The sequence below is a fragment of the Diadema antillarum genome, unplaced genomic scaffold (assembly GCF_040938485.1).
Source record: "Diadema antillarum isolate AM-2024a unplaced genomic scaffold, OU_Dant_1.0 seq00001416_RagTag, whole genome shotgun sequence".
Lineage (NCBI taxonomy): Eukaryota > Metazoa > Echinodermata > Echinoidea > Diadematoida > Diadematidae > Diadema > Diadema antillarum.
Genome location: NW_027272168.1, coordinates 648038 through 711048, shown reverse-complemented (window position 1 = coordinate 711048; position 63011 = coordinate 648038). Strand labels below are relative to the sequence as shown.

Sequence of the window (63011 nt, the reverse complement as noted above, 5' to 3'; positions counted from 1 at the left end):
GGAATTTAATCAATCTTTAACCCTTTCTGTGCCAGAGGGACTTTGACAGTGTATACAGCACTATGGAGTTTTTTTGTGCCATTGGCACTCAAAGCACAGAAAGGGAGCATATGACAGGCATCACATTCAACTTGGGCCAATGAAAGTATGGATTATGTTAAGTGCAATACAGATTATATCATAATGTGAAGAAAAGAAAAATCATGCCTGATATAGTTAGGAAGAGTGAAATTGCTGGCCAGGTGTGAAGTTCTTTCTTGAGTTAGTGATGGCAGTTTGGTTCTTTGTCGTGTAACAAAATAAATGTTTACAGATGTGTAAACATGACAAGAGTTCAATTGAAAAACAAGTAAAATTTACCCAAAATAGAAAACAAACAAAAAATGTTTCTTGGTTAACTACAAAAGAAACTTCAAAAATAAAATAGATATATGTAGACATGCCAAAAAAAAAAAAAAAAAAAAAAAAAGAGAGGGAGAAAAGATAAGGAAATGAAAAAAGAAAGTAGGGCGCTGAGCATGTGGGCATACTGCTAAAGCAGAAAAGCAGCAATTTCATTTATGAGGCAGGTTGTTTCCTTGCAGTGATTAGCCACTAGTAATTGCAGTGTCAAATATGTAGTTGGTAGATGGAAGACTGGGCACAGACCTCGATTACTGTCCATGCATTGGAATATCTTTGGTGCTACAGTCCCAAGGATTATTGGTGCTCTTGTCTCCCGATTGAAAACAGAAGAGATGGTGAATAGGAAATGAAAAGGTCGTTAACCCATTGAGGACGAGTCCCAAGTATACTCCTGCAAGCGTCTATGGGAAATTCGTGTTGTAGCAAAATCATACCGTCCTCAACGGGTTAAAGGACAATGACCCCTCAGTCTCCCATTTACCTTTTGATTCCCTGAAACCTATCCTATGTGACACTAAAATTCCTCCATAAAGTATCCATGGACAATGACCTGAGACAATTATTCCTGTTCAGACGTAGATGATGAATACAGTCGTGGTTTAGGGCAGTTGTTGAACCATTTTGTCAAATTATGATAAATATGACCTGTTTGTCATCCAAAAATGTCAGATGGAATCAAATGCATTGCCCGACATCTGTAGCTTAGCATCTCTGAAGCAGATTTTAGTTAGATATAGTAGTCGTTAGGTAACCAGATGTAGCTAATTTGTTTGTTTGTGTTTGCACTGAATTGGCCGTATGTATTCAGCTATCACTGAATGAGCCGCTTGTACAGCATGTATTATTGTTATGTAAATTAATTTTTGCGCATTATACATACAGAGTGCATGATCTACACTGATATAGTGTAAATACGTATGAATAGTTTCATTCTATTTTCCTATGAGATTTCCCAAGGAGTTTATATTTACTTGCCAAAATTATGTTCGGCATAAAAAAATATATCAGATGTTGATTGGCTTGTATCATAACTAGTCTCAGACATGATATATTCTTCATTGAAAATATATAATTGCTATCAAGTGCAAATGAAGAGGAAGAAAAAAACCCATGTCTCCCATGTGTCTTAATTTAATGTATCTGGCAGATCCATTTCAGAGTTATGTTGGATGTGTGGATGTTTTGCTGTATGCATTTCGGGGTCTTTTTCTCATTTTTTTTTTTAAAAGAACACAGAAGCAGTGGTGTTAAGTGGTACATGAACATGTATATGCAACCGAAGAAACCTTATTTCAATATCAAAAGTTGAATCAGTAATTCATGCATATTATCTGTCGTATTCTCTATCAATTTCATGATTGTTGTACAAAACATATTGTGAAGAAATATTGTAAGGCGATAAATTGCTTAAATATGAAATTGCTATAGTCATTGCATGTATGGTTGTACATTGTACATTTATTACAATTCTCATATTACAAAAGATACACAGAAAATTGTACAAAACTCCTAATAAACTTCAGACATTAGTGATGTACTATGCATAACTCTGTCGTACACAAAGTATGCAATAACAAAAAAAAAAAGAAGAGAACACAGCCTCTGTTTGCCCAGATTCAAGCCTAAATATGTAAATGTAAACACAGCCTCTGTCTGCCCAGATTCAAGCCTAAATATATAAATGTAAACATCACACATCATTAATTCAAAATATTTGAGTACATGTCTTACACACTTCCTGAAACATTCATTTTTTTGAAGAATCAAATTCTTCCTTGGTGATTCAAGCAGGTAATTATGACATGTCTTGTTTCACAAACTCAGAGCTTTTGTTTATTTATTTCTTCATGGATTTGTCAGATATTTAGGAATACTTGCACTTGTTGGAATTAATGTTTTCATAGTAACAACAAAAATTTTAACAAAAACTTTAAGCCCCTTGCAGCCTGTGATTGTCCACAGATAGTCCAAACTTTTGAGGTAGCTGCAGCACAAGAAATGTCCAAAACTTTGACATTGACAATAAACTGCTGATCATGACCCTGGTGCATAAATAGATGCAATCAAACATAAGTCACAAAATCAAACTTAATTCAGGTATCAGCCAATCAGAATTGAGTATTAAGAAACTTATGTTTGATTTTCTGACTTATGTATGATCTGATCGCTTATGCAACTACAAGTAGGATCCAGTTTTGCTAACTTAATTTAGGAATTGGGAGTTGAACATCTCGCGTCATTTCTTTCTCCTTTTTTTCCATTTTTTTTTTTTTTTTTTTTTGGGGGGGGGGGTGACAAACTGGTATATCTTGTCCCCAAGATTTCAGATAGAAATATATGACATAACTTGACTATAAGCTTAAAAAAGATAATTAACTTTAGCCATGTATGTGTAATCGGATACCACAAAAATCATAAAACAATAATTAAAAAAAATAAAAAAATACATGGCAATGGCAAGATAGAATCTGATTTGATATCTCAAGTGGAGACAGTTACCATTGTGTACTCCATACCTGAGAAAATCAAGACAAAAAAAAAAAAAAAAAATCAGAAGAGTGGCTATGCCCAAGTTAAGGTCGGTAAACAAAAATGCACCTCACCTGATATTGTACAATCTATTCTCAATTCTACGCATTTGGTCAATTACAGGGCAGCTGTGAATTCCGACATTTGGGGATTGTGATGGACTCGTCACATGGTACTAAATTAAAACTTTCATACGACCCTGCACTTACAGTACTGCTTCACTTACTAGCAATGCTGCAGCAGTGAGTTGGCATAGTACAATGCATATTATATGTACACAGGTTCTCAAAGAGGTATACTGAAGGTGGATACAAGGGGGGGGGGGGGGGATCGAGTGTTATGATGAAGAACAGTACATGTAGTCTAACACACTGCCTATCACAACAAACACATTTATACTTATTGACAAAATGGCTGATATGTAATAACAGAACATCAAAACTTTGAGATGTTCTAAAATGCCTCATTCAGTTGAAGCTGTGAGTTTTTTTAGGAATATTTTCTTGTTGTATTGAGTTGCAAATGGACACTGATCTTAAATATTTGGCAAGTAGGCAAAACATGACATCATACACAGCAAGAACTGCTGCTCTTTACAGCAGGTGTGATTATGCACTAGATTTTTTCCCCTTTCATTTATGTAATGACACATGCTTCAGAAGTTTGTTACTCCTTTTAAATACACCTGTGCCATACTAATCACACATTTAAAAGCTCACAAATGAATCACTCGGCTTGTTATGGACACAGAAAATGGAATAAATGATCCTATTTAAACTGTCTTTCTCTGCTTCAATGCATATCCCAGATATTATATATGTATATCCCCACATACTACACAATAATTGCATCAAGGCATATTCACATTATGGCAAATGTTCACAGATCACTTGATTGTATATGTGTATATTAGTAACCTAAGCTACATAATCCCATCCCAAACAACAATGAAAATATAGCAATAAAGATTTCAGATTCTTTGTAATATGCAGTCCTGTTTTTATCAAATATGAGACAACTTCAAAAGTGACTTGAAATCATCATGCACCTTCATCTTGTGTATTTTTCATAGAATGATATATGGGGCCTGTTTCACAGAGTTGTGCAGCTATTGCTTCAACGACTTAAAAAGCCTTCTTTAATTGGTTGTTTCCAGGCTGCTGTCATACAGTGATTGCACGCCCTACAATTCACAATGTATGCACACCTCTTCATGACCAGGGCCCCTGATATAGGCCAATGCTGTTTCATCTGCTGAGGGCAGTCCATAACAAGCTGGACCCACATATTTAACAATCTATTTCAAGAATAAGTAAAAAGAGATTTAGATGATGGAATAATTCTACTACACACAAACTTTTCAAGAAACCTAGTGTGAAGTTACACCCTGATTTTTTAGTGTACAATGATCCTTCATGATATTGTTATCATTCATTGTCTATACTACTGTACCATACAGTAATCTCTATGTCCAATTGCTGTTAGAAAAGGGGCAAGTTAAGAGTTACCATTAACACAGTATCTAGCAATGTTTGTACACCAATACGGTACAGAGAGCTCAATGTCATGATTTGATTCTGCCAAAAAAAAAAAAAATAATAATAATAATAACAATAATAAATAAATAAATGAAAAAAAAAATCAAGCTGCATTTTGGAACATGCTCCAACCATTAGACAAGCAAGCAATGATGATCAAGATTGCAAATGGAAGCATTCTCTTTCTGATGTAGACGTGAAAGACAAGTTTGGAAGAACCCCAGAGCTTGGAGTATCGAAGTCATGCAGTCAATATTGAGTTGAATCTATGTTTGAACAATACAGCATATAATCAAGCTTCGTTGCTTGAGACAGTTGCCTACTCTAACCGACGATATCAACCATGATATCAGATGTGCAAATGGATCCATATTCTTCCTTTTGTTTTTATGCTGTACAAATTGCATATATATCATTGTCAAAGTTCTAACATTCTGTCTTTGCCGACTCAATTTTACTGTGATATAAAAATCATGTATCACCAAGGAAATGAGACCACGAAGACGAGGGAAGCTGGGCAGTGGATGGAAGTGCATGTCAAACTTGACAGCAAATGATATCAAATTATCATCTTATCCAAAGGGCAAATCACCATCTTCAGGGAAATTGCACCCAATGTGATAGAATCATTATCAAAACATCCCAATAAAATTTATGCCACCCGATTGGTCAACTGCTCATCACATGACACACACTAAAATTACCATTACACACTTTTGCTATCGAGCGTTGAAATGCTGTCGAACAGTTTTGGGTGACTCATACTGATGTGACCAACCACGTCAATGACTCCCATAGGCTCTCCAAGAAACTTAGTTTCCCAATTCTCCTTTCCCTGAGAAATGCTTGTCATAATATTCAACCCTTAGCCTTGTTAACATACAAAGTGGTGTATAAAAAAACTACAGAAATATGGTCTTAGCTCAAGCAATGGAACAAGATTTTACAGCTGGTGAAAGATCAGAAGCTCTATTCAAATTGGCTTCAACTTATTGCAGAGAGCATCTCATCTTTTATCCTGCAGCAAAAGTAAAAAAATATAATAATAATAATAATAATGATAATAATAAAAGTAAAAAAAACTTGTATCCTCACAATCGTGACCACTCATTGTTTTGCATGTGTGCAACAAGGGGATAAAACTGTGCTTGAAAAGACATGCACTACGGAAGCTGTAAAATATACATGAAAACTGTGTATCTTTTTGCCCGATAACAGATGTTCTTACATTAAACCTGTTGAGGAAGAGCTGATTTGCTATAGCATGCACTTCCCATGAACAGTGACACCAACCCTAGAATATTTGAGGCTAGTCTGCAACAGGTTAACTCTGTAAGACAAACTTCTGCTCTCTCTTATGGCAGAATTGTAGATTGGATCGTACGTGTAGATTATTACTTGTAGATTAGCTTGGAGTCTGCTGGATTTACTTTGGGTGCGTTTGAGCGCTCTAAAGCGAACCAAAGCGAACTGAACCAAAGCGTACCCTACCAAACTGTGCCAGATATGGAGCGTTCGAGTGCTCTGTTGAGAAAGCATACCTCAAAAGTTATTCTTAGAAAAGGTCACGCATTTTTGTAGCAAGAATGTCATTCACCTAGCGCTTGAACTACTTACAGCTGTCCCGAACAAAGAAAATGATGTCTTTGCATTGTGATGTATGCGCATGCTATGTACATTCTTTACAGCGAACTTTTGGTACGCTTTTGGCTCGGTAGGGTACAGTACGGTACACTTTAGGAGCGTTCGAGTTGGCTTTAGGAGAGCGCTCGAACGCACCCTTTGATGGTTACCCTCTAGTCACTTGTGGTATCCCATCTATTGCACTCACTACTTATGACACAATGCACTGTAAAAATAAAAAGTCTGATCGTTATCAAGGGTGTGCAACACAAATCAAAATCAAATAAGAGAGATATCTGGGAAAAAATATAAAGATGGGCCTAAATCTTCTTCAGCTACATTTGGTTGACATTGAGTATGCAAACAATGACCAACTTAACCATCAGAAATAATGACTGAATCCTACACAGAGAGAGATCATTTTGAACACACAATAATACGCACAAAATTTCATCAGTTTAAATTTCAAGCGAGAATGAATACCCTGATAAATTAAACAAAATTTACACCCACATCATTTCAAGACATTAAAGGCAAATGATAATTCATGATTAGTACTATACTAGTGTTGTCATCTTGGTAACCAATGACAACTATCTTCCAGTCAACACAGGATGCCACATTTGATGAATCACTAACATTCAAATGACCCACATATCTTTATATCTGTTTCCTCTGCTTTTCTGAAATGTCCACAGATTATACAGTAAAAGAGAAACCATGAAATTCTATTATACTATGAGTTAATTTTTGTTCAATTGGGGCACACCTTCATTGATCAGCTGCTTTTAAAACAATCTTTCCAGCTCAGTAATCTCCTTCACGTGCGTAACATTCGCTACTTCAGGAAGTGTCCCTCTCCTCGAGACTCTTCAGTGATTTGCATATCAGGGCCACAAAGAATACAGCCAGGTCTATAGGTCATGACATATTTATATTAGGGAGCTTTAGATTTTCACAACGGGGACGTTCAGAGGGGGAGAACCCTCTTTTGAGCATGTGCAGAATTGCGTATCAAAGTTGATCTATTTATAGCTTGCGTCGTCTGAGTTTTCACTACGCGTTCTGTGCTATTTTTACGTCTGCTCAATTAATGACGTAGAGAGCTATTTCATGCACCGATCATATGGGGGCGCCACTTTATTTTTTATGGGTTGCGTCTCAGCATAATCTAAAGCTTACTTTTCAACACGACGCAGGGAAGAGGAGAACATCCAGGTCAAGCGTTGTCTCAAACGTCGGCGCCGCAAATCTGAAGCTCCCTATTCAGTGACCTCTATGCATTTCTAGAAAACTCATTTCATTCCCTCCCTCCTAGTACTGTCAGGTACCTGTAGTATTCACTTTAAAAAAAAATATGGATGACATCTGTATTTTTCTTTTCCTCAACAACCTCAAGAAGCAATATATCATTTTCCTTACTAAAATCTTATGATGGTATGATGGTGTTTAAAACCATAATAAAAGAGGTGCAATTCCTAACTTCGAGGACTATGCTACATCAAAGGCTGCAACCTTAACATGTTCATGCTAGTACTGGAGTGTGCTCAATGACAGAATATACACAAGTAGAAGCAAATTAGGCACAGAGTTTACGCAAACACCGAACAATCTCGAGGTTAGAAAAGAAGTACTTTGGTACATAACAAAAGGTTTACTTAAAATTCTCTTCAGATCCAATAAAAGGCAGCACTTAAATTACAACATAAGATGGATCATTCCCATAGATTTTGATGTAAAACTTTCAATCCCTAAAGATCTACACATTTGCTATTAAGGTGGCACATTAGTCACAGATAATCTTTTGCTATTTATGTCTCTAATCATTATTTGGTACTAGATATATGACTTAATCTGAACATGGACAAAATCAGTGGAATTCAACGATCCCCAGCAATGCCATTTCCCTTTGTGCACATACCTGTTGTGGCAGTTTGCTCCTAAAATAACCGCAAACCTATGATTACAACTGCTTCTCTCATGGCACATCGATATTTGTGAGCTATGACACTGACTTTTTTTGACATTAGTACCGGGTACCTGGTATATCTCCTTCATTCAAAACTGCATCTCACATGTGTACTTCATATTATGCCCCGTATTATGTTTTATAACATTACACTTTTCCAAAGTGATAACTTCCACATGATCATAACGTTGTCTCTCAATGCTGTCAATATTTGCATACTCCGGACATCTACTTTTTCCAAATGCCTAAATTGGCATTCTTCAGCACTCTTATGACTATGAAACTTTGCACGAGATGCAACCTTCAACCACTGCTTTCTCATAGAGGGGGACTATCACACTCCCCTATTTCTTTTTGATCAACCCAAGTCCATTCAGTTGGGTTGTAAGAGATGCAAGTCTTTTGTTCTGTCTTCAAATTTAGTTGAGCAGACCAATCATCTCCTTTTGCCCTTCCCTCTCCCCCTGGCTGATGCTTTCCCAGCTCCCGCTGCGGAGCCAGCAGCACTCTTGGTCCCACTGTCGGCAGCAGGCTCTGCCCCGACGCTCAGGAACTCCACGGCATTGGAGACGCCCTCTGGCGTGAAGCCGCCGATGATCGCCAGCTTTCCCTGGAAGACGGTGGAGGTGCCCGACCCGCGGGACGTCGGGCAGTCCGGGACGGACTTCCATAGCTTGTTGTCCTCCAGGCACTCGGACTCGGTGAGGGGCAGGGCCTTGCGACCTGCGAAACAGAACCCAAAATGGTCAAACCGCTCCGTTGCTTTTGAATACAGTGATGGCTGGAATTCGGATCTGGGGTAGGTCTGGTATTTCACAGGAAGGAGCCTGATGGGTTTCTTGTCCTGATACTGTAAAAGTGGAAATTTTTGCGCACTTCGCGCAACCAGAAACTAGCACGAAAATAAAAGCACGCAAATATTTTTGCTTGCCATATGTTCCAGTAGTTGATGTCTGGATTCCGCGGAATTAAAAACACGCGAAACTCTTCTAACCCCGCCGAGCGCGAAAAATTAGTCACGCAAAAATATCCACTTTTACAGTACTGGACGACTGATGGAGATGTCTCAATCTTTATCACTGGTATCATCATTCATCATTTTATCACTGGCAGATTGCAGGACATGTCTTCTTCAACCACTTATGTTCAACAACATTTTTTTTTTTTTCTTGTTTACACAACCCATTGCTTACAGAAACTATGTTTGAATTTTATGGGAAATCATAATTTCTTGAAGCAAAGAGTTTTGAATGTCTAGCAATATCAACAACAGAATTTTGAACAACTACACATTGAGAGCTATACATGAAAGATACAAAACACATATTTCTGAAAAGCTGACTGGAGCTTGCTTTTCCACTGCACTCTGTTTTAACAACTGCCCGTGTATGAATATGACACACAAACATGCATTTTCAAAAACTCTAAAAGTATGCATGCCTGTTTGAAAAATTCTACGGCTGAAACAGCTTCACTTACTCATTCCTCCAACGACCACAATCTTTCCCCCAATGATTCCTGCACAGAAGTCTCCTCGAACATGAGGCATGGGATCCAAATCTGTCCACTCATCTGGTGGAGAAAAACCCAAGATTAAAAAAGTTTTGAAAAAAAGATCCCTTAAAATGGGAATAGACTTGAAAGATATTCAAGTGTGCATGTGGCCCATGCTCTGAACCAGATGCTGCTCAAATTCCCTATGTCACTGAAGGTACGTGACTCGAAGGTAATCATACTCATTCAAATAACCCTTCTTTCAGTATTTTTTCTTTCGCTCACCGTGTTTCACTTGTTGTTGCTGCTGTAGCATTTCCATCCCAAAGCGAAAGCTCCTTCAACAGTGTTGATACAGTGCACATGACAATTTAGAAGCATGAAGCATTGAACACACACATATCAATAAGATGCACAACCAGACAAAATTTGTAAACGGAATTTATATTCCTGACAAATTCTGAAAATGCCATTAATGATTTCTTGCTTATTTCTTCACAGAAATCATAACCATGCTACAGATATTTCATTGGCATGTATTTCTAAAACAAAAACAGATAAAAGAAAGTCTACCCTAGCCTGGAGGTCCCTTTTAGTAACATGTATGGTAATCATGACAGATAAAAACACTGTTCAGGACTCATTATGTTTGCATGTTTTGGGATGGTTGCTTTATCAACCAGTAATGAGCAACTGTATACCAAACATATAGCAGTGGATACAGGAATACATATCTAAACTGGCTAAATACAATATAGTACATTTGACAAACACAAAGCAATATTGACATTCTTGTCTCATACTGGCAAGCATTTTCAGAACATCTTTGAGACTTGTGATATGAATGGGATTACTGCTTAACCCTTTAAGCCCCCATGCATCTAATGTTCAAAAGTTTAAATTCAAACAAGATTGAGATAATTATCTCCTGTGTGACTATCTAACTATCCTGTAAGAACACAAGCAAATAAACCACACAAAAATCTGGCAACCATTTCAGCAGATGAGCATTCAGCATGAACATAACTGGCGCTTTACCATTTTCGACATCGTACTCTTCCGTGTTGTCGTGGAAGTCCTTCCCGTCCGCCTGGAGCCCCCCGATGCAGTAGAACTTGTCATCCGTCATGATGTAGGAGCAGAAGACGCGGGGCTTGGTGATGGGCTTGAGCTTGGTCCATTTGGACTGCTTGAGGTCCAGCACCTCCAGGGCCTGAATTGGGTACTTGCCATTCCTACCACCTGTGTCATAAAAAAATAGGGGTGCAGCGCAACTCAGATTGGTATAACATCCATCCTTTTTCAGGTGGGTTAACAGATTATTTCATCACTAGAGCACATTTGCTGGTGCCCTCCTCTGGCTGCAATATGTGACCGTGCACCTCAAAACGAACATAAAGTCGCACACACTGATTTTGCGTGAGGACTGAAAATAAGTGAAATGGGTCAACCTAGCCAAACTTGACTTTTTCATATTTTCTGAAAGAGCGGGTCTTCTTTTACATTATGCTAAAATTTGGTATCATAAAACGGGCAGGAAAGTGTGTTTTTTTTTAGCAGTTTATCTCGAACATTTTTGGTAGAATAGTGTGATTAGGTGTGTCTTTAGAATCCCTTTTTCATTTCTGGAAGACCTTGTCCACACTCTTCACTTTCAACTCTAATAACTTTTGAAAGGATAGGGCTACTGCTTTGAAAGTTGGCATTAATTATGGACAGAATGTGTTAATGAGGCATGCTTAATTTCAGTTTAATCTAATAATCCCTTCATTGTTGTTACTTTGGTGGTTTACTTCCTGTCTTTTGTCCCATTCATTGCACAGCCAGTACGGTAAAGATTAAGCGCTTGAATAGACACTGTACTTCAGAGCCTCTTTTCTCACTTCACACTTTTCCTGAGTTTGTGCTTTCTTTCCAATATTTAGGTATGTTAGGAGAGTCCATTTGATTTGAGTTATACATCATTTTAAAGCTTAAAGTCTGCTCTTTCAGAATATGGTCTTAACTAAAAATTCATGTCTTGCGACTTTTTGTTTGTTTTGAGGTGCAGTGTCACATATGTTGTTCCTTCTTTTGTCAAATCCAGATTTCTTGCAAGACATCATTTTGAAATAGAATTCATAATTTCAATAATTAGTATTTGAAAAAAAAAATCAACCCCTAGCCATATATCTTAAGATACATAAAACAAAGCTGCATTGCATTCCTTGGCAAAAGCTGTTTCACTTTGTTACTGACAGAAATACTTGACCACTTAACTAATGACACTTAACTTAACATAGTCCTGTTACATGGAAAAATCTGCTGTGATCAACTCTCAACTTGTAGACAAGCATGCATGCAATTCACTTGTGGGTAGGCCTACATTGCACAATCACCAAACATGGTGCATGTTGCATGAAGGCAGTGACCATGATATGTGTTCTCAATTGGTAACATTCTCAGCATTGTCTCAGAATGTCCATCATCACCGTAGCATGTGAGTTTATGAGCACAGCAATAATCCTCCTTGCCAACCAAACTACTAACAAGTGACACATACATGTCAGAGTGCAATGATCTGTAAATGTCAAGTCATTTCATCATGATGGCTGGAACTTACCAAGGACGTAGATGAGATTGCCCTTGAGATGGGCAGCTGCTCCATAGCGGGCTGTTGGCATGTCTGGCAGCTCTAGCCACACGTTCTCCTCAATGTTCAGGACTCGGCACTGCTGCAGCGCTGATGTATTGGCCTTCATACCCCCTATCGTTATGACTTTGCCATCTAGTAAATATAAGACAAGCGTTGACAAAGGGATAGTAACTTGTATGGTCCACATTAAAATGGTGACAGTTTGACATCATATTAAAACTGTGTCAGCAATGAGTTATGACATTATCATTTTTACGATATAATGACCCATATTCTCACATTAGTGTATGGTTTCATCTTCATCAATACCAATCAATCATATTCAATGATGTGTAAAGTTGGGGCAGTGTAAAATGTTCAGGAATAAGCTTGGTATGGAGATCCATAACTTTAAATCAGCATTATCACTGCAAGGGACTAGACAGAATCTACATTTGTATGTGAATTTGCTCTCGATCACTTTAAACAAGGAATCTTGACTCCTCTCTGTTCTCCCTTAGCCTGGGGCTAGGAACAAGGCTGTTGTGTTGATAATGAGTCAACTTACTATGGACTACAGTTGCAATGTTTTGAATCTGCTCCCCCAGAGTCTTCATGCCCATGATCCATTTCTTGGTAGACGTGTCAAACACGTCCACGGCGTCAGAGGCCTCGTTGCCTCCTGCCACACCGCCGAGGACAACGATCTTGTCGCCGACCACGGCTACAGCTGGCTGACCTCGCTTGTTGGGCAGGTTGGGCAGGCGGTTGTTCCACTTCTTCTTCTCGGGGTCGTATACTTCAAACGCATCCAGAGGATTCCCGTGCATGCTCACCCCTCCGATGACATATAACTTCCCCTGGCATTCTACAGCTGTGGAATACACCCGCTTGGTGGGCATGGGTGGGAGTACCTCCCACGCAAAGTGATCTCCTCCTGCAACTGCCGCAGTTGCCATATTACCCTTTTTATCGGGGGGGGGGGGGGGGGGGTGGAACAAACCAATAACTAAAGACTAGCTAAAAACGGACATTTATTACTTTTTTTGTTGTTGCATGCATGACAAACACTAGATCTATAAAGGCGTAATGCGAGAGTATCCAATCACAAAAACCTTCATCAGTCCATTGGAATTGAAGGGAGATCTTCAAAACATAGCAAAAGTATTGACTATGAGGTGATTTATTTTCAGATACTTAATCTTTAATTATGAGTGAGCACTCTTTTTGATGGAATTTGTGAGTTGAAATCAAGACAGAAAATAGAAATTAAATAAAATCTGAAATAATAAAAAATTAATTTTAGAATCTACGACTGAAAATGAATCCGAGAAACTTTTTCAGTTGGTACAGTTTCAAACCTGAGTATACATACACGTTCATCCATATTTTATAAACTTTCACTGATTTGTATGCGAGACAGAATTACCAGAAGCAGAACAGAGCCACCACTTTAAAGATACAGTGACCAGTGTACTTCAGTTAGTCCCATACACCCAATTCGGTGTCACTACTATCCGTTACAAGGCAACAGGAATGTGACTTTCTTGACTTTCTGCGCTGATTGTTACAGTACGAGTTTTGCTAGACAGTCATATCCAAAAGAGAATAACTGTCATGCACAATTCACAGATGTGTTATCGATACGAGCAAGCAGAAACTACTTACAGAGGTTCCAGTTGTTGCTCCCTCTCGATCGGTACAACCAACGACTGACTACCAACTGACCGCGCCTAACTATGAATGAATGCTGGTATCCCGTCGTACAAAATGTGGTAGTGGTGCACGGCTAGCTCCGGCGGGCCCGGGTACCGAATGCTTCAGGCTCAGGCGCGCAGATAGATTACCCTCGCGCTGTTGCTGCCAGCATGATGGTTCGGGAGTCCCACACATGCTGACCCGCCCAAGTCGACACCAAGCAGATAATTATGGGAACAACTGCGATGATCATCAGTCCAAAAAGCCAGCGATGAGCAACGTGTACTGATCGATACAGCGCTATGCCAAAAACAAAGAATTGATGAATAAGATAAAAGACGAATTGATGAAAAAAATGAAATAGACATTGAAGGAAAAAAAATGAAATAAAAAACACACTTTTAAAGCGTACACTTGAATATGATATTGATATGACTATTACATCCAGGCGCGCCGGAAGCAGATTTGGATTGGGGGGGCAAACACTGGAGGGGGCTCAAGATTAGACCATGCATATGTTACACAATATACACATACACACACACACACACACACACATGCACACACATCTATATATATATATATATATATATATATATATATATATGTATATATGTATATATATGTAAAGTGGCGTACGGTGGGTCGAAACATGGGGGGAACCATCAAGTAATTTTGACGGTATGTATGCTTGTGCGTGTGTGCGTGAGCAATAATGGGACTACAATACATTACGGAATGTGATACATTCAACAACGCAGTCATTGAGGAACATTGTAAGTTTTCCTTACGTGGATTATGGACTGACGGTGTGAAACGATCGACAAATTATATACTGTCAGCAACATAAGGTGAATGGCATAACAATAAAATGCGAGCGAGCGAAGCGAGCGAGCTTGAAAATTTGATATTCTACAGTTCCAAAACTGGAGTTTTAATTGTAGCTATATATTTCGCTTTGGAAATAAATGGGGGCGCATCGGGCGCAACTGCTGGCAATTATTTGCAGCAACATTAGGAGAATGGCATAACGATTCAATACGAGCGAGCGAAGCGAGCAAGCTTGAAAATGTTGACATTCTACAGTCCCAAAACTGGGGTTTGTAGCTATATCTTTCACTTTGGAAATTGATGGGGCGGTGCATCGGGCGCAACTGCTGGCAATTACTGGCAGCAACATTAGGAGAATGGCATAAGGATACAATGCGAGCGAGCAAAGCGAGCGAGCTTGAGAATTTTGACATGTTACAGTCCCAAAACTCCCGTTTGTAGCTATATTTATCTTTCGCTTTGGAAATTAAGGGGTGGGGGCATCGGGCGCAACTACTGGCAATTACTGTCAGCAACATTAGGAGAGTTGCATAACGATTCAATGCGAGCGAGCGAAGCGAGCGAGCTTGAAAATTTTGACATGTTACAGTCCCAAAACTCCCGTTTGTAGCTATATCTTTCGCTTTGGAAATTAATGGGGGGGGGGGGCATCGGGCGCAACTGCTGGCAATTACTGGCAACAACATTAGGAGAGTGGCATAACGATTCAATACGAGCGAGCGAAGCGAGCGAGCTTGAAAATTTTGACATTTTACAGTCCAAAAACTCCCGTTTGTAGCTATATTTATCTTTCGCTTTGGAAATTAAGGGGTTGGGGCATCGGGCGCAACTACTGGCAATTACTGTCAGCAACATTAGGAGAATGGCATAACGATTCAATGCGAGCGAGCGAAGCGAGTGAGCTTGAAAATTTTGACATTCTAGAGTCCAACAACTGCCGTCGTAGCTATGTTTTTCGCTTTAGAAATTAAGGGGGATGCGCACCGGGCTCAACTGCTGGATGCGAGCGAGCGAAGCGAGCGAGCTTGAAAATTTTGACATTTTACAGTCCAAAAGCTGCCGTTTGTAGCCATACTTTTTCCCTTTTATTCATATATATACATATTTATTTTATTTTCTTTATTTATTCATTTATTTTTATTATTATCATTATTATTATTTTTTTGGGGGGGGGGGGCAAAAATGCGTTTTGCCCCCCCCACTTTTTGGATTGGGGGGGGGGGCCGCCCCCCTGCCCCCCCCCCCCCCACTTCCGGCGCCTATGATGTACATCTATACCATAAATACAGATCTATGGAGGGGACTCGTGTTCTCCCGCGAGATCAGTGAGCAGTGGCGGATCCAGAGGGGGGCGCAACCGGCGCACGCCCCCCCCTTTATTTTTCGTAAAAACAAAAGAAATAAAAAGAAAAAATGGAAATGAAACCCGGAAGTGGCACCAGAAATATTAGTCACGCCCCCCCCCCCCCCCCCCCCCCCCTTTACAGAATTCCTGGATCCGCCCCTGGTGAGGTCAGTGAGCGTGATAGGTAACAGAAGTCTTATATTTCAGTTCATTTTCATGTTGAAAAACAGGGCTCTAAACTATCACAGAGTGACAAGTTTGAGTGATAATTAATCTTTCTGTTTGATGTCAAAGTGAAAATAAACTTCAATTATCTCATTGAACACGATTTTTTTTTTTTGTGGGGGGGGGGGGGGATGCCGAAAAAAAAATATCACTGTGAAATATCATAGTGAATTTCAACATTGTCCAGGCCTATAAATACAAGTATTATGATTGACTGTGAGATGGGTTTATGGAGAAAATAACATGTGGATTATAACCTAACTAATATTATATTAATTTGTATATGATTTCACATGTCGGATACCATGCATATATATCATAGATCTTTCGTGTTTTCCTGTTTCTGGTATAAAGAATAGATAAAACTGCCACAAGAATGGTATTAGGAGCTCTCTCTAAGAAACACAGGCCTATTCATATGACTGTATTTTCAACTATTTCAAAGTGTTTGGCATGCTTAATACTCCATTGTTTACTCTGTGAAATATGTATCGCCTCGTATCAAAATGTATTACCCAGTATTATGCATTTCCTTTATTGAGGAAAAATAAAATAATTGAATAATTGTGAAATGAATAATTGAATATATTGAATTTTATGTCACAAAGCAATTGTGACATCACAAAGCCATTCTGACATTGCGCGCTGCTCCTTCGGTCAATTTGAGAACTGTCACAAAGCAATTGTGACATCACAAAGCAATTTTGACGTTGCGCATTGCTTGGTCACTTTGTGTTGTGAATGTCACAGAGCAATTCGACATCGCGCCCTGTTTCGTATTGGCATCGTATGGTGATCCCTCCACAACATCGCATCCACCACATGACTTTTCTCCTCAATTTCCCTTCTTTTATTAAATCTTGTGATCTATGATGTCAAGCAAATAATACCTAATATAGAGTTTACGGTTAAAATCATGGACCCCGTGCCTCAAACAGTATGACCCTGCTAGTCACTTCGGGGCTGCGCTCCTCACCAAAAAATGATACTATTTTTTAGTCACCTCTGCCCATAGCTTTAACCAGAAACTCTTGAGGCAAAGCACATATTTGTATATTGTTATACTTGATGATAAAATATATGCTATCACGCACACTGTATTATTACGTAATAATGCTTTCATTTATTCCATGCGCAGTAGGACTCGGTTTCCACATCATCGTCAATGCATGGATTTATAGACGCACTGTGCACTGCACACACCTGGGACACTCTCTCGTGGCTGCTCTCACCATGGCCAAGACCGCAAAACACATGCATGAAACAATAAATCCTTCCACCTCCCTTTAAGTACCAAGCACTCACAATACTCAGGGAGGGGGGAAGACTTCACTCACTGTGCACACAGCTTTTGAAGGTACAGTAGAAAGGTCATCAGCTTGTACCACAAGACAAGCGATGAATAATACATAGATATTGTCATTAACGCGGCTGTGCAGGGTGGCTCGAATATACGACGTTCCTATAGCAACCTTCAATTACCTATACCGGTAATCTTATATTCTCTCACTTTACAAGCGCCGAACACGAATTCGAGAGAGTGTTCCCTATATCAATACCAGTCTTTTCTGCTTATATCATGGTATTCTCAGAGTGCAAGCAATAATTGATTATGATACTTGAATTGAAATATAATGCCAGTGATAATCTAATACGTACGTTGCTGCATCATTCTGCAGGCATAAATGTGTTGATCTGCTGGGGATAGTGGCTTGCGAATAGCATAATATGGCATTTTAAAAATGGGGCAACAAGAACCAGGTGCGGAAGTCGTAGAACAATCGGGAGCAATCAGTAAGTATGAAGGTTTTACATCCTTTTTTTTTCCCTGAGGGGTTCTTGTTGCCTTATCTCCTTGTGCTTATAAATTCATCCTCCTTTTCTTTTTCATCAGTATCACGCCATCACCATTGAATCCATCATCATCTCGTCGTCGTCGTCCTCCTCCTCCTCCTTCTCCTCCTTTCTTTCTCTTTTTTTTTTAAATTGAAAGTTATATCTTCTTCCACACTATAATCATACATGAACACAAACGTATGTTATTGAATGTGGGGTTTCTGTTCGTAGTTGATCAGAATGGGTAAGTAGATTAAAAAAACACACACAACTTATCAATTTCTTCCTCTGTTTTTCCCTTCTCCCTTTAGCTCCATATTTATCCTGCAGTATTTTTAACGTCTTGTGTTTACCGTTCAAAGGGAAGATTTGCTCCTTGGCTTCCGCCGACAAGAAAGGGAAAACCAGACACGTGGGACTCAGATGGGGGGGGGGGGGGGGGGGGGGGCATTGTCGAACGTTGTGAGGAGAAAGAAGGAGTGAGATTTTCAAATCAACCTGTGAAAGGGCAAACAAAGTTTTTATGTGCAGGTCGACACTATCAAAGTGCATTGTCTGGATTATTGACCCGCCCGCTCCCTAACCCTCTCGGTAGAAAGTCTTCGGAGAAAATCAATGTTGTCAAAGCAACTAACGCTAACCTTTCCCTTCTCAGGATAGGCAGCTGATGTGTGCACGATTATAAGCACGCGACAAGGCGTATAGACAAGAAGGCCCGTTATAAGAGAGATTTGCACTGGGTCGAGATACGTCCTGAACTTGATGACAACTTTCTAAGAGGATGACATCTAAGCTCTGCTTGGAGGAGGCTTGCAGGAATTCTCACCCTTAGAGTTCTCCGAAACCTCAGGACCATTATGAAAACTCTCTCTGTTATTTGAAGTATTTTGTTGTTCGCTATACAGGATTTGACTTTGTCTGGGAATCTCCGCGCGGTCACGTTTACCTAGAGGCTGTGTACACTTGGCTTTCAGCTCCTTGCAGCCTGACCCTAGAGTTAACCTCACGAGCAACGTGGGAGAGATGGTAACCGGGCAAGTGCAAGTAAATGTCAACCCAAACTTCACGACAAACTCAATTTCAAGAAAGTCACCATCGTAAGTATATGGAATAATAGTGTGTATAAGATATCGTAAGCATAATGATGTGCCGTGATTGTTGAAAGCACTCTATTTAACGCAGGTGTCCTGTATACAATATTGGCTTTTAACCTCTTCTCATGTACTTCATACGTCATTATAATACGCTCACCAGATGATGAGAAGAATTATGAGAGTTTCTGGTGTGTCAACTGCGCTGTGGTTTACCCACTCATTCCGAACAGATGCTCTCAAAATGTATGATGATAATATAATATTCAGTTGGTACAGATCTGGCGCTATATATGTATGAAGAAGACTATGTTGGGTGATGCTCGGATTGTTTCTGCTCGTGAAATCGTGTTCGTGATTATCAGGTTTAAAGATATTCGGAAGGTTCCAGTCATATTCAAATGAAATATGATTGGCGACTACAGATGTCGAATATCTCCTTTCTGTCGTTGATTCTTTTCCCTGCTGGTTTGACGACACAAAATCCTTCAGAAGTCAAATTTTCCTTTCATCCAGTGCGATATGCCTATAGACCAATGGTGTAGTCAGAATATTGATGATTTCATAGGTTGCCTTATCACCTGTCGTCTGAACATCTGGACTTTGAAGCTGTTCCTGTCAAGAGCCAGGACTGTAATGTTCGATGCCTGTCAAGATAGTAACCTCCAAACTAAGCATGATAGAGTGGTAATCAGAAAGAGCACGGTCTGCAAACACACCTTTTTACCCGTCAAGGAGGAACAACAACTAGAGCAAACACAACTTGAACATTTTGTTCGCGTGTTATCAATACAGACCATAAAGAAAGCAATCACATCGAACGCAGCAAACGGTTAATGTGGTAATGATTAGTCAGAGGGTAGAACTGACTGATAATCAAACGATTCTTTGTGCGTAATGCCTTCTGCGCATCATTTGTAACTACGGTTACAGCTGCTGTGGTGTCCTGATGGCATTGTATATCACGGAGTTAGCAAGAGACGTAAGTTCTATACAAAAGCTTTCAATCTTAATGCTAGCCTTATATCATATATCGACATAATAGTCTTAGCATGCTTATTTTTGAAGTTGCTGGAAAAAATGGCCTTTTTATCTTACTGTATTTGATGGGAGCTGTAAGGAATATCACTTATAAGTATTTACAATACAGCAACCGATATTGAGATCGTTGCTGCGTGTTTTCTTGTTTTGTACATATTGTCTACACACTCTGTACGTTGTGTTCGTATTAAGTTCTTGTTCAATGTACACACCACATGCAGTTTATCGATATATTGTTGGTGCTCTTTATATAAAATGTGTTTTAACGTTATTTTTTTTTGTATTTTCATATGGGCATAATGTAAGAACATAATATTTTAAAGACGACTCGAGTTGTTCGTCTTGACTCGACACACGCTTTTCATCGCTGATGTAGACAATATTGTGCTCGTGCATTATAAGAAGGTTGAAAGAGGATATTGTATGAGTTCCACTGTATTGTTTCATTCGCACATACTGTTCCCACTTTTGCAAACCTTGAGACCCCGAATTTCTTAAATGTTTTCTTTACATCGTCCTACTGCTGCGACGTCACGCATTATTGCAGAGTTCCCATCTCAAAGCGGGCTGTACATACGCAGACTGAACCTTAACAATTCATAAAACGAATTTCACATTTAAAAAAATCATCGCATTTCGGAATATAAACTGACGCAGTCCCCCCCCCCCCCCGCTCCCGCTAAAAAAAGGACATAATTTTAGAATGATCAATAATCACAGATAAAGGTCACAGGAATTTTTACTTCCTTTTAAAAAAAATCTGAAATTCATATTATGTAGTGTGTTTTTTTTTCTTCAAACATATTGTGCTTTGTGACATTATGAGATGTTCATAGCCTTGCTCTATCAGAGGGCAGTTAATATATGGAATAAACAAATTCATAACATTTTAACAGGTAGTCTGATTTTTCTCAAATAGGTCAATGTTATATCATGTGACAGACATTTTCTGGGACTTCCAGAAGGTGTTTTAGGAAAGTTTTCACCGGCTCATGAAACAAAAGAACAACAAAAACGCGACATTTCAATTTATACTCGGGATGACATTCTTCCAACATATCCGACAGAGAAAGAATAACGTAATTATTAACGACTCTCACTCCCATAGACTGGAAAATGCTATACTCAGTATACATGATTGATGTGTCGTCAGCCACAAAGTATCGAAGTGTGATATCCCATGATGGGCCCCTCATGTTTGCTTCAATTAATCTCGCAATCGCATATTCAAGTGAAGATAATCACATTACAATCTCATCGAAGCGGATTACAAGACAATGTTCAGGTCTCCATTCGACTGACTCGTGTTTGCCCATTATGCTCACTCATGATCCTTGATTTCTGTATTGATACAAAATCTCCCCTTTTCCTTTTGTATTTCACACAGATCGAGACAAACAACCCTTGTCCAGTTGAGCTGAGAGGATTACCGGGGAAAGAGAACCACTCCAAGGTGTTGAACGACAAGGACCAAGATTCCCGACGAGGGGGGATCAACTAGGCTAACCAAAGCCATTCAAGAGACAATAAGGGAAAGCAGCTCTATACCTCATCTTCAAGAGGATGACACTACGAGAAAGTGCCGAATACTGACGTCATCACTTGTGAAGGTGTAGTGGGAAAGTGTTGACCGTTACAAACAGATTCTTTGAAAGCAAGGACCGCAGCAGCTGCCCCTGAACAACATGAGCTCTCCCTGATGAGTTGTAAACAGACGTCACTGTAATAAGAGGGATCTACGCTTGGTGAAAACTTCATAAACATCATTTTTACAAACCCCTTAGGCTGGGAACTTCCATCAACCAGTAAATTTTCAGTCTTGGTAGAACTGAATAGCAAACAGATAACTAGGGTTCATTTGTGGCGCACAATACCTCCATTAACGGTGCCACCGACACAATAGATGACTGCGGTGTAAATAGAAGATTGTTTCTTCCCGAACCCCTCTAGAAAAGGTTCATCCGGTGAGAGGTTTTCGTGTCAAAGACGAACAGAGACAATTTGGCAATTCGCGGATTAAGGCAGAGGAAAAGTCCTAGGTGAGGTTTCGGGTCAGCGATGCAGCACAAAGGATCGATACAATGGCTGTAGAAAACCCAGTACCCATAGTGAGCCACGACCGGGGGTCGCATGCCGCCAGCAAACACGCCAAACATCTGACAGACATCAGAGTGTCGAGTCAGAAGCTCGCTCTCCAGCACACGGTGCGAGCTAAAAAACTCGACGAGCGGCAACTGTTCAAGTTCCTGAAATCGCTCGAAGACAGCAAGAGCAGGAGACTGCTGCAGATAGACAAGGAAGTGGCAGAAGTGGAAAAGCTGTTGAAGCGACTGAATTCTGAGCAACGGGAGAATTGCGCCGGCTCGGGCGATGATCTGTCCGATTTCGAGGGAGAGGATGGCGGCGAAGTAACGAAAAGCGCCGACGCCGGAGCGAGGCAGCGACGCGGCGTCAAGAAAAAGCAGACGGTCTCGAAGATGTCCAAAGAGTTCGACGAGTATGCATTCAGAGCCCGACAGAAAAGAGGTAGCATAGATCGCTTGGGGAAAAACAAGGCAGACAAACTGTTGAACGCATACTATAGATTTGACTCCGAAGGAAACCGTCGACTATTTTCGCCTCTGATCTCCAGCCCATCCAAGACGCCAAAGCCCCCAGCGCGTGTAGCGTGGGACTCTGATCTTTTTCCCGAGGATATTTCGGTATCCAACTACACCGTTGCAACTGGAACGGACAGCCGCATCAACAGCGGCACGAATAGGAGCTTCATGTCCTTTGCCGACGACGTTTTCGACGACGATGTGACGCGAGCAGACACCATCACGCCGGGGCGAGCAATTTTCATGACATCGGGCAAATTCTCATCACAAAGCGTGCGGAAATCGTCGAAGACACATCGGTCGAAATCTGTAAAGATCGCGACACCACAGGGTGTGGATAGCATGCCGTCTTCGCGGTCCAGGTCGCGAAAAGTTTCGAGGACGTCTGAAAACGGCGATCGACGCGAGAGACAGAGAGAAGGGCAGGTTGCCAACGACTCTGTGAGTGTCGCCTCGAAATCAAGCGTAGGCTCAGACTCCCATTCGAAGGTGCCCGTCATCAACGTGACAAGCGACAAAGAGGATGACATTCCACTGAACTTCAAACGTTCTAGACTCAAACTGAAGCGGCGACCAACGAATCTCGCTCAAGAGGTCACTGTTGATCAGCCGAAGATTGTCCTGCCAACCGAGAATGCCGATCGTAACGACGAACTCCAGAGGGCATCTACTCGGGATGCCTGCACTGGTGCATCTTGCCAAATCGCGGACTGCATATTCCACCGCCCACATCACCTTCGAAGACAGAGTACCATGATCGAAGACCCCCAGTCGACTTTCGACGAGTATTACCGCGTCGCGAGCGCAACACATTCCCGTGCGACGGGACAGCCGATTATCTCGCCCATGTTCCAGACAGCCGAGGATAGGGAGTGGAGCCAAGCGCGTCGCCTACCAGTCTCCCCGCCGAGCCCTACGCCGTCCGAAATCCTCGCCGACGTGGTCATAGAGCGTGAGGAGGTCGCCGAGAAGCCGGACTACACCGACCTCGACGTCATGTTGTCGGTTCGTCGGCCCATCAAAGGCTCGAATCGCGATCGAATGCTCAAGGACAAGGAGGAGAACATCAAGAACACGTTTAAAATCATGAGACAGAAGATGGCAGCCAGCATACCGCCCGATTTCAATACGAATTACGGAGTCCCAACGCCCAACTGGAAGATATTGAATCCTCTGAAAATGCGCCATAAGATTGCCCATTCATCCCCCTTATTCACTCTCTGGAAATTGAACTAACTGTGTTACTGATGTTAACCAATCGACCTGTTTTGTATTATACGTAAAAGGAACAGATTATGTCTATTGAGATCAACAAAAAAGTTTATTTACCTCTCGCACTAGAATTTTTCTTGATTCAGCAATATATGAAATGTTAATTCATACGTATATGTTATGAAGTAAAAACGGAAAAACCCACAGTGATCTTTTTTGTTTCACTACTGTTTCTCAGCTTTTTATACAACGTACGTATACTATTTATTGCAGCAGGTGACTGTTGAAATTATCCACTAGTGGTCTTTCCGTATCCTTTGCTAAACGAAGGTGCTATAGTTCTCTGATAACGACATGGTCTACCATACACTGGAACTTGCCATTCTTGTAGATATTCATCGGCTTGTATTTCGCTTGCAATTCATACAGTAAACATGAATTTCATAAGAACCAAAATAAGTCACAAGTCGAGATAAGGAAGTTCCGCCAAAATATCAAAATAGTAAAGGACTTTTAACATCCAAGTCTATCATGCCTAAAACACAAACAAACACAGGTTGCTGCAGATGCATTGTCTCAGCTCATTATAATCCCCAAATTTGTGGCGATGGCCTTTCAACATCATGTTCAAATCATACATGGTATGTAGTTTCTTTTAAAGGACGTTGAAAAAGCTGTGATAGCATTCCATTCCCTCATTCTTGTTACTGCCAATTAGAACAAAGTTGCCAGTTTTACAACGTTCTATGAAAACAGCGATAAGAAGAATGTTAAGAACAACGTTTCTTGCCTGTAATGAAAATATGTCTACACTCTGTTTATTAATATACATAATATTGTCGTCGATGTATTGTACAATCTAATTCTGACCCTTGATGATATTGTTCAAATCGTACCAGCACCATTCCTAACGATTCTGCTCATCTGTGTGGAAAAGGACCTGTGAAGAATTTTCGTACTGCCACCAGAGTTTACTGTATCCCTCGTGCAAATTGTTGGCATCAAATTTACCATTCGAAGAAGCAAGGAACGTTTGATAGCTAATTGATAGTGTATCAGTACGGCAGCTCCAACTTCAGACTTAAATGTGTTGTTGTGAGGAGCATTGCAGGCTGAACATTAATACATTGGGCCAAGTCAGTATAGCCGCAAGGATATCTCCCTATTATTTCGCTCTTGCGATAACGAATCATCGTTTCAATAAAATTATTCACTTTACATCCTCATAAAAAAAACAACAGAAAAGGAAGGCTTCTCGCTATAGAAGTCATGTGCAGGACATGGTTTCAATAAGAACATCCGTTCATCGGGAGCCAACTGTTAGACAGAAAAACAAATAACAACTGTAATGCACGCACATGTTTTGTTTTTGTTTTTTCGTTTTATGACGAGTAAATCTTTGGTATCTACAACATTTTGTCCTAAAAAATTATCAAAGTCAATAATATTGACTTATGGAGATTTATTCCTTAACAAGGTTTCATAGGATTTGTTATTCCATGGCTAGTTTAATCAAACAGAGAAAAAAAAAGTTCACTGCAGTCGGTGACTTTATTCGACTGAGGTTTAATCATACCTTTGCAAAATTAAAAAGTAAAAATAGTTCAGACTCTCTTTCCTAACTAACGTGGTGCGCATGATGCCAACAGTATTTCAGAGTTTACAGGGTTACAATCAAACTAGATCTCCATCGTGTGTTTCCCACTGTGATTGTTGACCATATTCATCTCTCGCCGGGACTTCATAATTATCTCCATTATACATAAACATACATTCACTTTCCATGTCAGGTAATAAGGGTAACAGCAATGGCTGTGAGGACATGATGATGTTCTTATAACCCTCTGTATACCGCAGCAATTTACTGTCTACGTGTTTATGTTTTTGTGTGAAATTTGTACACATTTGATTACTCGGCACAAATAAGGGTTAAAATTGCTTGGTTGTCACTGTTAGTCAATTCCTTTGTAAGCTATGAGGATGATGAATCTTTGATATGATTGCGATGGGTCCAGCCGTTTTTTGTGCAATAATAGGAGTAAGAGTAAAAAGTAAAAATTGATACTATATAAGCACAACATGTAAAGCATGTGTGTGTGTGTAGGAATTTTCATGCGTCAATTTGCAGTTTCTATTAAATCCTATATGATACCAATATCATTCGAGTGATGGAATGACACCACTTTCTTCTGTGGATTACTGTTGACATTAGTAATGGTTATACGAAACGTTGAAGTTATCATATTCCTTTTTTTTTGTAGTTGGCATACAGTGTTGAAAAGACATTCCACAACTGTTTTTTTTTTTCTTTTTTGTGTGTGCATTACCTGAATACAACATAATATCGGGATTTCATAAGTGAAATGCTTTGAAATGATTGTGGATTTTTATTTTTTTTCGTTTTATTTCATTACATATCGATGGAACCACTGCAGGTCGGTGTCTATCTTATCACTGCGAAACTAATTTTGGGTGTAGATGTATTTGATTATAATTCATGCATCTCGGCCTTGTGCAGGCTTTGTGATCATAATCTTTATGGACAGGGTATAACAGTGACACGAAGTAGCAAACTTGGGCAGAAAAACAAAGGTGAATTGATGAAATAGTTTGCTCAGATAAAACAGGAACGCATTAAAGGTAGAAATGAAAATGAATATACAGGGTTTATGCCTTTGATATACTAGTATATTCGTCAACATTTACAAAGTTGGGTTGGTCGTTTATGTAGGTGATATAACGAAATCCTCTGCTCAAGCGGAAGTGAAAATCGTATCAGTGATTGTTTCATTTTTTTTTTAATGATGTGTTCTTTATGAAACACATTTATAGATTCTACGAACATTGCATGTTTTTAGTGAAGTGATGTAAAGGTATGTGACCACACGAGCACTTTAAATGTATCTTGTTACAACTATTATTATTCCTGCACGGGTGCAGCACTTGGTGTCTCAAACAGAATGTGAAAGTGTTGTAAAACTGAATAAAATCCGGGGTTCCGGTTGATCGCGAGATATACGCACGCTCAGATAGCATTTATCTTTGAATTTCCTTATTTGCTTATCTTCATCCGTGAAAACTAGCATACTGAAAACATTATCCTGTGCAAAAAACAAAAACAAACAAACAAAAACAAAGAGAGAGAGAGAGAGAAAAGAGAGACGTGCATACCACCCATATTCTCTGTCCATATGTGTGTTGGTGTGTGTGTGTGTGTGTGTATGTGTGTGTGTGTGTGTGTGTGTGTGTTTGTGTTTGTGTGTTGATTTTAAAAAAAAACTTGAGGAAGGGGAAAGGCCCCCGAAAATACCTTATTGGCAAATATGCATTATCTGTTTTTCTCTTGACAATCTACCTATCAACGCTATATATCTAATTGATATGTTTGTATGTGCATTTATATGCAGTTAATGTAATCAAAATAAGAAATTCGGCATATTGTTTGCAATTTGTATGTCGGGAGTGGGTCATTCTGAGTGCAGAACAACTTCGTACAGACATCTTTTTCTCTCTTCTTCCATTTCATTATGTGAAAGGCTCAGGAACACACAGGGAGCGAGTGAGCGAGAGCAGGTTAGGGAGAGAGTCGAGTGTGTACGTAATGTAGAAAAGAAGATGAAAAGAAAAAGGGATAAATTTTGCAATAGGGGTAGCTCCAGACCGCTGGCATTCAATTAACGCGGACTCCAGGGGAAATGCAAACACGAGAACTGCATGCAGTCATCCCTCCCACGGGTAAAACCTTTTGTTCACGACAGATACCGGTACCCATTTTAAGGAAAAACTCACATAAGGGCGACAATGAAAACCACTTTCCGTAAGTCCATCAGGATAAGCTACGACACTCCATCACTCTCTTGATATTTCCCGTCGCAGTAGAGCTAATTATCGTTACTTGTTACGAGTGTAACAGGTTTATATTGTCGGTGTCTTTTAATGTACATTTTATTTACCGATCCTTGACGAAATTTGTGCTAATTGTGTCTCTTGCAAACTGGAAATGTTCAATTTTGTGACAAGCCAACCGGAGGCAGAAAGAGATCGAGCTTATTGATTTCTAATATTAATGTCTGGAGAGTTTTTGTAACTTGCCAACACACTTGGAAGGTCTCTTGCGATGTATTCCACCACCTTCGAAAATGAAATAACGACAGCATACCAGCATGGAGAGATATTTGTGTGCCCTGGGACCCCCGTAAGGCACTGTATTACATTTACGTACTTATCTCCCCGACACCTTTCATCTCCACTTTGAGTAAGTCTTCAGATGTAGAGTTATGACACCCCCCCCCCCCACACACACACACACACTTTCTGAAAGGAAATCCGTTTATAAAATAAAAGCCACTTTCTTTTGATCTATTGCTTCTCGTCCTCTTGTACACCCATCTTTGATTCTACTCTTCCTTCTTTTCAATCTTCTCTGATAATCCTTAACTGATTATGGGCTGAAGATTTGCCAGTATATCTTTTTCACGTCGTTGTAATGATTATTCTGAAAAGTAATAAATGCTTGTCCATATTTTTTTTTTCCTCCGGAAATATTCCGGTCATTGGCACTCTATCATTGTCATTCATAAAGCACCACGAGGGTTTATTGTGACATTGTGTAATACACGCTACAATGAACTTGCAAAATGGTGGTGGCGGGGAGGAGGAAGGAGGGGATTGGGAAAATGGTGTCATAGGTTGCAGCAGGGAGATGGGAAGAGAACTCTTTTAACACCTCCCTGGTTGCGCGATTTTCATACCAGACCGACTCGTCTACTTTTCTCTGCTCAATTCTCAAAGACACGCCAATCTCAACAGAAAATTCCCCAACAACAATTCCCCGTGCTTGCATACTACCTACTCATAACAATATTAGCAGTGTTCAGAGTACACCACCTAAAGTAGTGTATGAAGATATAATGAAAATCTACTGATGACACTGTAAACGAGACTTTATCAAAATGATGAATAGCTACAATTGTAGAAATCAAAATATGGGCCATATAAACTTTGCGGTAGAGGGAGCTATACCGATTTCTCAAGTTGCTGTTGATTCAACCCCCACCATAATTTGCTCTGTCTGTTTGTTTGTCTGTCTCTCTCTTCATAATTATGCATATAATCACATATAAACACACACACACATACATACATGCCATCTGATAAGAAAACAAAATGTATAGAAACAACCTCTAAAAAATCACACCATCTCACCACCCACAAAAAGCCTCTGAGCCAAACTTGGTTGAGATTATAAGTAATTTCTTCTTGCCTTGCTTTTCAAAATAACAGATCATATCTCATTTTGTAACAGAATTACGTAATGACAATTAGAAGAGCACCCATAATGCATTCATAACTATTCAGACATATGAACAAGTGCAACAAAGATTATTATAAGGGAGCATACTGATTAATGATTGGGAAAAATACAACTGGATAATTCTTTGCTTCAAAATGATAACACTGGCAGGAGCAAGAATGAACAGGTATTATCAAATTTGGTACATAATAATCTGAATTGACAAAAAGCTGAACATGCAACAACAAAAATCAAGAATACCTGTAAGGCAGCTGCTTTTGGCATTTCTAAAATCAATGAAATACATACGGCAATCTACTGAGCAACTAGTTCATGTTTTTATAACTTCATGTTTAGATAATTGTAAGTCCATATTCTGACTTGTCTAACTCTACATGTTTTCTTCCAACATGTAAAAAAAAAACCAACAACAACAAAAACAAAACAAAAAACACAACAGCCTGACTTGTTACCAAATCCAGGAAATATGAACACATTACCCACACTCTTACTCTGAATTCTTTTCATCGGCTTCCCATTGTTAATCAAATTAACTTCAAGATTTTGTGACTATTATCCAAAATCAACTTCTTTTCATTTTAAGTTATTTTGTGGTAATTCTGATTTTTGTTTAAATGCTGTATAGCATTAACATTGTATCATGTCTACATTCTAATTTATCTACATGTTCATTGTACTGTATCATAAAAAATTATCATACTTTAAAGGTTACGTAAATCTTAGTCTATGTTGTATCTACATGTATTTACACAAATCTGGACTAGAAATTATCTCCCATATAGGCGAAATTCGACTTGTAAAACTTTGACTTGTGAAAGATTATTCTAAAGAAATAAGAGAAAATTGGGACTTTCTGGAGCTTCGACTTGGCCAAGTTTTCGACTTGTGCGAGGTTGACTGTATTTACACAAATCTGGACTAGAAATTATCTCCCATATAGGCGAAATTTGATTTGTAAAACTTAGACTTGCGAAAGATTATTCTAAAGAAATAAGAGAAAATTGGGACTTTTCTGGAGCTTCCGACTTGGCCAAGTTTTCGACTTGTACGAGGTCAACTTAGGCGAGGTTGACTTATGTATCTTTTGTACCTCAATTGGAGGCTTTTGTATAAAGCTCCACATTTAAATGTACTCTATTACTGCTTTATCATTGTAAAATCACACTTACATAAGATTTGATGCTTCAGATGGGAAAACAATTGGCAATCATTCGTTAACATACATATAGCTCATGTCATACATAGTTGAATTAACTCACACGAAAATATCCACTTTTACAGCACATTCTATGTGTACAATGCAGAATGCCACATAGATGTTGGATTCAATCCCTTTCTGAAAGCAAAATTTAAGACAATGAAAATAGATATGCTTCACATAATTTGATGTTGTTTTATGGCAAAAATGTCATTAAAATGCAATGCTGTGGCAAATTCATGACCTCCTCTCCCATTCACCAATATGATATATGGAGTAGATTAGCAAGGAATGTTCCTGAGGGAATACATGTATAAACTGTTGGTTCTTTGTGCAGCATAGAAACCATTGCACCAAACAGTCCACAAAATGGTATGAAACAGCCTCGTGATTGACCAACATATCAAATGAAGCAGCACACAAGCATAAGATAAAAAACTTAAATTCATGATTATTCAACAGTGCAACCAAAGTGACTTAAACATGGATTCTAAACAATGAACTGGAATTATATCTCTATCAACTTTGAACATTCAATTAAAAAAAAAATCTATCAGAAATTAAACCATAAGCTTGATAAGTTATTCCACTGTGATGAATGAAAACTTTGCAGCATTCAGTTGTTATCAACTCCAGTCACACATACCAGAATATTGCACATACACTGTATATGGAGTATATACATGTACTGTACAAGTCACAATGCGGGCACAGTAAATCATAGAAATGCCGGCACGTTGTCTTGAAAACACGATCGCACAATAATAATAATATTATAATTGTTATAAAATGGGTTCAAGAATGCAGCCAATTGGAAGCGCTGAAATGAGTCACGTGTGCGTGCATTAATTTCTTACTAACATGCACGGGCCAGCCCGCCGTGCAAAAAAGCGTAAAGTCACTGACGTCACAATATTTACACTAGCAGTGCACACTCAATCAGTTGTTACAAGTGCGTCGCGCGCTACTATACGTGTTGTCAATCATGTAAACAACTTCTAGTTCGGGCTGCCAGCCGGCCTTTCTTTTCTTGTGCAAAACATGTGACGTACGTATACTCTTTAATACAGTAGTACTTATATACGCGGGATTTTCGAGTGCAACGTGCGTTAATGTTTGGGACAAACATCTGCGGACATCTTGACTATTGAGTGAGTGCTACATGTAGCTGACTAGTGTTGACCCACAAAGGTACATGAAAAATGCTGTTAGTTTTCGACCCATTTTATAAATCAAATAATACACAGGTTTGAGTTTGTGACGTTAGTAGTGGAGATGCAGCTCACTCTCGGGTATTTGCAATGTAGTGCATGTTTCACAATTGTAAATACCCTCGAGTGCGCTACATCTCCACTAACGCACTCTCACCTGTGTATTATTTGTATAATATGATTTATATAGCGCCAAATCCACTCTGCAGAGTGCTCTAGGCGCGGAAGGAAGAGAAAGTGAAGTAGATATTGATAAAGAACATACAAATATCAAAATACAATACATGTACTGAGTAATCAAATGGAGGCCTCAAACAGGTGAGTTTTTAGACCGCTTTTACAGGAGTCTGATGAAGAACAATTTTTTATGGCTGAAGGTAAGTTATTCCATAGGGTGGGAGCAGCATGGCCAAAGGCACGTGTGCTCCATATTGTAGTGAATCTTGGAATTATAAGAGAACCGGAGTTGGATGAGCGTAGAGATCTAGCAGGGATGTAATTATGGAGTAAGTCAATGTTATACTGAGGAGCAACGCCCAGAATGCAATGGAAAGTGAGAAGTAAAACCTTAAAAATAATGCGATCTTTGACTTGTAACCAATGAAGTGATCTCAAAATAGGGGTGATGTGAGTGTGCTTCTTGGATAGTGTAATGATGCGTGCTGCCGCATTTTGACAACACACAAAAAGATATAGAAAAAGAATTGCGCATGTACTCAAATTCAAATATGTCGGAGATGATCATTTGGGACTAAGGAGAGGAATACAACTTCATTTATGGATACAATGACTTCTGCACAAGGTGAACTCAATGTTGCTTATTTTTTATTTTTTTGTTCATTTGTTTGTTTGTTTTTTGACAGAGGGGCAAATAATGATGTTCCTTGGGGCACGTGAGTGTATGATCTTGTTTGTTCAGATGTGATGGATAATTAGGATGTCACTTACTTGGACAAACTGGATACATTATACATTTGAACAGTCATCAAGAAATGTCTCTTTGAGATACAAATGCAATTTAAATAAATGTGGATTCAGCTGACCCTGTTGACTTACTAGTATCTGCTAACCTGGACATTAAACATTTGAACAATTGTTTAGAGAATGTCTCTTTGAGGTACAGTACAAATGCAATTTAAATAAATGCATACTGTATACGCCGAATATTTCGCGAGGTTTTTATTTTTGCGAATTTCGCCAGTCAGGTGCTATTCGCAAAATTAAAGACACGCAAAAATATTGACTCTGATCCCGATGTGAATGTGACGTACGAGTGTACTCTTCATCGTTCAGTACAGGACTTCACGATCGCCAATTTAACCACTCGCGAATTCGTCGGGAATTCCCGATTCGCGAAAATTTAGACTCGCAAAATATATGGCGTATACAGTATTCAGCTGACCTTGTTGACTTACCTGCTAACCTGGACATTACACATTTAAACAGTTATTGTTTAAAGAATGTCTCTTTCAGGTACAAATGCAATTCAAATCATTGCACATTCAGCTGACTCAGTCGACTTATACACTAACCTGGACATTAGACATTTTAACAATTGTTAAAAGAATGAGTCTCTTTGAGGTACAAATGCAATTTAAATCACTGCATATTCAGCTGACCATGTTGACTTATTAGCTAACCTGGACATAGCACATTTGAATAATTGTTAAAAGAATGTCTCTTTGAGGTACAAATGCAGTTTAAATCACATTGTATTCAGCTGACCCTGTTGACTTATCAGCTAACCTGGACATAGCACATTTGAATAATTGTTAAAAGAATGTCTCTTTGAGGTACAAATGCAGTGTAAATCACATTGTATTAAGCTGACCCTGTTGACTTATCAGCTAACCTGGACAAAGCACATTTGAATACTTGTTAAAAGAACATCTCTTTGAGGTACAAATGCAGTATAAATCACTGCGCATTCAGCTGACCCTGTTGACCTGTCTGCTATTACAACCTGGACATTACACATTTGAACATTTGTTAAAAGAATGTCTCTTTGAGGTACATATGTAAATCAAATCATTGCTTATTCAGCTGACCATGTCGACCTATCAAGTGACCTGAACATCTTAATCCACTTTACTTATCAAGCTAACAGCATTTATGGAAATCTTCAGTTGTAATGCATTCATTTCTGAAACATCAAAGTGTACAAGTAATGTAACTTTTTACCACTGCCAAACTTTATGTTTTGAAATGTTCATCACTTTGTGACTTGTGCAATCATGAATCATCTCGTAATCAGCTCGAAAAAAAAAGTCCATCTTGTTACACCTGGCAGATGGTCTTCAGTAAAATATTGATCTGATCCTGTGTATAGGTATGTGCTTCATGTCGGCCCAGTGGTCCTTGCAGTAGTCCCACAAATAGAAATCTATGATGACAGAATTCAGCATCAGCTCTTTCTTTCTCCCATTTTCCTGTAGCAGCTGTTTGATCCCTTTCTGAATCAACTGCAGGAGAGGAAGCACACAGGAGATAAAAAACCCCCCAAAACTGTACTGTAAAACCAGAAACATTTGCTGCATTTTACTTTCACAAATCGCCACTCACATTCAACGCATTGTGTAGACAAACACTTTCACATGCATTTTACTTTTGCTAATTTTGGCTCCTCAATATGAAATACACGATTATAAATAATATTGTGGTTTTTGTTTTCTATGGGTATATATGACTAATCACCATTACTTAATTTTACAACGAATTTTTTTTTTTTTTTTTTTTTTTTTTTTTTTTTTGGTGTCTGTTTTTGTAATATTTTCTTCTGTCTCATGTTTTGATCGTAAAGCAATATTGTTTCCTCTTATTCTTTTTGTTGTGAACTACCCCGACAAGACTCTGGTCTTTTGTATTTTCCATATTTCATTCATAGTTATTATATGCTGTGTATGTGCATGTTCATGTACTCATTCCCTGTTCTTAGTTTGTTATGGCACAAATGATGTTTTTTAAAATGAAACAGAATAAAGTTCAAGGTCATGCAGTACTGAACATTGCCTGACATTTATTCTGGTTTAGGGAAAATGTTACACTTACTAACAATAAAATCAGGCAAAACAAATCAAACTTACCCAATAGGTACAGGGAGTTGTGCTTTTAAAGACTTTCGCTATCAATGTTTTCAGCCAACAGTCAAAGATCTTGAAAGAGGTATCATAGTTCTATGAATTCTTTAATAGAAGTTAACCCGTTGAGGACGGGCTGATTTTGCTGCAACACGCCTTTCCCATAGACACCTGCCCGAGTATACTTGGGACTCATCCTCAACAGGTTAAGATGGAAATAAATGATGTTCTACTTCTTTTTATTTTTTTCCAGAGGGTGAAAATAGGAGTCGATTGGCATATGAATGTATCTGAAGTACGGTAATTGGCCTGTCTGGCCTGCAGACTTACCTCAACAGCCCAAATGGAACATCCCCTGATCTCGACCTCTAACCTCTCGCCTGGCGTAAAGAGCTTAGTCTCATCTGCCAGTCTCTTCATCAGTGCATCAGAGTAGCTCAGTACTCCAAAGTAGTTCAACACCTGTGGGACTCTACATGGTACAGAGAGAGGGGGAGAAGAGTAGAATTGGTGCAATATTTTACCTGTTTTTTCAAACTGTCCCCAAAAGTCAGTCGCATAGATACATAGAACTGCAAACGTTATAAAACATAGATGCTCCTGACTATGGTATTATGAATACATCTGTGCATGAAATAGATCTAAGATAAAGCATGGTTGAGTACAAAAGCAAAATGTTCATCATTTGGAAGCAGCAGAGGATGCATATTTCTTTTACAGGAAGGAGAAATTGCTTTCCTACAAAAAAGAATACCATTTCAGTGATGAAACATCTTAAAGCAACTCAAAATCCCTTATACTACACACCATATGCATAATAGGAAGGCATGGAATTCACAGCAAGTTTATGTTCTAATCTACACCTCATCCTCAAGTTGTGAATGATAATTATTCAGCAAAGTCTATAGAACATTTAATTTGTATTCCATCTTCTACTTGGGGAGTAAAGGTAAACACAGGTGTCAAGATCAAATGTAGCTACTCTATGAGTGCTTGAAATTGATTCTATGCCCACTTATCAAACAAGCTTGAACAAAACTGCTATAACAGACACTACTACGTACTTGTAATTCTTTGTTTGCTTTTCCTTCTTCTTCTTTTCCTTCTTCTTCCTCTGTCACCTCCTCCTATTCTTCTTCTCCTTCCTCCCTTTCTTTGCTCAAAATTGCTCAGCTGATCTCTCTGGCTGCAAACACATGTTCAGGTTTAGACTCTAACCCACCATCTCACTCTTTGTAATGTAGTGAAGAAGCTGAGAAGGCACACCCTTTAGATAACTCACCTGTAATCTGCAAACATGGTCAAGCAGTCGATGTCTGTGAAGGACCCGTAGCTCTGACCCTCAAAGCAGGCCCAGATATCAGCCACAAGAATCTGAGCCCGCTTCAGGATTGACACTGCAGATGAAAATAGACCGTCACAGCCTTTCAGTCTTTCTTCACCATTTTGTTTTGTTCTCGTATGTCTGATCTTAACAGTCCCATCTAGTGCTTTACACCATATCCTTGTGATCACAGCCCTCTACCATTTTATTACTCAAGTCACTGCAATCGTACAGGCACCAATGGTGCACAAAGGCCCTTATTTAGGAAGCATTTCAGCCGGGCTACCGCCACCCAGTGCAAGTTTGTTAAATCCCATCAGATTACAAACTCGCATGGGGTAAAAAAAAAATCAATTAGATCATTCAATCATATTGATCAAAATAGTTCAGAGGTATTCGCTTTCTCATTGTGAAAGCGTTTTAGAATGCAAATCCCTGCATTGATTAAGGATCAAAAACACTCAATACAACCATTTCTGTTTCTTTTGAAGAGGAAAGTAAAATTTACCATCAAAGTCAGAAGTATGAACAAAGTATCTCACCATCTTTTCCCTTGTAGGAAGCGACGTCTCTATACGATGAGAAGTGTGTGGTAACAATGTTCAGGAGCTTGGTAGCGCTCTGTTCACATGCTGCGATGCAGTTGACAAAGGATCCACTGAAGTGCTGCAAAATGTGATAATTTCAAAGATGTACATGTATGCTCTGTTTCTTCTCTGCTATGGTGGAATGAAACATAGGATGTATCTCACTGTAATTTCAAACCTCATCAAGACTGACAAGATATTACCAGGGAGCCGAGTTGCATCTAAACTACTTACTGAATACCTGAAAGCCAGGAGCTGATTTAAAGGACAAGTTCACCTTCATAAACATAAGGATTGAGAGAATGTAGCAATATTAGTAGAACACATCATTGAAAGTTTGAGGAAAATCAGACAATCCGTTCAAAAGTTATGAATTTTTGAAGTTTTTGTGCAGTAACCGCTGGATGAGAAGACTACTACAGTGTATGAATAACTTAGATGTCACATGCGTACAACAATATAAGGAAAATATAAAGAGAATTTCACAAAATGCCATCTTTTGAAAAAAGTACACATTCCCCTGACTCGTTACCGACAAATGTTATGGGTAATATTATTCCCCCTGCCTTAGAAAAGAGGCAAGTCAAGAGCTCTTTTATTATGCGAAAAAAGTGAAAATATGTTGAATTTTCTTTTACATTTTCTTTACACTGTTGTACGCATATGACTCACAAGCTGTAGTAGTCTCCTCATCCAGCGGTTCCAACACAAAAATTTTAAAAATTCATAACTTTTGCATCGATTGTCCAATTTTCCTCAAACTTTCACTGATATGTTCTACTAATATTGTTGCATTCTCTCAATCCTTATGTTTATGAAGGTGAACTTGTCCTTTAATGGACTGATGGTACTTTTATTTTACTACATTTAGATATTACGGACCAGAACTATGTTGTAGCCAGAATTATTTTGTATAACTTTCATGCATATTCGTGACTTGGTTGATCAAGCACATAATAAGGTGAGCCACTTCGCTGATCCAACTGGATTAAGTACCTTGGCTTAGGACATGGCGTATACGTGATATGATCTAATGCGGTAATCAGTATTTAAAGTTACATATGAAATACTTGAAATATAATGTAAGATATTTACAAGGATTTTGGAGATTAATATTCATGAATACCTGAAAACTGTCATAAATGTACTTCTATGCATTTTCCTCTGTGTGGATTCATATTGCATTACGGGCCAACTGCTCAGTTTTGCATGAACGTCTCTGCAATTTTGGTGGATTAATGATGTTAGAAAATGTCATGCTGATAATTTCATTGTCACAGTAGAAAGGTGAAATGCAGGTGCTATTCACATTTAGACATTTAGCAGTTGTCAGTTTCACATCAGTTTAAGCACTGTCAGAAACAGACAGAATTTCTCAGATTCCCAACTAACTTGGGACTAGAAATGGAACTCCTACATAGTTCAATGTTTAGATTTTGTTAAAGATATTTTTGAAAACATGAACATCCTCAAATTTGGTTTTGACAGCTGTTGGATAACAACACATCAGAAGTACTTGTATTATTCAACCTTCTGGAACTTTTTTGTGCTTCCCATCATAATTTTTATATAGAGAACCGAATCCCCTTTGACTTCCTTCAGTCAATGTGCCATAGTTCGGTGTGCTGAGTTTCTTATAAATTTGTAGTTGTTGTTGTTGTTGTTTTTGCTCTGTGTGCCCTAAATTGAATATTGAACATATGAATTGGTTTCAACAGGTCTTCTGAGAGTCTCACAAGCAGACCTTACTTCTAACAAGACCCTGCCAGCCTCGTGAAGGTTCTCTAGTCTCTTCTCCAGGAGATGAATGCCTGTGTCTGTCTCGGAGCGGAACACATGCTGCAGCTCGTCCCGAGTGACTTTTGCATAGTACGATGGTGTTGTTATGGGAATACCTTCCTAAAGAAAAAAATGAGATATAGACACAGATAGAGTGTAAGTGCAGGCCATAAGATAAAATGCACAATGAAGCACATACAATGAAAAGATATGAAAAATATAGATTTTCATCTATACCTGCCTGTACTGCAAATTCATCTTATAGATTACATCTTGTGCTGAAAGGACAGACATAAATCAAATGATGATGCATACTTCATAATGTTCTATCTATATTGATGTTACATGTACCTCCTAACTATGCAGCTCAACAGGTAGGAACAAATTGGAGTAAAATTTGCACAAAAAAAAAAGCAAAAAGTTCATCTGTCTACAACATCTTTAACAAGTGGCCATAAATATTTGAATTAAACATTTGACAAATCTTCTTCTCTTATCAAATAGTAGGAATATTTCCATTAGATAGGAACAGATAGGTGGTGTGGCATTATTACAATGGAGTGAAAGAAATCAAAACTTGATATGACAGCAAATTGGTGCTGAAAGAGATTGCATACATCCAGGGCTCTGTTGAGGGCAGCACACATCGCCCAGTATCCGCTGTGGTTCTCATCCTTGTATCGGACCAGGTACCGCTTGTCATTGCTCTCGCTCCAGAAGGAAAAGTTGAGTGTGTCCAAGACGAATATCCTGAAGAATGGACATACGAATATCAAAGGAACAGTAAACATTGCATCACAGCACACTTGAGAAATGTGTGGCAGTAGATGCACTGTAGAGCATCACTGTGCAGTAACATTATTAGCTTTCTTGCATAAGATTTCTGTGAAATAAACACAGATGAAACAAATTTCACATTTCTACCCCCCCCCCCCCCCCACACACACACACACACAAAAAAATCTCTCCCACTTTGAATTCTTTTCTTTGGCTCTAATGCATATTGACTTTATCTGGGTAAAGGCAGTGTATGGTTGCATACTACACTTTGCAGGGGAACACAAACCAGTATTACTGTATCATTGATGGGGCTCAACTATTCACTTGGAACCACTTAGGCCTACTGTAAATACAAAAACATTCATGGTACATTCATTTTTGCACTACTTTTGGCAAGTGCAAATTCTAAAACCTGCAAAATATATCTTCACATTATTTTTAATGCACATTTTGAACCTGAAGATGCACACGCATCAGTACACTGTTGCACAGTTAAATAGTGTATTGATTATCACATTTGGAAATGTTTTATCAAATTCTGTCTGTCAGTAAATTGGTAGGAAAAATATGAGAAGCTAATAGTACAGTGAAAATTTAAGAACCCACAAATGTTTTTGAGCCACTCAGCACAAAAATTTAAATACGCGAAAATAATGATATTTACAGTACTTACCAGTCGACTGTCTCTGCTGTCATTTTCTTTGGGTGAAGGGCATGCTCCTTCCATGCTTTGATACTGTACTCCTTCTTTTTCAGACTCTCATATATCTACATCCACACAAACAAACAAACAAACAAACAAACAGGAGAACACACAAAGTGATTAAGTATTGCATAGGGACCTGAAAACACATAATGCTTTGAAAATAAGTCAATATAGTCAATATAATGCACAGTCTTTTCAAGCACTCAACTAAAAAGTAGATAGAATTAGGGTAAGATCAGTTTAGTGTAATTTTCAAAGTTATGTTGGAGGGGGGGGGGGGGGGGGGTGACAACCGGTAATATATCTAGATTTCACTGGATCCTGCCAGGATTAAAGAAAACAAAATATGGATTTAAATACAAATCAAAATGCAATGCTGAATAATATGTTTACTTTGCACAATGTTGCTTGGCATTACAATCACATCTAAAATCCACAAATGATCGAAGATTATATCAAATAAAAACCTCTTTGGCAGAGACAAGCTGTGAATGAATGAATGAGTGCTCACCAACTTGGCCACTTTTTTGGCAGCAGCATCATGGACAGTGACATCCTCTGCATTCTTGGCAATAAACTCACCAGACTCTCTCGGTGACAAGGAGTTGGACATTGTACATGCGCTGTCAAAAGCAAAGTCATATTTGAGAATGACAGACATTTATGTAAATTACATTAGGCTTGAACTTTCCTCTTCATTTCAATAATTGGAAAAGGAATAATTAGGCAAAACACACACACACACACAAAACATGTTTAGCATCCTGCATAGCTGCGGAAAAAAGAGGGAGGAGACCCCCTTATTTTTTCGATATGGCTTCTTTTTTTTTTAATGGGACCCACTCACCTTTCCCCGAAAAAAAAAATACAAATTTTGAGGAATAGGTCATATTTTTCTTTGTTCTTTGAGTTTTTGTCCCCCCAATTGAAATACAAAGATCAAGCAGGCAACCTCGAATAAGAAAGCAGTTGGGGCATAGGGACGCTAGACATGTTATTGTTTTTGTTTTTACTTCTTACAACTGTCGACATAAATGAAATCAATAACAATGACTACAACAAAAATGTTCTAAAATAACAATAACTAGAAGTTGAACTACGAAACCACAACACAACTAGACCCGGAATTTGTCAAGACTGACAAATTAGGTGATCCGATTTTTTTTAAATCAATGATTCGAGTTTTCACCTGAGATTAGGGACATTGGTCGTGTGATGTTTGGATTCTCATTTTGAAAAGGGAGTCAGACCTGCCATCTTGGGTACCGAATTCCGTATACACTATCAAAGATGCAGAATGAAGTATATTTGACCTTTGACCCCACTTTGCACCCCCAAGATGGCATCTGAGCAAAAAAGTGGTTATTTTGTGAAATGATTCTTGTAACATGGTCTTTGCGTGTGCAAAATATGGGAAAGATAAGACATGTATTCACCAAGATACAGGATGAAACATTTATGACCTTTGACCCTAGTTTACATACCCAAGATGGTGTCTGATCAAGTAGTTGTTATTTTATGAAATAATGTACGTAACATCAACTAAACATGTGCAAAATATGGGGTTGATAGGGGCTATTTTTCTTGAGTTATTACAAAGAAAATTGGACAAAGAAAGAAATATGAAAATACATCGAAGATAATCTTTAATTTCAACCACGTTTTTGGACGTGATCCCGACACCATATGAAAAACAAAGGTAACACGTACGATAGCGCAAAGTCTCAGCTACAACATATTAAAATCTGGGAGAAATTCACCGAAGGGTAGGTGAGCTAGTGCTCGATAAAGACAATCATGTCAATTTTCACATCTAGAAAAATTCCCTCCCATAGAGATAACACGTCATAACGAAGATAGAGAAAGAAGTGCATATGACCTTTGACCCCGATCTGCACAGACAAGATGGCATCTGAGCAAAAAGTGGTTATTTTGTGAAATGATCCTTGTAACACGGTCTTTACATGTGCAAAATATGGGGAAGATAGAACATGTATTCACCAAGATACAGGATGAAACATTTATGACCTTTGACCCTAATTTACATACCGAAGATGGCATCTGATGAAGTAGTTGTTATTTGATGAAATAATGTACGTGACATGAACTAAACATGTGCAAAATATGGTAGTGATAGAGTATGTTTTTCTTGAGTTATTGCAAAGAAAGTTGGAAAAAGAAAGAAATATGAAAATACATCGAAGATAGGCTTTGATTTCAACCAAGTTTTTGGACGTGATCCCGACAACGTATGAAAAAATGAAGGGCACACTTACGATAGCCCAAAGTCTCAGCTACAACATATTAAAATCTTAGAGAAATTCACCGAAGCATAGGTGAGCTAGTGCTCGAAAAAGATAGTCATGTCAATTTTCACATCCAGAAAAACTGCACTCCCATTAAGATAACACGTAAACTGGTCAAATTTGACAAGATTACATTTAATCCAATATTATGAGGTGATGCCGTCATCTAATCAAAATGTTGTAATTATATTAATGAAAGAGCATTTAGTAAGCTACAACATACTGAAATCTGGGTAAAAATTGGCAAAGGATAAGTGAGATACGCTCGAGTGAACTTGTAATTTGATGACGTCATTTTGAAAATTTACTCTTTTTATTTTATCAAGAAATTTGATATCTTTTAATCATTTTTCCAGCATCGCCAACCCATGAAATAATATGTAAGACTCATCAGCTTTCAGAATATGTAAAGAAAATGGGGGGTCATCGTCCATCTTGACGAGTAAAATCGGATTTAAAATTGGCAGTTTTTTGCCATTGTTGCACTGTATATCGCCATTGACGCGCGCGCGGAATTTCAACTTTGACGGGCCCGTATGACGTCATATTGAGTCGGATTGACTTGAAACTTGGTAGACATATTCCCTGACATTTCAGGCAGGCGATAAGTGTGAAAAAACGGGAAATTTCTATTGCATATGAGCTGTGCGTGCGTATATGCGCGCGCGCGTACGCGTCCGTAAAATTTTTTCAATTTTTCAAAAAATGCTCTAATTCTAAATGGTCTGAAACGTGTGCAAAAAAAATTTGAGCTCGATTTGAGCATACAAATATTTCAACGCGCGCATACGCGCACGTTTTAAGATATAGATGAATTTTGAGAATATGAGTAGAATGCGCTTGACTTGAAATATATGTGACGTAAATTTCATTGAAAAATTCCATTCCATTAATGAGATATGATTGAGAATGTGTTTTCATATAATGACGTCATAGTGACGTCATGGTCGACTGATCACTTTGATTTTAGTTCGATTGCCGTCTTTGGGAGACAATACATATATGGTATAAGTTTGAAATTGATAGGAAGAGGACTTTCTGAGCTAATCGATGCACAACTTTTGGGGAGAAATAAGAAGAAAAAGAAGAAGAAGAAGAAAGAATCCGTACAAAAACAGAAGGTGATCCGAGAGGATACTCGGATCACCTAATTATCATAAATGGTATGATGCTTAAAAGTCATATTACTCACTTTTATACCCATGTCATCATGGTCATGTGGATTCAGTAATTGGCACTGCAAAAATGGCATCAATTGTCATTGCTCATCAAACTCAGAAAAAGAGTATTTTGCATTTCCAACATATATAAAAAGTCGGATGAACTACAATGGTTGCGGCTGGTATATGCGTGTACTACAATGTATCTATCCACTGCACTTCATGACTTTGTCGTGGGGAACCTCACTGCAATCATACTGGCACTACTGGCACTTACTGGTCTCTAGACCTAGCTAGTCTATGTAAGACTAGTGGTCTACTACATAACAAATGTCCCCTTTTTTTCACAGTTATGAAAAGACCCCAAAATAACCACAAAAGTGATCGATACATACCTTTCCTGCAAAACACTTTCTAACTTGCCAGATGTCGATGTTGGCCTTTTTCATACGCTGACACGTGTCGCTGTGTTTTCCAAAGCAAGCTACCAGCTCTCAGCAACGCGCGTCTAGCTTCTTCGAGACCCTGCCTTCATGATTATGGAGCCGGGCAACTCTGGCAGACCAAGGAGGTGGAGTCCGTACACTCAAGCGCTCCAGTAACTCGCTCACTCACATGTGCGAGTTTCGTCAGTTACTAGTATTACGTAGCTATGGAACGCAATTGGCAATAACTCATATAATTTATATTCACAATTATGGCACACAATTTGAATGTAATCAGTAGACCTATGCAAAGTATTCACACAAATAACCAATGCTGAAATGTGGCTGATGCTATCAAATCCATCAAAGTGGGCCTGACCAGCAGAAAACTGACTTGAAGTGCACCTCACTGCAGTGTATGTTTGATATTTTGTATTATGAAAGTATCACATGCGGCTTACCATAGCATATAATCTGGCGTCGAAGAAGCAAGTCGTCCATCCACCACCACGTCGGTAAATTGCATGAAAATTGCGTCAGGTTAAATTACATACAGAACAGGAAAGGTGAGTTACTTTCTTACCTTTGAGATGCCTCATGCATGATATTGACACCTCATTCTTATGAATAAGCAGCAAGACATATGACATAGGCTACTCGTGTTAGAACTTCTAGATTATAGCAAAAATAATCCTATTGAGTTTGAGTATTTATCAGCTGATTATTTATGAATATTATGGCTGTCGCATGGATTAGTCTGGGTGTGTGTTAACCCCGTCGCGGGGCGCTGTAACACGTATTTGTCCGTATGAGGTCGCTGCTGCGGTTACAATTTGTAGGTGTGTGTGTGTGTGTGACTGTGAGTGTGAGTGCTTACCTGGCCAAAGGCAATCCAATGAAATGATGAAGTCCCTATCTATTTTTATAGGATCATTCAACAGAAGGTCTCCTGTGAACATGTCAGGATAATGTCAAAAAATGAAGTCTAGGACACGGTGCCCGGTTGACCGATAAGTATGTCTAATTCTGCAAAAAACTTCTCATTTATCAAAATTATAGTAATGACATTTGCTGGGTCAGTTTGCCTTTCTTTAAAGAAGCAAAAAACTGACCCAGCAAATGTCATTACTATAACTTAAGTGAGAAGTTTTTCACGGAATTAGACATACTTGTTGGTCAAAGGACACGGATGCAGCTGCTCGACCCAACTGACTCCACATCGTCATTTTGAAAAGGCTGAAAACCTAGCCTTCTGCACAAGTTCTATATCTTTTTCTAAATTCTATGGTCAGAATCTACATGTTTTATGCTAGCTCTCTCCGGTGCTTGAACCCCAGCCATACTCTTTAAGGCCCGGTCCCACTGGCCGATGGACACGAAACGTGTGCAGAAAGGACACAGCAGACGAGCAAAATTTCGAGAATGGCTCCATCCGCATTCATCTGCTCCAGAAATTGACAAAATTGGCGAAAATTGGCGAAAACAGAACGGAAAAGAACGGACGTGGGTAGTATGTAGTGGGGATGTTAAACGGATGTTCATCGGAAGCCTATAGCCAGCAGCGGATGAAAGCAGATGGAAGTGGATGACAGCTCGGAATGGGTTACCGGGGATAATTGCGAAGCGGACGCATAGCGGAAAGAGCGGATGCAGAGCGGATGAAGCGGATGCATCACGTACGCCTAACAGAAACAAATGCTTTGTCCGTTTTAAATACTTTATATACGAGATTCATACGCTTACATCCTTTCTATTTCCGTGCTATTAACGATGTGTAGACGTTCCATGTACCATATCTTTCCTCCCTCGTTCCGTTTTCAGCTACAGCGGAGATGAGTTGCGAGGATGCCCAGAGGACAGCGGATGTTTAACGGATGATAACGGACATACAATGTTTGTTGCTCGTATATGTCGCGGATTTACATCGTACATGGCGGAAAGTTCATCCGTTCTAAAAGTTTTGAGCAGCTTAAAACTTTTTGCGCGGATGAAATCATAGTGGACGGATGCTCGATGGATAGAGCGTATGAAACACGTATGCGATGAGTATACACAGAGACTCCAACTCTCCCGTTTTCGATGGGAGATCTCCCGCCGAAAACCCATTTTTGCAAAATCTCCCATTCTCCCGCTTGAGATTTAATTTCTCCCGCCCTGGCTCTTTGTCTCCCGTTGGAAAGGATTTCTTACTTATTTCTATCGTACTGTATGTTGAAAAAATAAACCTTAGATAGCGCCAGAGAGCATCTACAACCCTAGGAACTTTGCACTTATCAAGTTGGAGTCTCTGTACACAGTGGATGCGTAGCGTTTTCCAACGGATGGCAAGATTTTTTTTACGTTTTACATCCTCTTTGCATCCGTAAGTGCAGTGGGACCGGGCCTTAACACTCGTAGTCTTGGCTAACTGCGACCAGCCCCAACGCTAACGCGTTGGGCCCACACAGTATAACTATAACTGTGTACCTGGTGTACAAGGGGCACCCGGGGTTAAGTCTTGGCCTGATCCTCACACTATCAGTGCATCTATAGAACACCTTCTGCCTACCTTGCATGCTTTAAAGATAGATGGGGCAGGGTGACCATGCATACCATCTCTGATTAGCCTGAAGCATGACTGCCAAACTTGATCAGGCACAAACATGTTTATTCACTTCAAGGGGTACTTGATCTCCCTACTGTGGATGGGAGTGTCCTCACTCCTCACTGGCCTATGTACATGTACATGTACATGCACTTCCAATCTCTTGATGAAATGACCTTGAGAAATTCCTACTGAAAACCTTGAGGAACGCCTCGGCCTAGACCACTCACTCGAAGTTTGAGCGCTCTACCTTATTTCATGCAGTTAGCTCTGCTCCCCATCTATCTCTGCTCCGAAGCTCACTCTGGCTAAATTCAACCTGCCCAAACTGGATGAACTCATCACCCAGCCCGTGCCATACCTCGACTGGAAAGGTCTCATTATTAGTGACATTACTTAAGAATGGCATCACAACAGTGACACGTACATAAGGACCTCACAGAAACTATCCCTCTCAAACCAGCTCACGTATTATACACTTTGGATACATTGGACCCATTTGCAAAGCAACCTGAAATTACTCTACCCCTGAAACCCACTGTCCCATATCATTCATCAGGCCTTGACAGCAAGAGCCCAGCTCCTGACATCCACTTACCTGCTTCAGCAAGACTCCATAAGGTCAAGACTGGAGTGGACCCACATGCCTACTCTGCAAAGAGGATGATGAGACTGTAGTCCAGTTTGTTGCCTCCTGCCGCTCCACCTCACACCTCAGGAATTCATCAAGAGTTCGTATGAACAGAACAGGAAGTGCCTGCTGGACCACCGCTTATGTACTAATGATTACTGCACCCAAAATTCATTTCAGTCAACTTTTGCCACTCTTTTACCTTATGAGCCCAACCTCCTCTGATCTGTCAATGATGACGTCCTGATGTACTCCCTCCATTCTATCTTTGAATTCAACATGATTTGCTTGTATTTCATATTTCTCCAACTCTGCTCTGTGAAATATTAGCTGTTTACATTGTAGGAAGGTCTCTGATCCTGACTGATGTCTTACAACATATGAATCTCATTGACCAATTTCCGGCATAAACAGAGGGAGGAAAATACGAACAACAAGAAGAAGACGCGATGTGATAGGGCGTACAGGCCCGAGCATACTATGAAATGGTTCAGGGATATATGGATCTAAATACAATTTGTATATACTGTCTGCATGGATCCTAGAGTATGTTTGTGTGTGTACAGCGACTTGTTTACGTATCAGTAGTCTTTCTCTAGTTTTAAGATCATTATTATGAAAACATTTTATGAAAAAAAAGTTGCAAACATTTATGGATATGTTAATGGACATTAAAGAACTAAAACAGAAAGTGGACCTAAATTTATGGAATTTGATACCATCAGCACATCTGCACATCAACTGTCTTTCTGTCTCCTGCCCTTTCAGAAAGTGTAACCCCAATTCTCCCTTTCAATATTGGTTTTTCTGCATATGAAAATTTACCCTCTACTTTTATCATGAAGTCAAGACTAGAAATAGTAATTGTTTTGCTTCAAATTTTCCAGATACAATGTACTTCAGGTTAGCAGAAGCAAATTTGTTATCATCAAGTCAAATATTTGAAGCATTGCCTGTAATTTCAGTGAGCATTTCATGATCGCTCTTTTCAGAATATGTTGTAAAAAGAGTTAGATCATTCTATTTCATACTCTCAAACAGGTAAAATGGCGACCAAGCTGGTGCAATGGCTTACTGTCTTCGTTCTCCTGGCAAGTTCATGGAGTGCCATCGTCTTCAATCTTTTGCCCATGAAAGTAGATGAGAGGTTACGAGAGGTTGTTTGGCCTGTAAGTATTATTCATACTGCAATTGCCCATAAATAACTCCGGTACACAGTATTCGTCATCTCCCTATAAAACATAACCTGGAATTATGATAACATAGCTGTTTGAGCTGCAGTTTTGTCCATGGAAGTGATTAAACTGAATGGTACTCCAAAACAAGTAATACTGCAATGAGTAGAAGAAAAACAGACTAAAATATATTGACCTGCAGCTCGCATATCAGGTAACAAATTATAGGTAGTGGATGGTACGTCATTCTACTTGTGCATGCAGCTTTGTACTGCTCCCTGTGTTATCTTTGATCGTTGTAATAAAATTCATTATCAAGCAATTTGTAGATGTGATTTGTTAGATTTCTGTGTCAATGACAAAATGAATTACCATAATATTTTGATGTGTGGAGTTTTGCAGGATGTTATAAATTTACATACAATTACATACTGCTCCATGTAATTGGTGTATTCTACGTATTTCCCTCATTTTAAAGTCCTTTTTTTCATGTCCTGTCATTTCTTTCAGTTTCCTGTCTATTTGCTGGTTGCCTTTGGGGTAAGTGATATAGATGTATGATAAAAAAAAAAAAACATTGACGACATGATTTTGTATTCCATTACTTAATTGAATTTATACTTAAGTCTGTACATTGTCTGTGTCACCTCTGGCACGCATTCAGTTTAAAGCTTCTTTTTATTTTGTGTTAATTTCCATGTAAAGTTATGATGTGCTTTGCAAAGTTTACCTTGGGGGAGAAGTGTAGTCATGATAATATGATGTGTGTTATGTACAAAGCATGACATTCATGCAACCTGTATTGAATGATTAGATCTGTAATGGATGAAAAACAGAAACCTTTCAGTGGTAATCTTTATTGAATTTATGAATTTCCTTTGTAGATAATTTTGTTTAATAATCAGAATCATATAAACGAAGCATCTTTATTGACTAATGTAAAAATGAATTTTTTTTTTGGTGTGTGTGTGTGTGTGCATATAGCACAACCAGAAACTAGCACAAAAATAAAAGCACAGAAATATTTTTGCTGACTATATGTACCACTATCTTATGCAATGTCTTGATTCTGAGGAATTAAACAAAACAAAATTCTTCTTACTTGGCCAAGTGCGAAAAATTGCTTGCACGATAAGTATCCACATTTACAGTATAATATCAAATTCTCTCCATCTCATCTCACAGTGCTACTCTGTTGGGACCATTGGATATCGTGTTGCAACGTTTAATGACTGCCATGAAGCTGCAGATTCACTGAAGAAGGTGAGAAGCAATATTGGGTTTAGTAGGGAATAGAAAATTTAGCAAGTTATTTGACAAAATACTCAGGATAGGGTTATATTTTAGTTCTTGACATTTTGCTGCTGTACTGTCAGCACAATAACTGTGCAAACACCTTGACTCAAAACACAAACTTGTTCTCTCCGAGCTTTCTGTGCTTGCACGTATGGCATAAGTGTACATGCCACAATCTATTTTAACTCCTAATATAAGAATTTTGACAATTTGTATTTCATTCAAAATTCAAATATAAGATGACAAGACCATGTAGCAGGAACCTTGATTTCAGTTTTTATCCTTTGTCCATATCTTGTTAAGTGTATTCACTGATGTTTTTGTCAGAGGATCTCCAATGTATTAATTTTTGTCAAATTGTGCTTGAATATAATTGTAATGCTTATAAGGCAGTGGGTCTGCAACGCGAGTAATGACAGAAAGGCCATAAGAATCTGAAATGATAAATAGCACAAGTTGCTTTCAGATAAAGTTGATATGCTTTGAATTGTCGAAAGGACTTTGACTGTACTTGTGTGATAAATACAGAGGTTCCTTGTTATTATGAGGTCAGATGTTTTGCAGATCCAACTCTCTATATTCCTTTGTTTTTGTACCATGATATAGTGGTGAGCCTGATAATAAGACAGTAATTATCATCAGATTAGGTCCTCTTTTTTTTTTTAATATGGGTCCCCTGTACTACCAAATGAGAAAATATTGAAAATAGAAAAAAAGGAGAGAGTTTTCCGAGAAGTATCAATCCCTCTTAATAAACTGTTCTATATGTTTATATGTTATGCTTTATAAGTCTTATTGCTTTTATCCCATTTTACCTTCCTCTTTACAGGAAATTCTAGAAGCAAGGAAGGATCTGACCAGCAAAGGATTCAAGTTTTCATGACGAGGTCGGAGCAAGATATTCGTGAAATGTGCAGACATCTCATATTTTTCTACAAACAGTATAAATGTGGTAATACAATTATTGCATGGTTCTAAAGTGACCAAATGTATGATAAACTGTGCTCTGTGTAGTCCAGCCCATTAGACTTTTAATAGTTTTGGCAGCTAATGTAGGTTGGATGAAGAGAGAACTGCATATCCACCTGAAATTTTATTTTATTTTATTTTTTTTTCAGAGGGGAAATTGCCCTTTGCTGTAATGAATCTATCTTTCAATTTTGCAAATCACTGAATGTTTGATGAACATTTTTACTACCGAGTTGAAATTCAGATTAGGAACAATATTTGTTGAGTTAAGAGAATACATATAAAAAATAGAGCAGTAGACATATACACTGTACCAGTAGAATTTCAATGCTGCTACTTTGATATCATATTTTTGTTTCAGCCATTTTTGAAGGATTAATGAAACTGTAAACCTCTTTGTATCTCGGTGGGATAGCAATAATCAATGTGATGAGTGATTATGTACATATCCCTTTCTAGTTAGATTGAACAGGGTAGTTATTGTTATGTTTCCAGGGGAGTTCTGCAGTAATACAGATGAGATTTCACATGATTGTTTGTGTAGAAGATATGGACTTAGTGGCTTTCCAGCTGATATCAAGTCACAAAGCAGCAATTTAAATGTGCTTTTAATCTGATGTCTGCATATTTCTTTCTCTCTTGAAAATTTGAACAAGGTAGTGAGGAGCTTAGATGTGAAAGCTTTATCCTGTTTCATCATTTCACTTATACTTGTAGTATTATGCAATAAAAAGTACTAATTCTTGATAGACAAATTGATATCCTCTGAAGAGAACAATATTCTTGGTGACTTTATCCATGTGAACTGCATTCCCTTTTCCAGCTACCCCATGGTTATAGTTAAACAAATACAGATTATGCAATCTGTATATTATGTATAGGCAAAATCTACCTATTCACGTAACTGCATTACCAGACATTTGAAGTCATGACAAAGTGAAATCTGCATGAAAAAGAGGGTAGTGATGGCATAGAAGTTCTTCAAGTGTAGTTTGTTTGAGATGATGTAATTCTTGCCAAAGTTCATGTATTAGATTGTTATTGCATGTCTTCACTATTAAACCACTGATATATCAGCAGCAACTACAGAAGTAAATTTGATGAAGAGATCCAGGGCCACAGAATGGGGTGTAGGGAGGGTGATTTTGGCTCAAACCAAAATGAAAACAAAAAAAAAAATCATGAAGATTATTACAAAAGCACATCACAAGTATTTCTTAGGATCCCACTTTTGAGATTCTCCCTGTGGAAGTAGGAAGGAGGTATAGACCATTGACCCCTGACCCTACCCCGACCTCTATACACCATGGGATTGTTCTATGGCCCCTGTGCATGACATCACTGCCTCTCAACTCTCCCAACAGATGAGACCCTAATTGCTGTGACAATTGGTCATGCAGCTATGTGTACAATCCTTTGTAATACCAAGGGTAGTTATTATTTGCCATTATTGTAGTAAATTTACAATTACAAATAAGGGTGGAGGAGACAGTTCAATTTTCAATTTTAACTTCATTTCAAGAGTTAATTCAGTTGAGATCTGTGTGTAGGTTGACTGGAGATTCTTTAAGGTGATGATTTTATTGTAAAAAAATATGAAATTTCTGCTCTTCTGATGCTTGATTTTACTCTGTGCCGCTTGCAGAGAAAAGGGGGAATTTACTCTTAGTCAGGGCTCCACACTAACTTTTATTTTTGGTGGCCCAAAGGCAAACATACGACCTTTTTTGGTGGCCCGATCAGGCCACCAAATTCTTCATTTCTGAAATTTGGGTGGCCCGACATGCGTTTTTGGTGGCCCCGGGCCACCGGGCCACCGTTAGTGTCGAGCCCTGTCTTAGTGATATTGGCTTTATTCTGAATGATTAAATTCGCAACCTCCCTTTTCTGTGAGAAGTGGCGTAATGAAATACATGTACATCAAAAGATACAGAAAACTGCAAGTTGGCAGCGATATGTGAGACTGGTATAGTCCCATCCTATTTTGCTGAGATGATGTCAGTGATTTAACGAGAAAACTATATTCTTACGGCTTGAGTTTTCCCTGAGAACTCGCTCAACTCTGATTCAGAACTACATGTATGTTTATTGTTAGTAGCATTGTGTGCTGGTTTTATTGTTCTCTTGTTTTAATTGTGTGCGTTTTTAGTACATGTACGTGAAATAAGTAAAATCTTAATGTTGGGAGTAGCGCAATAGAGGCATATCAAAAGATGTGGAAGATTGTGTGCCAGCAGAGTTATTGATATGTGGGACAAGTACAAATTGTATAATTTCAGTGAAATAATGTCAGCGATTTGATTTGGACATGAGATCCCGAAGGCTGTGGTTTGCCTCAAGAACTTGTCTCTCTCTCTCTCTCTCTCTCTCACTGGGAATGGTGTTGGTGGCATCGTACACTTCTTTTTTAAATCATGTTTTGTTGTATCTTTAATTACATTCATTTAAAATATGCCAAACAGATTTCATTGACTGTCAAATCTCACTCATTAGTGCTAAGAGAAGAGGTAGTCTCACTGGTAATATGTTCTGATATGGTAAAGTGAAAATATAGTATGAAGATTTCTACTTAAAGAAACTTATGGTAAAATGTTTCCTTGGTACCAATGGGACAGTCTTTTTATTTGGCAACTGACAAAACAAAATATGTGAGAAGTTATACAAAATGTTCTGTTCTGAAGGGCATAATTATACCAAGTTTCCATGGTGATTTGGTAGGATAATGGTGATAGCATGGCACTAATGAGGGTTGTGATAGTGGCATTGTATACTGAGGTACATTTTTGGAATTGTGATTTTATTTGTGTAATTTGAAATACGCTGCATTAAATGATTTGTATGCTGATTACTAATGTGAGGGAGTTCATTTCTGCTACATACAGAAGTATTTCAGATATTTTTACATTGAAATGTTTTATTTTTTCGTCATGATCTGAATTACAAATAGACAAAACACTACAGTAACAGTATTCAGTATTTCCTCTTCCAGTTTCAAGGATAATATTTCAACTTCAATTTCATGGTCATGAATGATGTAGGACTTAATTGGTAAATTTGTGTGTGTTTGTGGTGTGTGCATGTGTGTGTGCGTGTGCGTGTGTGTGTGTGTGTGTGTGTGTGTGTATGTACTTCAGTTGCATATGTGTTTAAATACCTTTGAGGACCATTGCAGCTATTTGTGGACAAAAATACACCATAGACATCAAAGTTTACTGAAGAGGTGCTGAAGATCATATGCAGTGGGTCTTTGTTCTCATGATTTTTAGGATAGTCCAGAGTTTGAATACTGTTTTTAAAAGGTCAAGGGTGTGTGGGGCATTTATTCAGTTATGTATGCCAATATGGACTATTTCACACACAAGGTGTTAATAACACTGCTGAATAAAAATTATTTGTTATCACTCCTAAAGGTGAAGAAAGAAGAAAGCTTTGCCCTTACAATTGTACAACCAGATAGCCTCACTTTCAATACAACAGTCCTCTTTGATAAACATTTTATTGGACAATGCATTTATGGTACACAAGGAATTAATGCAGCCATAAATAAAGAATAGGTGGGATGACAAATAACAATTGTGATGCAATGCACAGTAAAATCACATGAAAAGACTTGACACACACTTGGGCTTTTAAGGCACTGACATATTTGAAGTGTTCATATTACACTGAGCTTGAAAAACATAATTCATCAACTTTGACCTTTGGTATGCAAGACATTTTGCAATAGCTACATACAAAGCAGCAACCCCATAAGATATAAAATCGTATATATGCATAATATAAATGCGTAACACGAGGACCATGTCATACAGCAGACTTTCAAAATAGGAAACTTTACCCTTACAGCTAATCAAATCAGCCTTCAAGGTTCTGACATGTTGCCATGGTAAATATGAATAGTCTTGATTGACTTATTAAAGCAAAGAATTTTATGTGGGGGGGGGGGAATCAGAACTATCTCTGTAAACAGGTACACAATTATATTCTTTGCAACCATCCTCAAAATAGCAAATGCACATCAAACTGAAAAAAAAAAATCCTTATTGCACAAATCATAGAGTTGCTCCTCACAGATCACTCCAAAACGGGGACAAAATTTAAATTTGTGAGAAAAGAGCGAGAATGTAGAGACTTGATAGGGTGCCCTTCTGATATTAACACGGTTACAATGTAGCAAAAGTGCAGGTTCCAAAATTATTATCTATATATTCTTATTACCTGATTTGTTCAGCTGTAACAGAATTTCAATATAACAAAAGAAAAAATGCCAGTCCTAAGGACTTCCTTGTAACAGGAGAAGACGCCTGTACAGCACACAATGAGAGAAATTAGATAATACAGAGGCAAAAAGTGGGAGGTTCTCCGTGGAAAAATGGGGAGAAGAGAGGAAATAAAGCCACATTGAAAAGAGAAAGTACAAAAACAAAGTCGAAAGAATATGATTGGACAGATGAAGAACACTAGGATTTGGACCAAAGGAGACACAAAGACACAGTGGTACTGGAAATGGAGCATTGATATCACTTCGTGCTCACTGAATCCTGAAAAATTAACCACAATTTCACCCTGCAATAATTCAATTTTTTGAATAGTATGATACACTCCAGTGGAAAGTGGAGAGATTTTGCTTGTTAGAAATTTTTCAGTATGGAAATCACCATTAGCCAAGCTTGAACATTGATAAGATGCCTGCAGGAACTCCTTACCAATACATGAATCTTGCATGAATATACGGTATGGGTATGTTGTTCATATGAGAAATATCACTACTTCTGGCCTGAACACCTATCAAACCAACCTTTCCATTCAATAGCCATTTCTGTCCATCAATAGTGTCATATCTGGTTGACCAAATAGTCCCATAGCCACACATGACCACAAAGTCACGTCATCTGGGTAATAAAATATGATATCTGTGATTTAAATATAGTTACAGGTAAAATGTACAATGGTAAATATATGACTACTATTGTATGATGATGACAAAGATAGTAAGAATAGTAATGATAATGACAATAATGATGGAGATGATAATAATGTCAGTGATAACAACAATAACAATAGATATCTCCACTGCTCATGTTTGTTCATCATTTATTGCAACACCAAAATCACCTGGATATACAGTAGCACATCTCGTTAATATCAATATTTGATCAGCCTCATTGTGGTTCATAATTGAAACATGATTTTTCATTCGTTGAGCAATGTGACAGCCAAGGTACGTGTACATGAGAATTAGTGTACAAAAAAACAACAACAACACATCTCTGCAAAATGCAGTAAACATTCAGAATACCAGTACAAAACAAGTAATGCATATATAGACCAAGCACCATGAAATAATACAGTCTGCGTTGAACATAACAATCGTCTACCGCTGGATCAGTAGCCACAATTGCACATCATATCAACTGTAGTCTGAATAACAAAATGGTTGCTGGATACGATGATATAAAAATGTAGATATAATGTCAATTTGTCATAAAGGCATTTGCATGCTTACCGTTTGTATGTAATCTATACTGTTTTAAATGCAATAATTATATTGGATTACAAACAGATGTAGAACACAATCACTCTGACAGCAGAGTGTTTGATTCACATACTGTCACTATGATCATTAATATGATATCAGAAATAGCACTGTTACACAAATATAGCTCCATGCATACATCAGTGTGTGAATTTGAAGTACATTGTTGCTGAAAGTGAAATGTGAGTAATACAAGATAGAGGGTTAGAATTATGAATAAATAGAAGTCTCTAATATGTTTGTTTTTTTCACATAGCTTATATGGATAAAAATATTCAAGATTATATGATTCATAGCAGACTTGTTTTGAAGAGTCCATGTCAAGCAATGGACACTCGTTGGAGAAAGAGTGATCTCTTATTTTAGGACACATTGTCAAGTGTTACCCAATAATTAAAAGTGGGGGGTAATTGACAGGACATGTCAGAGAATTTTTTTTTTTTTTTTTGGAGGGGGGGGGGGGGGGGAGGATAGTAAAGGCATGAATATTTCACTGCAAATCTGGACCAGAGCAAGTCATTTCAATTTTAATAACTGAGATTCCTCAACTTGCCTAATGTCCAATCACTAGGATATTGGGTATAAGCCACCCTGTTCACCTGATTTGTGTTTCTGTTTAGAGATTCCAGATACACCATATATGCATAAAAAGTTTAAACAATAACTTTAGTTTCATCATCATTTACCTTCATAAATATAGAGATTTGTATATTTGAATGAAAGCCTTTTTTTCCGGCCATAAACAGTTGAGTCTGATATACATTTTACATGATGAATCTAATTCAAAAATAAAGTAGGTAAACATAGAGATTCAAGTACGAAGGAGCACTGAGCTGCATCCCATATCAAGTCAATCATATTTGTGTGTGTGTGTGTGTGTGTGTGTGTGTGTGTGTGTGTGTGTGTGTGATTGTGGGTGCACTTTTAAAACATTATCACATGGTTTCGAACAAAAACTTATGTTTGTTCAAGTTCGTCATGGCATGATGGTGGTTGTTCAATGTCACTTGAATCTCCGTTTCCACCCAAGGCTCATCAACCACATCATCCATCTTAAAAGTGACTGTACATTCCATTTCACTCCCATTGCAATCAAAATTTGCTCACAGTTTGTACTCCTAGTAGTGACACTAACACCAATGGAGGAGAAGAATATTTCAGTTTAGCACATGAAGCAACTGACTTTAACCCATTGAGGATGGACCGACTTGGCTACAACACGCATTTCCCGTAGACCTCTGCACGAGTATACTCGTGACTCGTCCTCAACGGGTTAATAGCTGCTTTGTAGTTGAAGCTGTGGATGTTTGTTTGTTTGAGAGAATCTTTTTGAGAGAATCTTTATTCTCTCAGAAGGTCCTTGAGAAGTTCGTTCCAAAAGCCTTCTGAATTTCCCTCACAATCATCTGATCCTTCTCACTCTCCTCCCCTTCCTCTATCGCTATGGCGACGAAAGCCTTCTCCATCTCAGCCAATCTGTGGCAGTGCTCCCAGTAGGATGTGTTGGTGAAGATGCCGAGGATGAGGGAGAGGTACTCTGTACGCACCTGTCAAGATATCAGATGATAAATGTAATATTCAAATTAACTCTGTAACGACCAAAATCTCAAATTGCCCTTTGACATATATACAAGCTGGTTATCAGTGGTAAAAACAGAATTAAACTACAAACTCATATACAGGCACATGAAACACTCTTTAAGGGGGAAGTCTACTCTGAAAATTAGTTTATGTGATTAGGAGCAGAAGAATTAAGAGGAACAGGACAGTGAAAGTTTGTTTTTCTGAAGTTGTAATCAAAAGCACAAATTGTCAACCTGTGATGTACTGTAGTACATGAGCTCACCTTCCATTAACACTGTGCATGAAATTCTATGAAATCACTTTTTTCATTACTGATGATGGAAAATAAATGTTTGCATGCAGGGGCTGTATGGAAAAATATCTTTACAGATTGCATCAATGGTGCATGAACGATTAGAAATTTACTTGATAAGAAAATGAAAATTTCTTATTTGTAGTACAGAATAAATGAGGGTGAGCTTGCCTGTGACATGACAAAATTTCCAATTTATGCTTCATAGATCACAACTTCAAAAAAATCATGACTCTGTCAGTTTTCCTTAGAATTTGCTCAAACTTTCACAGTAAAAAATGAAACAAAACACACATATACCTGGCATGATATTTCAAAACTTCATATCTAGATAAAATAAGATAACTCTTTTAATATCCAAAAACACTGGAACAAATCAGCTGAGTTGACCAAAATACAATGTTTAAGCCTTTTTGCAGGTTTTGCAAAACAGGATTACATATGGATAAAAGTTTCAAGAAAAACAAGAGGCCACAGCGTAAGAAGGAAATCATTCCTGACCTGGTCGCCTGGAAGGAGGTCAGTCATCTGCCGGACGACGATGTCAATGAGCACTTTCATATCGTTGGAGTAGAAGAGGTCAGAGGTCGTGGGGCTGGAAAAGATGTCCCCCATGAACTTGAGCAGGGAGTCCTGGGTGTCTTGGCTGTGCTCAAACATCTTCACTGGATCGACTGGAAGACAGAGGGGACAGAAAGGTGTAGTCTCATGTCAAGACTTTGTTAGATTCTACAATACTGTGCTGACTCTTACACAAGGACCATCATCATCATCATCATTGGTGTCAAGAATTTTTAATAAAAGTCACATAATAGGCCCTGTTCGTAATGTATTCAAATTTATGGATGTTTCATACCTAGGGACATAGAGACAAGCTATTCACTTTAACCTGCTCTTCTTAAATGAAATGCAATTGCTGAAATCCAGTTGGCATATATTACTTGTTGCTATGTCGGACAAGCCTTGGATAAGCTTTCACGTGGTCAAGAACAACCTCTGTTTAAAAGTTATGCATAAAATCCGAATATGTTAGAAAAATTACCTAATCTGTGCAGTCTCTTACACAAAGACCATCATCACCATCATTGATGTCAAGAATTTTTATAAAATCACACAATTCTGTGCCATCTCTTACCAAATGACCATCATCATCATAATCTAAGTTGGCACAAATATGCGCTGCTGCGTCATTGATAAGCTCATGCCATCCCTCCCTACCTGTTGTCCGACAGAATGCTGCCGTGCAACCCAATGCGAGTAATTCAGCAGATAGTTTGTACATACGACACAACAGTTACTTGATGTTTTGCTCAGATATATGAAAATTAAATGCCTTGACCTCAGGAATCTCAGACAACCTTCTAGGAAAGCATTCCCCCTTCTAAGTAAGCTCATAAAATCCCCACCCCAGTATTCTAACCCTGTACAAGGGGAAAAGTTGGTGTTCCCTCCCACTCCCATCGATGGTCATGGTATGAGATATGACTTACCCCCTCTGTTGACCAGAAGCATGATTTTCTCGCTGAAACTCTTGGCAGTCTTCCTCTCTGCTAAAACTTTCATAACAATGTTGTCTGAAGGAACTGATCAAATGAATACACACATAGAATGAAAGATAGGTAAGAAACAATTTGGACATTAAATAATAGAGAGAACTACTGTACCACTAACAAAGAGTTCTGGCAGGTTTCATTTACCATAAAACAAGGAGCATTTGCGAATTGAAGCCGATGGCCTTTTTCACGGCATGAAATTTTCACTGGCATTCAATGCATTGTGTAGGCAAACACTTTCAGGTGCATTTTACATGTACTTTCACAAATCTTGGCTCCTTGCAAAATTTGCAAGGGACATGAAAATATCTGGTTTTACAGTGGTAGATGAACGCTTGCTTGTCAGATAGACAGAACGACAAGAAATAGAGAGAGATTGAGAGATGAAAGAAGTGACAGAGATAGAAAGACACTATTTCATATCAAATTATCTCACCAGCAAATAATTGGCACAAGGGTTTGTAATTACATTGTTAAACTACCACACTCATTTCCTTACCGATTTTATTGTCAATCACTGACACTTAATAAACTACTGTGCAAATTAACCAGGAAAACTTAGAGTTGCAACATACAATTAGTGTGCACATGTTCATATTTCTAATCTGTTACTTTAACTATCTTTCTTATAATTGAATATGAACAGCATAATTGTATTTGTCTGCATCATGTGAAATGCATCAAAATTATAACAAGCAGTGAAAAGTTCAGATGATAAATAACTAAAAAAAAAAAAATGTTTTCATATTGATCTTCCATCCTGCACACTCAAATGAATGAGGGAAAACCTCAGAATTAGGTAAGAGCTAGGGTGAGGGAAGAAAAAGGGGTTGGTGGAATCTCACGTCTGAAATGGAGATTGAAGGCAAGAATGAGGTTGACAAAGAGATCTGGAACCTGCTCCATCTCGTCAGCAGAGGGAGGTTGGTCGATGTTGTCCAACAGGAAACCGATAAAGTCAGCGTTCAGCTGGTCTGTTGGGAGAGAAAATTGCACCACATCGTGGTCACATGATGGGCATTGTCTACCGAACCATCAATGGCATTCTGCACTGAATACTAAAGAGGTATATTATGTAGGTGAAAGAGGTGAGACATACGAAAAACACCTGTCATGCCGACCAGCCATGGATGTACAGCAGGAAAGAAAACAACCTAGTAAAGTAGCATCATACATAGAGACAAGAATCTGCAATTTAACCGATATCTCCGTCCATTGCTGTACTCCATAACCCCAACTTTAACCACTCACAAAATTGCCACGAAGTCCCGATTCGCAAAAACTCAGACTTGCTAAATACATGAAGTATACAGTGTGTGATAGCTGCTGGGGTACTGTAAAAGCTGCTATTTTCGCAAATGAGAAGGTCACACATATTTTTGTTAGACATTGTTTTCATCATTCGGCACCTAGGCTATCATAAGTGCACTAATACCTGTCCGTAAATTTAATGCGATAAGGATCAGGCGGCACACTTTCGCATGTTCTTAAATTCGCGGTCCAACAGTGATTTGCGAAATTTGCAGGAATGAAACCCTTGTGAAACGAACAGCTTTAATGGTATTGGTAACCCCCTTTTCTGAACCTCTGCCGAAAGGGTCTCCTACCGTAGTGCGTGAATGGGAGTGGCTCCCCTGTGGACAGGAGCATGGTGGAGACAAGGCAGGAGTAGCACAGCTTGGAGATGTTCTCCTGGTCGGACCGCATGTCTCGGGCCAGCTCCACAGGCAGGACGGAGTAGAGGAGGCTGGAGAGGGCGTCTTGGTCCAGGTTGCACAAGGCGCCGAATGTCTTCAGCAGGAGCATTCGCAGCGAGGGTCGATGTTCCTGGAAGAGTCAAAGTTATCTCTAGATGACTAACGTGAACGAAATCATTTTTTTTTTTCTTAAATGAGAGGCACTGCTCCAAGAAAGAAAGATACACAGCTGACATAGAATTAAAGTGACAGACGAAAATTTCGGGATTTCATGATGCTAGGAACTTTTGAGAAGGAGCAGATAAAGAAAGGGACACTGCTCCGGAAAAAAACAGAAAATCATAATCTCCTTTAACATTTCTTAGTCCACATTTAGCAACAAAACTACTGAATTAGTCATAACTGGAACTAACCTTTTTTTTTTGTATCTATAAATGACTGACAACAAAATTTCACAGCTCCTGTTCATGAGAGCATGCAACAGGGGGCCATTCTCCCAGGAAAATATAGTGTTTGGGGAAAAAAGTTGCTGACAATGTTTTCTCAAAGTTCACAGCAAGTGTATGGGGGAGACAGTGCTCCTTAGGGAAAATAAAAAAGTCTTTGGAGAATCCAACAGCTGACATGAAGAATTTTACAGAGTTCCATTTTTACCTTTTTATCTATTTACTTTTCTTTTAGAAATTAGATTTCTTGACAGCTTGTGTACACGAAATTTCTTCTGTCACTACCAGACCAAAAAAAAAAAGAAAAAAAAAGAACAGAAAACAAAAACTGAGACAAAATCTTGGCACTGTGACAGACACAGGAGGAAACTTTGCAAGCCAACAGACTTGGTGTCTGTTACCCACTTTTTCCCCAAGTGCAACAGGAGGCCTACTTCTCCATATATTTTCCTGCCAGCTCAGTTGGTACCGCTCCTAACTTCAACACAAATTTGAAGCTCCTTTCTGGCCCTCTCTTTTCTCATCCAGGATCGGTATTTCCTTCTTGATATCTGTGCCAACAGATGATGACTGAACATCCTTCCTTGTTACAGGCTTTAAAGGGATGGAATTATTATTATTATTATTATTTTTTTTTTTTCTAAAATGGGGATTCAGGTTCTAACTTTTTGCAAGATTATTAGAAACCACTTATGGAATTATGGAATATTAAAGAGCATACAATTCTAAGAGGAATCAAAAGAGTATTCAATGAAAATCTGTTTTGAAATGGCTGAGATATACAAAAACAAAGTAAAACAAGGTGGTCCTAATAAAAGGTGGGTCCCATTCTCTATTAGGACCATGTGGCATGCCCCCACATCACAGATCAGAATATTTTGCCCTGTACAGAAGGCACTGTAAACTGAACATTTCTCATTTTCTTTGCAGTGGCAATGCTGACTGTATTTTCAACTTTATCTGACTATCATTTTGGGGGTCGCAAAGACAGAGAGAGAGACAAAACAGGTGGAGAAGACTTTCGCTACTATTACTACCCTTTTCTAATGAAAAGTAACGGTGCTCTTCTTGATAAAGAGGCAATGTAAAGCCAGGTTCCCTAACCTATTCACGTAATTTTTCATAGACAAACACCACATGTATGTGAATAAGTAAAGGAGCAATAACGAAAAAGCACTGTGTGCTGGCTAAGAAGTCACTAATGATAATGGCCTCATCTGTTTAACAGGAGCCTTTGTTTGGATTTACAAAATGATTGTAATGTTTTTCCATCATGTATTCAAAACAAGCTATATTTTCTAACATATACTGGACAGCAAAAGAAAGTACC

General features: G+C 38.6%; 5 protein-coding genes across 5 annotated transcripts in view; 2 read left to right on the top strand and 3 right to left on the bottom strand.

Annotated features, from left to right (window-relative positions):
• Positions 1-8264: 8264 nt before the first annotated feature.
• On the bottom strand, positions 8265-13975 carry LOC139709240 (kelch domain-containing protein 8B-like). The gene is made up of 6 exons (XM_071621194.1): positions 13841-13975; positions 12741-13137; positions 12161-12325; positions 10597-10800; positions 9544-9636; positions 8265-8787 (listed from the first exon to the last, which is right to left on the bottom strand). Exons 2-6 carry the CDS (start codon positions 13129-13131, stop codon positions 8501-8503), a joined length of 1140 nt encoding a protein of 379 aa, XP_071477295.1. The 5' UTR covers positions 13132-13137; positions 13841-13975; the 3' UTR covers positions 8265-8500.
• An 8055-nt stretch (positions 13976-22030) lies between these two features.
• LOC139709239 (uncharacterized) lies at positions 22031-24087 on the top strand. Its single transcript, XM_071621193.1, has one exon. It carries the CDS (start codon positions 22321-22323, stop codon positions 24073-24075), a length of 1755 nt encoding a protein of 584 aa, XP_071477294.1. The 5' UTR covers positions 22031-22320; the 3' UTR covers positions 24076-24087.
• A 9984-nt stretch (positions 24088-34071) lies between these two features.
• LOC139709237 (queuosine 5'-phosphate N-glycosylase/hydrolase-like) lies at positions 34072-40640 on the bottom strand. The gene is made up of 8 exons (XM_071621191.1): positions 40539-40640; positions 39995-40089; positions 39159-39291; positions 38512-38661; positions 36718-36841; positions 36134-36248; positions 35182-35323; positions 34072-34236 (listed from the first exon to the last, which is right to left on the bottom strand). The coding sequence occupies exons 1-8, from the start codon at positions 40638-40640 to the stop codon at positions 34072-34074; spliced, it is 1026 nt and encodes a 341-aa protein (XP_071477292.1).
• A 3837-nt stretch (positions 40641-44477) lies between these two features.
• On the top strand, positions 44478-50683 carry LOC139709238 (dolichol-phosphate mannosyltransferase subunit 3-like). The gene is made up of 5 exons (XM_071621192.1): positions 44478-44484; positions 48175-48302; positions 48819-48848; positions 49494-49571; positions 50434-50683. Exons 2-5 carry the CDS (start codon positions 48180-48182, stop codon positions 50485-50487), a joined length of 285 nt encoding a protein of 94 aa, XP_071477293.1. The 5' UTR covers positions 44478-44484; positions 48175-48179; the 3' UTR covers positions 50488-50683.
• A 6760-nt stretch (positions 50684-57443) lies between these two features.
• LOC139709236 (NCK-interacting protein with SH3 domain-like) overlaps positions 57444-63011 on the bottom strand; it is a 13850-nt gene continuing 8282 nt past the window's right edge. The window contains 5 exon segments of the mRNA XM_071621190.1: positions 57444-57656; positions 58487-58659; positions 59476-59568; positions 60384-60512; positions 61146-61365. Of these exon segments, the coding sequence (XP_071477291.1) occupies positions 57459-57656; positions 58487-58659; positions 59476-59568; positions 60384-60512; positions 61146-61365 (813 nt within the window). The 3' untranslated portion in view covers positions 57444-57458.

Bases quoted from the DNA above. Each gene is read 5' to 3' on its own strand.
- LOC139709240 (XM_071621194.1), bottom strand. From the start codon at position 13,131: ATGGCAACTGCGGCAGTTGCAGGAGGAGATCACTTTGCGTGGGAGGTA. The intron at 10,801-12,160 runs GTAAGTTCCAGC...TTTATGACACAG, and splicing joins CAATCTCATCTACGTCCTTG to GTGGTAGGAATGGCAAGTAC. The intron at 8,788-9,543 runs GTAAGTGAAGCT...TCTGTTTCGCAG, and splicing joins TGTGGTCGTTGGAGGAATGA to GTCGCAAGGCCCTGCCCCTC.
- LOC139709239 (XM_071621193.1), top strand. From the start codon at position 22,321: ATGGCTGTAGAAAACCCAGTACCCATAGTGAGCCACGACCGGGGGTCG.
- LOC139709237 (XM_071621191.1), bottom strand. From the start codon at position 40,640: ATGTCCAACTCCTTGTCACCGAGAGAGTCTGGTGAGTTTATTGCCAAG. The intron at 39,292-39,994 runs GTAAGTACTGTA...TCCATTCTTCAG, and splicing joins ACAGCAGAGACAGTCGACTG to GATATTCGTCTTGGACACAC. The intron at 38,662-39,158 runs GTATGCAATCTC...TTTTTTCTTTAG, and splicing joins CCCTCAACAGAGCCCTGGAT to GAAGGTATTCCCATAACAAC.
- LOC139709238 (XM_071621192.1), top strand. From the start codon at position 48,180: ATGGCGACCAAGCTGGTGCAATGGCTTACTGTCTTCGTTCTCCTGGCA. The intron at 48,303-48,818 runs GTAAGTATTATT...CATTTCTTTCAG, and splicing joins TACGAGAGGTTGTTTGGCCT to TTTCCTGTCTATTTGCTGGT. The intron at 49,572-50,433 runs GTGAGAAGCAAT...TCCTCTTTACAG, and splicing joins CTGCAGATTCACTGAAGAAG to GAAATTCTAGAAGCAAGGAA.